General features: G+C 67.7%; 2 protein-coding genes and 1 long non-coding RNA gene across 5 annotated transcripts; all 3 read right to left on the bottom strand.

Annotated features, from left to right (window-relative positions):
- Positions 1–7,460: 7,460 nt before the first annotated feature.
- MICALL2 (MICAL like 2) lies at positions 7,461–27,842 on the bottom strand. Of its 2 annotated transcripts, XM_057747836.1 has the most exons (17): positions 27,576–27,842; positions 19,723–19,771; positions 17,832–17,973; positions 16,832–17,019; positions 16,010–16,122; positions 15,009–15,770; positions 13,268–13,533; positions 12,343–12,436; positions 11,384–11,514; positions 10,780–10,938; positions 10,231–10,295; positions 10,023–10,143; positions 9,780–9,870; positions 9,629–9,702; positions 8,396–8,510; positions 8,033–8,079; positions 7,461–7,669 (listed from the first exon to the last, which is right to left on the bottom strand). In XM_057747836.1, exons 1-17 carry the CDS (start codon positions 27,716–27,718, stop codon positions 7,575–7,577), a joined length of 2,655 nt encoding a protein of 884 aa, XP_057603819.1. In that variant the 5' UTR covers positions 27,719–27,842; the 3' UTR covers positions 7,461–7,574. The 2 variants fall into 2 exon arrangements, with proteins under 2 accessions (XP_057603819.1, XP_057603818.1); XM_057747835.1 differs by lacking the exon at positions 8,033–8,079.
- On the bottom strand, positions 23,459–24,843 carry LOC130860066 (uncharacterized). The gene is made up of 3 exons (XR_009055366.1): positions 24,696–24,843; positions 24,518–24,599; positions 23,459–23,476 (listed from the first exon to the last, which is right to left on the bottom strand). It is a non-coding gene; the product is annotated as an uncharacterized LOC130860066 (long non-coding RNA).
- An 8,647-nt stretch (positions 27,843–36,489) lies between the features above and the next one.
- Positions 36,490–64,131, bottom strand: INTS1 (integrator complex subunit 1). 2 transcript variants are annotated; one of them, XM_057747833.1, is made up of 47 exons: positions 63,770–64,131; positions 62,918–63,208; positions 60,458–60,654; positions 60,233–60,370; positions 59,838–59,997; positions 59,590–59,694; positions 59,306–59,499; positions 59,085–59,230; positions 58,775–58,916; positions 58,461–58,637; positions 57,786–57,894; positions 57,166–57,286; positions 56,710–56,787; positions 55,966–56,123; positions 55,371–55,467; positions 53,187–53,278; positions 52,950–53,010; positions 51,676–51,873; positions 51,388–51,517; positions 50,920–51,099; positions 50,694–50,843; positions 50,162–50,341; positions 49,984–50,088; positions 48,946–49,113; positions 48,758–48,869; positions 48,329–48,490; positions 47,569–47,715; positions 47,294–47,392; positions 46,891–47,015; positions 46,197–46,451; positions 45,568–45,727; positions 45,191–45,331; positions 44,848–45,025; positions 44,642–44,765; positions 43,816–43,946; positions 43,302–43,389; positions 42,977–43,203; positions 42,624–42,747; positions 41,485–41,618; positions 40,934–41,126; positions 40,332–40,459; positions 39,957–40,069; positions 39,139–39,252; positions 38,300–38,370; positions 37,804–37,895; positions 37,533–37,642; positions 36,490–37,355 (listed from the first exon to the last, which is right to left on the bottom strand). In XM_057747833.1, the coding sequence occupies exons 1-47, from the start codon at positions 63,825–63,827 to the stop codon at positions 37,240–37,242; spliced, it is 6,579 nt and encodes a 2,192-aa protein (XP_057603816.1). In that variant the 5' UTR covers positions 63,828–64,131; the 3' UTR covers positions 36,490–37,239. The 2 variants fall into 2 exon arrangements, with proteins under 2 accessions (XP_057603816.1, XP_057603817.1); XM_057747834.1 differs by having other exon boundaries at positions 36,491–37,355; positions 59,306–59,492; positions 59,589–59,694.
- Positions 64,132–67,026: the final 2,895 nt, after the last annotated feature.

Here is a 67,026-nt window from a genome sequence, read left to right as displayed (position 1 = left end):
GTTGAACGGTGCCCCTGCCCCGCCCCAAACCTCAAGTCCCCCCAGGACCTCAAAACGTGACTTGATTTGGAAATGGGGTCGTTACGTGTGGGCCCTCCTCTGGTATGACTGGTGTCCTTATAAAAAGGAGCACCTGGACACAGATGCAGACAGGGCGACAGCCACGGGAAGAGACTGGAGTGACGCGGCCACAAGCCCAGAACACCAAGGAGTGCTGGCCACACCAGGCGCTGAAGACAGGCCTGGGGCAGACCCTCCCTCACAGCCTTAGAAGGAGCCAACCCGCCGACAGCATGGTTTCAGACGTCTAGCCTCTAGAACTGCGAGAAAATTAATGTCTGGGGTTCTTCGGGCCGCGCCATACGGCTTGTGGGATCTTAGTTCCCTGACCAAGGATGGAATCCAGGCCCTCGGCAGTGAAATCACAGAGTCCTAACCACTGGACTGCCAAGGGGACTCCTGAATTTCTGTTTTTTCAAGCTACTGAGTTTGTGGTGCTTCATTTTGGCAGCCCTAGGAAATTCACACACCATAAGAAATCCAGAGATAGGACGTTTCTAGGATGGGCTAATTCAACGCTATCGTGAAAGACCCAGATGTTTTCAATGTTTCTGCCCTCCCATCCCCGACATATCAGCCATGTTCCCCCTCGTGCTCACAAAATAGCTGCTGCAGCACCATGCATCCAGGCAGGTATGATATCATCCAGCAAAAAAGAGGGTGTGTCCTCCGGGTGCCTCCTTGAGAATGGCTATGATTGGCTTGAATTAAGGATGATTTATTTCCTAGGGTTGGGGAGGGGGCCATTTCCCCTGAGCCTATAGGACAGGATAGGCGGGGGCTGGGGGAGCGACAGCCAAACAAAATAGGGAAGACCAGCCATGTCTGCCATCATGCACGCCCAGGGCCTTGGGAGTGAGTGGCAGATGGGACTGCAGGAAGGGAAAGTTGCAGGGTCTCTGGGTGGTGGGGCAGAGGGTAGAAATAGATCCCCTGTGGGTGACTGGGCAGCAGACCTTCAGCCCTGCCCACAGCAGCCTAGTCAGAGCACGGCTTTGAGCACCAGCCACCCTCGCTGCCAGAGAATGTAGCCGCACGGCTCCCGGCACCATCGCCCACACCTGCCCGAGGGAACCAGGCGATCGTCTGTGTGGGCCTTTGGCTACCTTCAGGACTCGGACCCAAGTGGGTCCCACAACGGCCTCCAGGTGCCAGAGCTGGCAGGGAGGGCCTTTGGCCTTGGCAAGCGTGCGGATTATCCCATTAGGGGTTGAATTGTGCCTCCAAAAAAGATAGGCTGGAGTCCCAACCCCCAGGAGCTACGAAATGGGGTCTTTGCAGGTGTAATTGGTCAAGTTGGGCTCACAGGGGATTTGGCTGGGCTGCAGTCCGATGACCGGGGTCCTTATAAGAAGAGGGGAGTCTGGACACAGACGCGGGGAGAAGACGGCCGCGTGAGGACAGAGGCGGCCATGAGCGAGGCGGCCAGAGCCCCCCGGAGCTGGGAGAGGCGGGAGGGACCCTCTCCCAGAGCCCTCAGATAGAGGCGGCCCTGCCCGCTCCACGATTCTGGACTTCCGGCCCCCAGACCTGGGGGAGGATAAACGTTTGTGGCTGTAAGCCTCCTGGCCAAGGCTGCTTGGTTCCAGCGGCGCCCCCGGGACACTCAGAACCCTGAGGGTTCTGCCTCCTGCAGGACCCTGGCTCCAGCAGCTTCACAACTCGAAACGAGGGGCCCTGGGTGGGCTGGGGGTGGCCCGAGCTGCCGTCCCTGCCCGTCCCCTGGCCGCACGCGCCCTGGGGCCCTCGAGGCAGGAGCCGGACGAGGAGGTCGTGCAGCGCTGGCCGCACGCAGGGTATCCCCACGTGCAGAGGTCTCCCCCTGCGCGGGGTCTAGGCCAGACTCCCTGGAGGGTTTCAGCAGCTTGGGCGGGTTGGGAGCACGAGGAGATGCCCAGGGGACCCGGGGAGAAGAAAGCCCAGGTTCGGGAAATGTTGCGAGAGAAAATGGACAAGAAGCGGACAGAGCAAGGCAGGGCGGTGTGGGGGCGATGGCGGTGCCCAGCCCCCAGAGGTGAGGCGTACGGGCACACGGGGCCAGCACAGGCATACCCCCCGAAGCTGGCAAACAGGGGCGTGATGAGCCGCTCACACAGCCAGCAGCCCCGGGAACACAAGCCATGACGGTGAGGGCCGTGCGTGTGATTCTGAACTTTCTAGTAGTTGCATTAAAAAACATAAGGGGCTTCCTTGGGGGTGCGGTGGTTAAGAATCCGCCTGCCAATGCAGGGGACACGGGTTCAATCCTTGCTCCGGGAAGATCCCACATGCCGTGGAGCAACTAGGTCCGTGTGCCACAACGACTGAGCCTGCGCTCTAGGGCCCGCGTGCCACAACTGTTGAGCCTGTGTGCCGCAACTACTGAAGTCTGCGCGCCTAAAGCCGGTGCTCCACAAGAGAAGCCACCAAAATGAGGAGCCTGCACACCACAATGAAGCGTAGCCCCCACTCTCCCATATGCTGTGAGACCCAACACAGCCAATAGATAAATAAACAAATAAATAAATAAATTTATATATAAAAGTAAGAGACGAGATTGGTTTTGATAACATCTTATTGAAACTGATATACATGAATGTCTCCATTTCAACACGTGAACAGTATAGAATACTGTAAGCGAGCTGCCGTGTCCTTTTCGCGGGCCCAGTGCTGGAAATCCCGCGTCTCTCACTGTGACGGCGCGTCTTCCCTCGGACGGGCCGCACTGGAGGTGCCGGAGGGCCACACGCGTTGCGCCTGCGGCCCCGGCCCCAGGGCCACCTGAACGCCCCTCTTCCGCGGACTGACAGGGCAGGGCTTCGCCAGAACTCAAGGCTGGGAGCGTCTCTGGCTCTCAGGAAGCCCAGCAGACCAGGTCCCGTCCCCAAGGCCACACCTGCTGCCCACCCACCTGCCCGCCCTCCGTTCCCCAGCCCTCAGGGCCGTCCTTCCCGGGCCTCTGCCCGCCGGGATCCTCTCTCGCTGTGCCACCAACTCCTGCACCTCCCCCTCTGGCCTACGCACCGCAAGTTACGGCTGAGACCACCCCGTCCCGCCTGGAGCCTGACCCCTGCCCCACCCGGCACTCCCCGCTCCCCGTGCCACACAGAGGGCGGGGCCCCCCCGGGCCCCAGAGCCTGACGCCTCCGCGTGTCAGAAAGTTCTCCCTTGTCAATAAATGAGAGTAGAAATGGCCCATATGGAAATATAATGTTGTTAAAACCACTGATGAAGTTCTACACAACCGTGTGAGAGCAAACAGAAAGGTTTTAGCTTTTTAATTTAAGGAACGAGGAATATGGTATAATTTCAGTTTGTGATGAGACGCTCTCGAGATTGCGTGCGACTGGATCACAGCCTCGCGGACTCTGCGGACGGACGTGTCAGCGGCTGCAGGTGAAGGTGTGGGCGGGCTTCCTCACTCACAACATAACGGGCCGGCGCCTTCGTCTGCGTCTCTGGCCCACCTGGGAGACCTTGTTGGTGCAGAACCTGAAACTCTGGCCTGGGACAGGAGGGCTGCGGGAGGCGCCTCCGTGGACCTGCAGAGCGGCTCTCAGGAGCTGCCCCGGCCCCCTGGGCACAGGCCCCTGCTGGGACGGGGGAGGACAGGCAGGGGAGGGAGGCCCAGGGCAGGAGGGCCGAGGAGTCAGAGCTCCGGACGTGGGGGTGAGTGGGAGCCAAAGCAGCCTCGTGGGGAGGGAGATCCCAGCCTGCGAGAGGCAGCTTGCAGAAGGGCAGGGTGTGCAGCACACTCTTGGTAGGAGGAGGGGCTGGGACCCCCGTCCTCCGCATGCACCCCTCCCGGTGTGGTGGGGAGCCCGCTGGGCCGAGCTCACGTCCACTGCCCACAGGGCACCCTGGGCACCCAGGACTCCAGAGTGCCTTGACCAGCCTGCACGGCCCCGACACCCCCTTCGGGGTCTTCATGAGCCCGACCGCCAGCGTGCACACTCCGAGGCCCACCCTGCATCGACCACAGGCAGGGAGGCCCCTCCCAGGGCAGGAAAAGCCCCGGCGGGAGAAGGGGGTGGCCCCTGGGCCCGGGGAGGCCCCTCCACAGGTGGGGGCCCCACCCCTGTGGTCTCACAAAGATTTACAGCCGCCGGGGCCTCATCCCCCCCCCCCCGCCAGGGCTGTGTCCCATGGGGGTCACCAGGAGGCAGTGTCCTCTCTGACACTGGGGGGCGGGGCACAGGCTGTGCAGACCCCTGCAGAGGTGCAGGGGCGACGGCACGTGGGAACGGAGGCCGGAGACAGGGTCCCAGCATCCCACAGGCCGAGGTCCCTCTGAGCCTGGGAGGCCGGGCCACCAGCTCTAAGATGCCCCGGAAACCCCTGAGGTCTTGCCCCCCTTCCTGTGAGACAGGACTGAGAGTCCAAGCAAGGCAGAAGGGGCCCACTGTGCCCCACGCCCCACCCCGCAGGCGCTCTGCCCCCGAGCCCACGTTCGCCTCCAGCCCGGGGCGGGCCGCACCCACGGCAGGTCTGTGCCCGGCCCGGGGTCAGGCGGGCACCCAGCAGCATCGCGCCTCCCTCCCAGGCAGAAAACGGGGGCTGGAGAGGCTGGCCGAGGGCTACGGGTTTCATCCACGCCTTCCCTCACCGACAACCGTGTGCTGAGCGCCACCACGTGCCAGGCAGCGTCCTGGGCGCTGGGGACACAGCCCGGCTCCCCGACTCAGGGACGTGAGACGTCCACCTCAGAAAACAACGTCGGTTCCAAAGGCGACGTCCGAGCATTGAAAACGGGCGCGGGCGACGGGCAGAGCCGGGGCTCAGGAGGGGGCACGGTCAGGTCGGCAGAGACCTGTCCTAAGGAGCCAGGCGTGTGCACGGCGGGGCTCCGGGCAGGGGGGCTGCAAGGGCAAGGGCAAGGGCCCCGCGGCACGTCCGCCCGGAGGCCGGGGTGGCGGAGCGGAGGCGGCGGCGGGAGGAGGCCAGGGTGGAGGGACGGCAGGAAGCCCGCCAGCTTCGCCGGGGCTGGGGGTGGGGGCAGGCAAGGGCCCCCGCTGGGTCATTGCCCTCCTTCCCGCCGCAGCCAGGCCAGCCCGCTCCCCACCCTGAGATCCCCCCGACACCCCAGGTCCTCCGCGCGGCCAGGCCTTGGTCTGAGGGGCGCCGCTTCCCTCAGGGTCCTTAGTTCAGGCCCCAGGCCCTCAGGGCTGCAGGGACACGTGTGGGCGTGAGGGGCGCCACCCAGGGGACCGCCCTCCCTGAAGGTGCCCCGCCCCCGCAACATCCACTGACCGGAACGCGGCTCCTCCGGGCCGCGTCTGGGGAGAGAAAGGCCTTGACCCACATTAAGCGCCTCCTGCATGCACAGGCGGGATCCCAGAGCCCCGGGAGACGCCCAGCAGGAGGGGGCTTGCATCCAGCTGGGCCTCCCGCCCGCTGTGCCCTCTGGGCCCGGCTCCCATCTGGGGTGGGGGCCCCTTGCAGCTGTCAGGGTCCCTGGGGTGGGTGAGCACCGGCCGATTCTCCTCCAAGCTGCGGGGCAGCATGAAGCCAGGCCCACCTGTACCCCTCGAGGGCGGTCCCCACGGCCCCTCCTGCCCTCCCCCGTGGCCGAATGGACGTTGCATGACCTGGTAACATCCCTGCCTCTGAGGACACCTCCGTGCTTGTCCTGCTGTGACCGGGTCGTACGGGACCTGCCGGTGCTGGCCCCCGATGGACGGCAAGGATACCCTGCGGGTGGCTTAGGGCCCGCGAGTGGGACCACTAGCACGGGCTCTGCTACCCTGCGCCCACCCAGCACCCCCAGGCTGGCCTCTGGGGTCCCAGGGAGCAGCCACGATGGAGGGCAGGTCCCTCTCCCCGTGCGGACGCCTCTGAGGCGTGTGTCCCCAGGACCAGCCCTGGTTGCCCACAGCCTAACGGGCTGGACAGCACATGCTCGGTGGAATTCTCCCTGCCCTGTCAAAGATGCCTCGTAAACCACAGCCCACCCGGGCTCCCGGGGCCACGTGGAGGGCGCAGCCCCGGGCGTGCTGCAGGTGAGCCCCGGGCTCCAGTCCCAGGCCACGTCTAACCTGCTGTGTGACCCCAGGGGGGTCACCTCCCCTCTCTGAGCCTCCGTTTCCTTATCCGTAAAATGGAGCTCCTTCGCTGAGTGGCCCTCTGCCTCCCCCTGGTGGTGAAGAGGCCACACTGCCGTGGGTCCCGGGCGGCACGTGCCCGGGAGGACAGCGTTGGCGGGGGTGGGGTGTCTCAGCTGGAGAGTCAGGCAGGCCAGTCCAGGCCGCGCTCCATGGCCCTCCTCGAACACGCAAGTCCCACCGGGGCCTCTGCTCAGAACCATCCATGGCGCCCAGAACCCGAGGGAGGAGCCAAGCTGCTCCCCCGCCCCCCCCCCAAGTCCCTGCACGGCCCCGGCCCCACTGAGCGCCCAGGGCGGCCCGTCTCCCTCCACGGCCCCGCCCTCCAGCGGGGGTCTCGCTGCGATGGAGCGCAGCAGGCGGCCTCTGAGCTCCTCCACCATCACTGCTGGGCCAGACACCACCGCGTGACCCCATCAACCTCACAGGCGACAAGGAACCCATCGGTCGCCAAAGGCTCAGAGAGGGCAGGGCCCTGGCCCAAGGCCACACGGCCGAGCAGCACAGCCTTGGCTGTGAATCCATCGGGGCAGCAGGCCACCGTCCTCCCCGCCCCAGGTCACATCCCGACCTCACGTCCCAAGAATCCGCAGCTGAGACCCTCCGACACCCCCTGAAGGCATCGAGAGCTCCGTGGGGCCTGACACACTCAGCCAGGGTCTCCCGGCTCCATCCGCACTGGGTCCTGACCCCGCCTGCCACCAGGTGGGGGGCTGCTGGCGCTTTGCCATCGCCGAGGGTCCACCGGGACCACCACCAAGGGCTCTGCAGTGGCTGGAGACAGCACAGGAAGACACAGCCACAGCCGCCGGGCACAGGTTGGGGGGGTGGAGGCCCGGAGGTGAGCTTACTCCGCGGGGCTCCCGAGGCTGGGCCGCAAGGAGGCTCTGCTCCCTCAGCACCCCCCTGCACGACCGCGGCCCCCACGCGGTAAGCTGGGAAGGGCGGCGGGCCCCACTTTCTTGCTGGACACCAGGAACTCGACCCCCAGGGCCCAGCTGGCCTCCGTCCTAAAGGTCAAAGTCACAGAGCTTGCCGGTGATGCCCATGTGGGGGTGGGGCCAGCACCCGGTGCCATGTGCGCGGACCCGCCCTGTCCCTGTCCCTGTCCCGGCTCCCACGAGGTTCACATGCAGCCCGCCTGTGCAGCCAGGCCAGGAAGGGGCTAAAGTGGCCGTCGCAGAGGGCCAGGGCCGGGCCCAGAGGCTCAGCGTCTGCTCAAGGCCATGAGCACATCCACACTGGCGCAGAAATGGAACATGGGGAGACCTTGGGCTGCCCAGGAGCGCGTGACCAGACAGGAGAGGGAGCCCAGGCCACAGGGTCAGTTTCTTTATTGAGGCCACGCAGACCTGCCGGAGAAGGTGGTGCAGGTCCCGCCACCCACGTGCTCACCCCCGCCACGGGCGAGGGTCCTGGGGCCCCACCAGGCAGCTACTCGGGGGTCCTGCTCCTGCTCTTCGGGGACCAGATATTGGACAAGCGGAACCTGGGCTTCTTCCTCTGCTCTCCACCGCTCCTCTGCAGGTCTGCGGGAGACACAGAGCAGTCGCTCGCCCACCTCAGGCACGGTGCCCCATGGCCTGCCACCCGCAGAGCCTCCTGGGCCCCCAGAGCCTCAGGAAGCCAGGCCCCAGCACAGCCTGACCCACCGCCCTCCCCAGGGGAAACCACCACGCGCCTGCCCTCAGAGCGTCCACCGGGCGGGGCCCGGCCGGAGGGACAGGCGCTCGCCTCACCCTGACCATGGGGCCACCTGTGCTTCTTGGATCCCTCCAGTGACGGGGAACTCACTCCCTTGGGGTGAGCCTGCCTGACCTCGCACCCCCGCCGCCACGGGGGTCCCAGCGCCCACCCCACAAGAGGGCCCCGCGCCCGCGCCGCCCAGTCACCCAGCTTCCGGATCATGCTGTGCAGCGTCGCGTCCTCCTCCTGCTCCCTGAAACAGCACATGCCCCGTGGCGGGGCTGCCGTCGCCACACCAGGCCACCTGCCCGCTCGGTGCCCACAAGCCGCAGCCTGGCACCGCCCGCTCCCCTCCCAGGGCGGACGCCTGCCCTCGCGGGGCTCAGCCCCTCAGCAGTGACCTGGGCACAGGAGGGGCCTGTGCGCCGGGGAGGACCCCGAAGGCAGCTGCCGGGCGGGAGAGCGCGCGGCCTCCGGCCCCACCAGCGGGAGGCACGCGGCGGGTCTCCCGACGTCACCGGGAGGGGAAGGCCCCGAGCGTGAGGGGAGACGCTGGGCCCCGGCCTCACCTGAGCCGGTCCTCATCCAGCAGGTCGACGATGTCGCTGCGGTCGTTGATGGTGCTCACGTACCGGCTGAGCAGCTCCTGCTCCTGCCGCCGGTCCTGGGGGGACTTGAGACCCTCTGCAGGGACCGCTCCCATCAGCCGGAGCCCCGCCGTCCCCACCCTGCTCGGGACGCCCTGTCCCCGCTCCCCAAGGGTCAGGCTCCTCCACTGGAGCGGGGAGGGGCCTTGGGGCCTGTGGAGCCTGTGGTGGGCTCTCGGCAGTGCCAGCTGAATGGATGAGCGACTGAATGAGGCAATGAGTGAATGAGTGAGTGAGTGAGTGAATGAGAGAGTGAGTGAGGGAGGGAGGGAGTGAGTGAGTGAGCGAGTGAATGAGTGAGTAAGGGAGGGAGGGAGTGAGTGAATGAGCGAGTGAGTGAGGGAGGGAGTGAGTGAATGAGTGAGTGAGTGAGTGAATGAATGAGAGAGTAAGCAAATGAGTGAGTGAGTGAGTGAATGAGTGAGTGAGTGAGGGAGGGAGAGAGGGAGTGAGTGAATGAGTGAGTGAGTGAGTGAATGAATGAGCAAGTGAGTGAGTGAATGAGTGAGTGAGTGAGCGAGTGAGTGAGCGAGTGAGTGAGTGAATGAATGAGAGAGTAAGCGAATGAGTGAGTGAGTGAGTGAGTGAGCGAGTGAGTGAATGAATGAGTGAGGGAGGGAGGGAGGGAGGGAGGGAGGGAGGGAGGAGGGCGGGCCCAGCCGTCCGGGCGCCTGGGTGCTGCCGGCCCCTCCTGAGTGGCCCACCCGCCCGCACACACTCCTCTGGTGGGAGAGACGTGGAGACGGGGCTCAGGGCGCCACTGCCGCACCCCGACAGCGAGGAGCCGGCGGCAGCGGAGGCGGGTCGGGGGGGCTGCCAGGACCCCAGCCCCCAGCCCCAGGGGGCCTCCGTGACCACCACACCGACAGACACTCACTGCCCACACCCTGCACGCATGCACCCAATCCTCCTGACAGCCGAAGGAGGCAGAGCTCGAACGGTCCCCACGTCGCAGGGGTGAAACCCCGCACAGACAGGCTGAGGGACTTCGCTAAGGACACACAGCCAGGCTCCAGAGAGAGCGTGCCGGCATGGCCTCCTCCAGGCAGCCAGCCGCCAGGAGGCCCGGGAAAGCCCGCACCCGAGCCCAGCTCCTTGGGCCGAGCCGCCCCCACCCCTCCCACCCTGCCGGCCCACGCCGGCGGGGGGACGCACCCGGCTTGGCCAGGAGCCGGCGCAGCTCCCCCTCGATGTCCAGCTGCTGCTGCTCCAGGCGCTGGTCCCTGGCCCTGCCGAGGAGACGCGGCTGTGAGCCCGGCCGCGCGGACGGGAGGCCCTCCGGGAGGCCGCAGGCGGGGCCGCTCACGTGTACATCAGCTCGGACTCCAGCCTCAGCAGCAGCTGCTTCTCGTGGATGAGGCGGAACCAGTCCACCATGAGGGCGTCCTCGGAGGCCGCTGCAGAGAGGAGCGGGCTGGGCGCGGGGCGGGCGGGGCCTGCGCGGGGCGGGGCCGGGGTCCCAAGACCAAGGGGGCCCGGGGCAGAGCCGGCGGAGGCCAGGTCGGGGCGCTGGCGGAGGGCGGCCCGTGGCAGGGCTGGAGTGGCTCACCCCCCTGGGCCGCACGCAGGCGCGTCTCCAGCTCCACGCCCCGGAGCTCCAGCGCGTCCAGCTGCCCCTCGATGTCCTGCACCTGTCGCTGGATCTCCTGGGGCACGTAGTCCGGGCACAGCTGGGGGTGAGGGGGTGGTGAGGCTGTGGAAGGCAGCAGGCCCCGCGGGGCTGGGCCCCTCGCCCACCCGCACCCCGGCCCACTCACCCTGGCCGGGGAGGGCACTGACTCGCCAGGCAGAGCAGGGACGCCGGCCGGGCCCGAGGGCCTCCCTAGAGAAGCAGCAGGAGGGCCTCTTCAGGCACCGGGTCCAACGTGACCCAAAGCGGGTCTGGCCCCCACCAGGCCCCGCCCCCCGGGACGCCCCCTGCCCTCCTCCAGGTCAGCAGCACCAGAGACCCCGCCAGCACCCCGGCCGCCCTTCCCACAGGCTACCAGGAGCAAACGCTCTGTGGCTGCCAGGCAGCTGCGGCTCAGGTGCCAGGACGCGGGGGGGCCTCCGCCCGGTCCTCCTGTCCTCACACGTGGGACGGGCCCGCAGCCCAGGGCCCCCAGGCCTGCTGCCCCACCTCAAACACGCAGAGCTCGGCCACCTCCAGGGGTGCACAAGGCGGTGTGCCCCGCACCTTGCCTCCCCTCCATTCTAGGCTCCGTGAGCTCCTGTTCACTCTCCAAAGCCCCACTGGGCACGTCCTCCAGGAGGAGCCCCCGTCACCTGCTCCCCAGGCAGACGCGGGGCAGTGCTCCTGGGCTGACCTGGCTTGCCCTGGGGAGGGGCTTTCTCTTCCTCCTTCCGGCTCCAGGCAGGGGCTTCCTTCCCCGAGGGCTCAGCCTGAAGCCAGTTGCCAGAAACGTCCAGGCTGGCAGGGACGGCCAGCTTCCTGCGGCGGGACGGGGACCGGGAGGGGGATGCGGCTACCCGCGGGTGGGGGACAGAGCCACGTGTCAGGCCAGCAGGCCCAGGGCCCTCCCGCCGCTGCCTCCCTGAGCTGCCCCCCCGCCGAGAGGGGCACCCCCACGGGGCTCAGCCCTCCCCCCCCCCACGGGGCTCAGCCCTCCCCCCCCCCACGTTCTGCCTGACGGGTCATGTCCACGGGAGGCGGGAAGAGGGCAGAACCCTGACCCTCCACAGCACGGGGGGAAATGAGCCCAGTGGGGTGGTGACCTGCTCAGGGGCGACTGAGTGTGGGGACAGACACGCACAGCCACACGTGTGCACACGCATTACACGTACACGCCGCCCGCCGGGACCGCCAGCTCCTTTGGCCGAGCAGGGCCGCTGCCCCCGAGGGGAGGACTGCCTGGACCCGGGCCGCTCAGCTGGGGAGGCCGGGGCAGGGGAGCGTCTGTCCAGCATTACCTGGGAGGCTGTCCACCCGCACGGGGGCCTGCGTGCTGCGGACAAGCCCCTCGGAGCTGCCGGAGACCTTCCGGGGTGCGTCACCCGCCCTCGGCTCCCCCAGGACCTGAGGCTCCCTCAGCTCTGGGGCCCTGGACGGAAGCAGGAGGTCAGCGGAGGGGGCCCAGCCGCCCCGCGCTCCCGCGCAGACAGGCCTGGGGGACGCGGGCCAGCCTGCAGGAGGGGCCTGGCGGGGCCCCTCGGGCTCCCGTCCCCGACCGTCCCGCCTCCTGCAGCATAGGTGCGTGTGGACAGGTGCACCGACATCACAGGGGCGAACACACGTCCCGGTACCCACCGTCGGTGCACACACGGGCACCGGCCCCACGCCTACCGGAGACCCCGGGCGTGCGCGATGGGCCCCCGCGGGGCACACAGGGCGGCCGCCAGCACAGCCGCCCCAGGCCGACGTGGGCTCAATCGCCCGCGTGCCCCCGGCGGCCCTGACCTCGTCCACGGAAGGCTGCGGCGGCCTTCCCTCCCTCCCCGTCCTAACGGAGGTTTCCGTGGGGGCCACTGCCTCCCCCCGCCCGGCCCCCTCCCCACAGCAGGTGGGCGTCCCAGCCCAGCTCCAGGGTCGGGCCTGGCGGGCGCGCTCATGGCCCGGGGCCTCCAGACGGCTTCAGAGGGAGGGCCCCGCGGGTGCTGACGGGCCCTCCCTGCAGCTGCCTGACCTCCCAAGTCCAGTCCCATGAGGACACGTGGCCTGTGTCACTCAGGCCGGCACGAGCCGGTTTCTGCTTCTACAGCTGACGCGTACAGGTAGCCATGCACACAGCCCTGCTGTCGTTCACCCACAAGCACGTGTGACGCGCCTACCGTGTGCCGGCCCTGGGCGTGCCCTGCACACAGGCTCCTGTGTGACAAACCCACCGCACGGGTGTCGGTCCCACGCCCCCAGGAGCCCACCCGCCCCTCACCTCTCGGCAGGGCTTTTCTTCTCCACGGGCTTCAGGCGGGCCCTCCATCCTGCGGGCCCGTCCTCCTGGCCCTCCTGGGGGCTGGCACTCAGGCCTGGGTGGGGGTGAGGGGGCTCTGCTGGGAAAGGCGGCACCTCCCCCACCCTTTCTTCCTGCCGCCGCCCCACCCTCAGGTACCCCCGCGGCCAGCCCGGCTCCCGGGAAGGAACGCCGGCTGTGCTGGGGACGGGAGTCCACCCTGCGCTGGGTGTGCCTGGCGGAACGGCTGCCCCTCTCTGGGCCCCAACCTCCCCCGCTGCCAAAGGTGAGGGTGTGGCGGGGGGAGTGCCAGGGATGCAGACGGTCCGTGCAAGTGCGGGGTGGCCGTCCGCAAACCCCCTTGGCGCGGGGCAGCGTGGCCTTCAGGCTGGAGCCTCAGCCACAGGGAAGAGCGGGAAGAGCACTGCGTGGTGTGTTCTCTGAGCCAGCTTGGTGACGCCAGAGGCGCCCCGAGAGACAGCTTCCGCGCCCGGAAACGGCCACCTCGCAGTGCTGCAGAAAGTGTCCGTGACAGCCCGGAGCACGAGGTCAGGGCAGCCAGGGGCTCCAGGGCTTCGGAGCACAGGGCCACGGTCGCCACGACGGGGCGGTAGCGACAGACACGCACAGACAGCAGCTGCAAATCCCACGGGAGAGGGAGGCCCCGCAGAGGGCGGCACGCCGGGCGCTGTCACTAGGGAGCGGCGCTGCGGGGGCTGGGCCGGCAGGCGGGCGCTGGTGGCAGGAGGACAGCTCCCCGCGGGACCCGGGAGCCGGACTGCGCAACAGCAAAGCTCGGCGGCACCGCAGGCCGGGGAGCAGAAGGCCGTGACACACGGCGACAACCTGGGCACGGGGACCCCACGGCGCGGCAGACCCCGGCACTGCCCACGCTGGGGGGTCTTACCCTTGGCCGGCGGGGCGTCCGGCTTCAGCCTGGAGCCAGCCCCCGCCCCGACGGGCCCTGAGGACACAGCCGAGCCCTTCCTGCCCGCCTGAGGCGGCGCGGACGCCCGTGAGGCGCCACCCAGGCTCGGGGCAGGCGGCTCCGGCCTCGCAGGGGGGCTGAGGGCCTGTGGAGACGCCGCCTGTGACCGCTTGGCTGATGGACTTGCTCCTGGCCCTTCGGATCTGGGATGGGAGCTGGGGGCGGGGCTGGTGGCGAGGGAGGGCCTGCGGGTGAGGGCGCAGGTGTCAGGCGCGGCTGGATCCAGGAGCCGCCCCCCCAGGAGCCCCAGGCGGAAGCCCCTCGGCCTCTGCCGGCAGCTGCCCTGCAATGCCCGCCCTCCCGAGGGTGAGACAGGCCACGGGCACCACGTCGGGCACTGGCACACGTCACCCTCCCGTTCAACGCCAGTGTTGGCGGACGCTGACACACCCCTGGACACACCACGCAAAGGGCTGCACCCCGGTCCCTCCCCCTCCACCCACCCGCCTGCACAGAAGCAGCTGGGCCTTCGCCGTGGAGGCCAAGCTCCGTCCTGAGTGACCTGCACGAGGCCGGGACACAGCCACCCCGCGTCCGCCAGGCACCCGTGCAGGAAGTAAGGCTGCCGCGGGGCCTCCAGGCCCCTCCCCCAGCTGGGGCCACTTCCCCGGGCGCGCCGGGCCCCTCTGCCCTGCTCCTCCCCTACGCCAGGCTGGGCCGCCGAGAGGAGCCGGGCCTCCCCCGGGCCAGACGCGCCCCCGGGAGCCCTGCCGGGAGAGGCCTCGCCCAGCTGGGCCCGAGAGCCCAGGACGCCCCTCCGCGCCGGAGGGCAGGCGGGCGGCCCCCGCCCCGGCCCGGAGCCCCCGGAGCCCCCACGGGGTCAGCCAGGAGCGTCCCCAGCAGGAGGGGCAGCCGAGGCCGTGGGTGCGGACGTGCCGCCACCGGCTGGGCGATGGCCGGGCAGCCCGTGGGGTCCCCCCGGATTCCCGCCCCCCGGAAGCTCAGGGCGTGACCTGATTTGGAAGCGGGCTCTTTGCAGGTAAGATCAATTTAGGACGCGGTCATCCTGGATTAAGGAGGCCCTGACGCCAAAGACAAGAGAGGAGAGGAGACACAGGTGCGCGGGGAAGAGGCCGTGAGGACAGAGGAGGGACGCGCCGTGGCCGCGGTGCCCCCGGGAGCTGGGAGGGACGGGGGAGCCCGCGAGCCTGCAGGGAGCGGCCCCGCCCGCACCCGGGGTCCCGACTTCGCGTGAACGAATAACGTCCGCTGTGCCGGCCACGCGGGCCCTGGCGCCGTGTCCAGCAGCCCCGGGACACCAGCACGGGGACGTTCTTCAGCCCGTCCCCCCCGCGGCTCCGTGTCCAGCACGCGGAAAGCCCTGGGCCCCGGGCAGCCCCCTCGGCTCAGGCCGGCCAGGGCCCGGACCGCCCCCGGCCCTGCCTTCCCCAGCTGTGAAACGCGGCCTCCCGCGAGACGGACCGCGGCCGGGCCCCGGACGGCAGCGTGGCCGCACCCGCGCCCCCGGGTGTGTCCGACGGGCTCTCCAGCGACGGCCGCGTCCCCGTCCTGCCGGCCACCCTGTCTCAGTCGCCACGTTCCCAGACGAGGACACGGAGGCAGGGGACGTGCAGCCCCGTCAGCACACAGCCCCCCAGGGCCAGAGCCTGCCAGCCCTCTCCGCCCCCGGCCCCGGCCCCCGCCCTCCTCCTGCACCCACCTGGGGGGGGCCTGAGCGCCAGCCGCCCTGAGCCCCGGGAGGGCCTTCCGGAGGAAGCTCAGCGCCTGCTCCCTGCTGCTGTCCCTGGGAGGGGCGTCCGCGGCAGCGGGGACCCTGCCAGCCGGGCCAGGGCCGGGGGGGGCCCCAGGCGTCTGGAAGAACCTCTCCCGGGCCTGCTGTGTCCCGGAGGACGACGGGGTCCGGGCCGGGGCGCTCGCTGGGACCGGAGACGCTGGCCTTGAACGGAGCCCTGTCTGGGGGGCTGCCCCTCGCGGGGTCCCCCGGCCTTGCGGTGTGGCCGGGCGAGGGTCCGGGGCTCCTGGGGTCACGGCGGGACGAGGGCTGCCCGCCGGCGACGCCCACCCCGTCGGAGAGCTGTTGGTCACGTGAGTGCCGGGCGTGCCACCCACGGGGCCCACCGAGAGCCGGGGCCCGGCGGGGCTCCCCGCGCGGACGCGGGAGGAGGCGGCGGCGGCCGGGGGCTCCGCCGCAGCTGGAGCGGAGCCGCCCACCGCGGGCTCCCAGGCGGGCGGCCCGGCCTTCGGCCCTGCGCCTCTCTGCGCGCTCGCCTCCTGGGCCTTCTTCGGGGCGTCAGGGCTCTTGACGCCCGTGGACGCGGCCCCAGGCCCCCTGGGGGCCAAGCCTGGCGACGCGGGGCCGGCAGAGGCCGTCTCAGGGCGGTGGCTGGAGCAGACGAAGACGCCGGGCTCTCCCGTGGCCCTGTAGGCCCCCGCGTGCAGCGTGTTGGCGCACTGCTTACACCTGGGGGCGGGCGGGGAGACCGGGGGGCTCCAGCCGCGCACGTGTTCACGCGCGCCGCCCTGCAGCACACGCGCGTGGCTCCCGCGGCCCCTCCTGTGGTCGGCCACTCCCTCCACAGACACCTCCTCTCCCAGGTGATCACTGTGGCTCCCAGGCGCCCCCAAGGCCCTCGTCAGGGGCGCGGACACCCCAGGAAGGGCTCCCCCCATCACACGCGCACGCGCGCACGCAGGGCCCACCTGAAGCAGCTCCGGTGGTACAGCCGCCCGTCGGCCAGGTGCCGCTGCACGAGGTGCACGTGCTGCCCGCAGACGCCACAGGTGCTGCTGGGGGTGCCGACGGCGGCCTGGCCCTGGGGAGGGGGTGCCGCTGACCTGCCCGCCCCGCCCTCCCCCCCCACAGCCGCCCCGGCAGCGGCCAGAGGATCCCGTTTTACAGGCTGGAAAGCGGAGGCCCCACGGGAGGCTCGGGCCCAGGCCACCGGACTCCACGTGCAGGGTCTCCAGCCTGGCCCAAGGGGAGGGCGCTGGGGGCTGACTTTCGGGGTCTCTGGGGCCCAGGAGACAGACCCTGGCAACTCCTGTTCCCACCTCGAGGCGCAAAAATCCAACCCAATCCCCAGCGCCCCCGGCAGGAAAGTCTGGAGCGACAGCCCACCCCACGTCCTCACCCTGTCCTGTCTCCAGCTCTGAAAAGTGGGGCAACCCTACCTCACGTCTTACTTTGAGAGCAAAGGACATGCCCACATGCTCTCCTGGCCCCATGGGGATGGGGGTGGGCCTGAGGCAAGACAGCCGCTTGGAGCCCTGCTTGGCCCATGGGGCCTCCCTGGCCTCAGTGTACCCATCTGTACAATGGGGTTCATGTCCCGACCACCACACCGGATTGAAGGAGCGCGGGGAGCCAGTGCAGGGGACAGCCGAGGCCGTGCCTGGGACCCAAGGAGACCCTGCCCCACCCGGGGCACGGCGGTCAGGGACACACTCAGGCCCAAGAGCCCCACTCCATGGAAGCCGGAGGAAAACCCAAGAACCAGAGGGAGGGCAGGCCGGGGCTCTTACGGGCTTCAGCGGGGAGCCCTCTGAGCCCCCATCCTTCCGCTGGGCAGTGGGGTTTGTGCTGACTGGAGACAGCCGCCGCCTCCAGGCTGGGGTGGGCGAGGGCCCGGAGGGCTGGGACAGGGCCTTCTTTCCAGATGGCTCCGGACTGGTGTCCGACGGGGGCCTCTTCACACCAGCCATGCCCCCAACTGACACGAGACACACAGGGTCAGGGGCCCCGGCCCCACACACCGGCTCTGACAGAGTCTGGGGCCACCCCTGGTCCGGGTGCCCCGCAGCCCGTGGGTGGGAACGGGCGGCCCCTGCTGTCCGGGGGCCGAGGAGGGGCCGCCCCAGGGAACACTCGTTCCCAGCGGGCGCCTGGCCTCCCCCACGCCCCTCCCCTCCCCGCCCCCCCCCCCCCCCCCCCCCGAGAGCCCAGATCTGGGCTCAGGGAGAAGGGACTTTCTGTTCCTCCACCAAGTGGGACTCCAAGGCAGGCTGGCCCTGCGCCCAGAGTGATCCTGGGGATTTCTAAGCCCGGGTGAGGCGCACTGGGGCTGGGGGGGCTCTGAGCTGCTGGTGCACAAAGCGGCTGGAATACCGTCCAAGGCCAGCCCCTCCCAGGCCCAGCCTGCCTGCGGCTGCACCCTGCCAGGGCCGGCGGACCGTCAGCACCACGTGGCGGCCTCTGCGGCCAGGCCTGGGAGCCCACACGGGGCAGCCGCACCGCCCAGGCTGGGGGCACAGACCCCTGGGGGGCAGATGGGCCAGCCCAGGCCCAGAGAGGGGAACGGTGGGGGGGCCGGGTGCGTGTGCCTGGTGGGCGGGGCTGGGGGGTGGGGGACGGCGGCGCCTGCCCCAGCGGGGGCCGAGGGAGGCCTGGACCCCGCCTGCCACGCGCAGCGGGACGGGGAGGCGGCGGCCGCATCGGGCGCTCCACAGACAGGCACCAGAGAGGCCTCCCTGCCCGCGGGCAGCACTGGGCGCGGCCCCGGGCGGACGGGCCGCGGGCACTCACTGGGGGAGCGCCCGTGGAAGTAGTTGTAGTACTGGGACACGTAGGTCAGGATGCTCAGCCGGTCGGGCACCTTCAGGGCCACCATGTCCTCGGCGTCCAGCAGGGCCGGGATGCCCAGCTGCTCCTCGGCCACGCAGAAGGCCTGGGGGAGGGCGCTGGTCAGCGGGGTGGGTGGGGAGGCAGGGAGACCCCCTCCGCCTCCTTGGCCAGGCCAGCAGCTCCTCCCAGAGGGAAGGTGGGAGGGCCCCAGGCAACACAGCTGCGTGGAGCCCGGAAAGATCTCGGTTCAAGGTTGGTGATCTGCTCTGCCCACGTGGCCTCCCCAGCCTCGGTTTACCCATCTGTACAACAGGGGTCACAGGCCAACCACAGGACGGAAGGAGCTCGGGGGCCGGTCCCAGTGGGTACTTGGTAACAGCAGCTGAGGCCATGCCCCAGTTTTGGGGGCCCCCGCGTGGGCTACCTGTTCCAGGACTTCAGCCCCATGTCACTGTGGAGACCCCCTCCATGGCCCCCACAGCCCTAAATCTGCGCCCCCCCCGGCCGACACGGACCTTACAGGTCAGGGGGCAGCTTTCTCCACGGGAGGAGCCTTCCCCAGGCCAAGGGGGACAGCCGTGTCCTGGAGCCAAAGCCGGGGAAGGGACACTCGCTGGGCAGGGCAGGAGCAGGCGCCCCGGCCCTCCCGCGGCGGCTTCCTCGGCCCCGCCCCCGCTGCAACGTCCCCCTCCGCTCCGCCTCCGCCTCCCTCCCCTCCCCTCCTCCCTCCCCACCAGCCCTTCACACGCCACCCTCCCCTGATCTGCCCCTCCCTAAACCGCCAGGACCCCCAGGCAGACGGGTGCCAGGAACACCTCAGTCCTTGTCCGTCCGTGACGAGGCCCCTGGGCCCCCAGGCCCGCAGCCCCCCAGCAGTGACAGGCCCGCCACACGAGGCACAAAGGCCTCCCATCGCCTCTGACTCCTTCCAGATACATCCAGCGGCTGGCCACGCCCCCCGCTCTCTGCACAGACCCTGTGGAACCCGCGGCTTCCCTGGCGCCCTCCAGCCCCAGAGCCCCCACCCAGAGAGGCTGTCCCCGTCCCCTCACCACGCCCCCACCCACACCTCCTCCCCCGTGGCGCCCGCTCCCACCCGCACGCGATCTGCGGCCAGCGTGGTCCGCTGACCCTGCCGTGGTGGACGTGTCCTACTCCGAGTCGTCCACGTGTGGCCAGTGAGTGTCTGAAACACGGCCAGTGCGGCTGAGGGACTGAATGTCATTTTATTTCATCTCAGTTGAGTCAAATTTAGATTCCAATCGTCAGCACCAAGGCGGGGCTGCCCCGACGCCCAGACCTGACGGGGGGCGGGCAACCCGCTCACGGCGGCGCCCAGGCCGGGACCGCAGCGGGCGCGCGGTGAACACGGGCCCGCTCTGCGGGCATCGGCCCTGCGGGCCCTGGGAGCTGCCTCTGCAGCAGGGAAGTTGACGCCGGCACAGGGAGGGGCCCCGAGGCCGGACGGCCAGGCAGGGCTTGAACCCAGCCAGCCTGAGAGCGGGCCCAGCCCAGGACCCACCCGGGGGCCCTGCCCCCAGAGCCACCTCCGATCCTGCTCTGCCTGGGCGGGAAGGAGGGTCCAGCCCACCCCTCCCCTCCCCCTCCCTCGCCAAGAAAAGGAGGGACCAGGAGGCCTGGCCGCAAGCTCAGGGGCTGCTCGGGGTGGCGGGGGTTGTCCAGCGCGGGACCAGCTGCAAAGCCCAGTGGCGAGTGCCCGGCCTCTCTCCGTGCACCTGTGGACGCAGCGACTCCATGGCTGCCCTGGGGGACGTCGTGCCCACTCGGGACCGGGGCACGTGGGCCGGGGGCGGTGCACACTGGGCTGGGAAGGCACAAATGGGACACTCACCAGTTTGTTGTTCTCGTAAATGTTTTCCTTCCTGAGAGCATCGAAATTTCTGGAAAAGAAGAACACAAGTGTTCAAAGCAGCTCAGGGTCCAAGAAGGAAGGGGCTGCAGGGCCTCAGAGGTCATCTTGCTCAACGGGGTAAACTGAGGCCGGGGTGGGGCAGTGAAGGAATGAAGTCACACAGCGACCAAGGAGAGGGCAGGGCTGGGCGCCGGCCTCAGGCTCTGGCCCTGCTCGGGGCCCGAGGAGGCCGTCCAGCGCCTCCCGTGACCTGGGCCCCAACGGCCCACGCAGGCCGCCAGCACAGCCGTCACCCTCACCCTACAGAGGCCAGGCCCCAACCTCTGCGCTCCCCAGTCAGGTGCGGCCGGAAGCAGGCCCCGGGCAGCAGAGCCGGCGGTCCAGCCAGGGCCCGGCTCCAGGCGGGCTGCCTCCCCCGGGGCAGCTCACGGGCCTGGGGGGGTCACAGGAGTCCGATGTCCCAGGGGCTCGGGGCTCCCCTGGGCGAAGAGTCACGCTGCCCGCCGGTCAGGGCGGGCCGGGCCCTCGCCCCACCTCCCGCTCCCGTCGCTCACTCATTCACCCAGCGCCTCCTGGGAGCACCGGTGTTCTCAGCTCTTTACAAATATCGACTCGCGCCTGCAGCCTCTATCAATACCCACCTCTCACAGGTGGGGCGAGGGGGCACAGGGAGGCTCCGTGACTTGCCCGAGGTCGCACAGCAGGAACGCAGGACCAGAGCAGAGCCTCAGCCCCAGCATCCAGGTGTCTGAGGTTTGAACGTGCCCACCAGGTGCCCATCCATCCTCCCAAGAGGGGAGACCCTCAAGGCCGAGGATGTCAGAGCCTCCGCCGCCCCCCGCCCCCTCGACAACAGGGTGCAGAGGCTCTGGGCCGGCCAGGACGGCAGGCCTCCCGGGAGACGCCGGGAGCACAGCGATCGTTCCGAAAGGAGGAGAAGCCCGGCCCCAGCTCCAGGCCGGTCCCGGGACGCCACACACACGCCCCGCACAGTACGCCGGGGAGGACACTCTGACCAGAAAACACAGCCGGACCCCAGCAGGCGGCCAGCCCAGCACCTCCGGGCGGGCTGGTGAAATACTGCTCTGTGTGCCCACGTGCTGGACGGCAGCCTTGCTACTTTGGGGTCAACGGGGTTGTTCGGGACGCCTCGTGGCCCAGGAGAGAGCGGGGCGTGGGGGGGGCGGGGGGCTACGTCCTGATTCATCCCAGCCACGCCGACCCAGGCCGGCCCCCTCTCCCCTCAAGGCCTCAGGGCCCCCCTCTAAGAGGGTGACCTCAGCTTCTCCCAGTGGATCTGAGGGCTCCGGCTCCAGGCCGGGCAGGTCACAAACAGTAGGCGGAGGGGAGACCCTGCAGCCACCAGGCCTGGGATGGCCTGGCCCCCAGCCCTGACCGTGCACGGGCCCCACCTCCCTGACCCCGGGACGTCCCTGGGAGGCCTACTACACAGATGAGGAAACTGAGGCCGGGGCAGCGGCCGGCCCTCAGCCGCGCGTGGGGGTGGGGAGGGGACGGGGGCTGCGGTGTGCCCACCTCCCACCTCAGGGGCCCTGTCAGCCTCAGCCGCCGTTCATCAACCTGCTCGGCTCTCCGGGAAACCTCCCAGTTTCCGCCTGGACCACCTCCCAGGTAACGTGTTCCAGATGTGAGACCACCCCAAGAGAACAGAGGGTGCTTTGTGCCAGCACAGGACGGCAGACAGACCTGTCTGCAGGGAACAGATGACCGGGGGAGCAGGAGGGTGGGTGTGGCAGCCCGGCACCCAGCGACGTCCACAGGCACACGGGGTGGCCGGGCTCCACCCATCGCCCGGGGGGCTCTCAGCCGTGCCGGACCCCCGTCCTCAGCGTCTAGGGCCTCAGGAGCCCCTCCCCCTCCCTCCCCCAACCACCCCTTTGAACGCTCAATCTCTTCTCCAGACCTGCCCGGGGTCACGGACCGAAACGGCCGTGTCCTCAGCAAGATGCCCAGTGCAGGAGGGCAGGATAACAAGGTCTGTTTTGTCTCCAAACAAGCAGGAGAAGGAAGCCCTCTGCCCCCCGCGTTGGCCTCGGTCCACCCGGGGCTGCGCTGGCGCCAACCTGGGATCTGGGGGCAGCTGCTGACCATTGGGCCCTCTCTGCCTGCAGACCCGGAGTGAGGGTCTCAGAGCTCAGGGCAGATCAGGGTGCCCACGACACGGTGCCAGCCCCCCAGGCAGGGTCCAAGGCATGCTGGTCAGAGGGTGCAGAATTGCCAGTTTAAGGACCACCCCCTCAGCACCAAAGCCAAAGCCACGCTGCCTCCCTGGACCCGCAAGGCTCTGCGGATGGGCCGGACCACCCGGCCAGGCCCTCAGCACCGCGCCCCTCCCAGACCGAGCCCCCTCCAAGCACCCCGGCCTCAGAGCGCCCCTCCCGTCTCCCAAGGCCTGAGCTCGTGGGCCTTCTGCGGGGGGTTCCGCCAGCATCGCCCTGGTCCCTGAGGCCAGCGGGCTGGGGAAACAGCCGCAGTCAGAGCCGCCTTGCCGATCCCTTCAGGGAGCGCCAGGGAGAGGCCCTCCCATCCCTGTCAGGAAGCCCCACGGGACCAGCGTCCCACCAGCAGGTGAAACGCTGGCGGGACGGGCCGGACCGTCTCCCCAAACGATGCCCGTTGGAGTCGTGGCCTCCCACAACCACAGGACGGGACCTTACTTGGAAACGGGCTGTACAGAGAGAACCAAGTGCAAGTGGGCGACGGGGGCTAGTCCGAAATGACTGGTGTCCTCACAAGCGGGGAACATCTGGACGCAGAGATGCGCAGTGGGGGGGACGAGGCGCGGCCCAGGGGGTGGGCGGCGTCTGCACGCCCAGGGCAGAGGCTCCAGAAGGAAGCAGCCTGCCGACACACGCCCTGGGCTCCTGGAAGGGTCTGCAGGACCTCGAGCAGCAGGCCTCAAGGGCTGATACCTTGTGATGACCTCAGGGAGGCGGCCGGCTTGCATCTAAAGCCTCGCGGGATCACACTGCACCACCCTCCGAGAACCTGTGCACCAGTGGGCGGGAACCCAGGGCACCCTCCCCAGGTAGATCATTTCTTTAGGCGAACTCCTGTAATTTAAAATCATGTATGTTCTGGGAATTCCCTGGCAGTCCAGTGGTTAGGACTCTGTGCGTGCACTGCAGGGGCCACGCGTTCCATCTCTGGTCGGGGAACTAAGATTCCGCAAGCCGCTTGGTATGGCCAAAACATAAAAAATAGAAAAACAGAATCAGGTATGTTCTGCTACGACTCCAAGTTACCTGCCTGGGGCCAGGCACACAGCTGATGCTCTATAAATGCTGTTGATGACTTAGCATGTCCAGTGCTTGCTGAGTGAGGGGCCTTTGGTGGCATTCCCTTCCTTTTTTTTTAAACAACTTTTATTGAGATATAATTGACATACAATAAACTGCATATATTTAACGTATACAATTGGATATTTTTCTCTTATTCGTAATGTATATATGGCAATCCCAATCTCCCAGTTCATCCACTCTTTCAACACTGGCCCCAGGAGTGAACTCACCGGGTCTGTGTGCCCTGCACGGGACAGCCGCGCGCCCGGCTGAGAGAGCCCGAGGCACACACAGCCCCTCCCAGCCGGCCTCCCGCCGGCCACGGCTGACCAGGGCTGCCGCCCTCCTCCTGCCCTCAGCGCCTCGGGGGCTCTTGGGAATGTGCATCCCCTTCCAAATTCCTGGAGAGCTGACCTCACACTGTTTGTTTCCTGGAACGAAATGCAGCTGCATGGGGGGTGGGCGGTGGAAGACAGAAGCTAAGCCTCTCTTCCAGGCACCTCCAGCACATCTGGAGTTAATCCCACCGGGAAGGGGAGCAGAGAGGGAGAGCAGGAGACAGGCAGAGAGGCTGAGACACAGATGGGGGGAGCCACGGCTACCAAAGCACCCAGAGCTGAGACGCGAGAGGCCAAAGGGCAGAAGTGGGGTGGGGCGGAGGCGCCGGGGTGGGGGGGACAGAGCCGGGGAGGACTGGACCCGGGAGGCGCCCAAGGCGAGGCGGGAGGAACGGTCCCCGCAGGCACGGGGCTGGCTCCCAGGGCCCCCACCTTCTTCCCGCCCAGCAGCAGCAGGGCCCAGCCTGGAGGGTCAGCCCGGGGCTCCTGCGGCGGCCTGAGCCCTTCCCGGAACCACTCTGGGGAGGGTGGCCAGAAGGCGGCCGCAGGCCCTCGGGCCAAGGGCAGAGGCCTCGGGCCCCAGGAGGCTTCCTGCTGACCACGAAGCCAGTGAGGGAGGGGAGTCCAGCCCGTGCCTGGGGCCCAGCCCCCTCTGCTCTGGCCCAGGAAGCAGCGTCTGGGTGGGGACCTCCGGGAGCACGTCTCCTGACCCCCCCACGAAGGGCGCGTCTCCAAGAGCGGCCAGGGCGCCACCCCCGCTTCTGGCCCGGCCTCGCGGGGGCCCCAGAGCGGCAGAGAAAAGTCAGGTCGCCCCCCAGGGACTGAGGGGTGGGGCGGGCGAGTTTGCCCGGCACCCTACTCCCTGACCCCCGACCCCTCCAAGGCTCCCGCGAAGGGCCGGCCTCCAGCGCCCCTCCCGCCCAAAGGTCCCAGGAGAACGAAGCCCAGCCCCTGCCTCTGGGAAGGGCTCCCGCCCCGGATGCCCGCCCGCCCGCCCGCCTCCTGCCCTCTTCCCAGCCTCCGAGCCCCAGGCCCTGCTGGGCTGGCTGGAGGGGAGGGAACTCCAGCCCCACTGGTTTCCTGCCCGGAGGAGGCGGGACAGGTGTGTTGGTTTCGGGCGGTTCCTGCGCTCACCTGGCTGCTCGGCAGAGGTGGCGTCACTGGGGAAACAGACCCTGCGGGGCTGGGACGGGCAGGCGGGCACCTCGAGGCCTACCTGCGAAACCCACAGCTAAGGGGTGGGCACGGCGGGCCGGGCCGGGCAGATCCCTGGGTGAGTCTGTCGCCCCACCCGCAGCGGAGACCCGCACACCTGCCAGGGTCCCCGCGGGGCGATCCCGTCAGGCAGAGCCAGCGCGAGGGCGGCCGGGCAGCCGCAGCCCCACCTGGCGGGCTCAGTGCCCAGCTCCTTCCTTCGCAGCGGCTCCCCTCCGCTGGGGGCCACGAGGAAACAGGCTCACAGGCAGCAGGAAGGACTGGGGTGAAATAAACGGAAGGACTCCTTGGTGGCGGAGCCAGGAGACACGGAGACAGGATGTCTACCTCCCTGCTGCTGGAGGGTCCTCACGGCATGGGGAGGGCGGGGGGAACCTCACCCAGGTCTGATCTGGGCGGGGGGCTCCCCGGGGAGGACAGCCACCCCTCCAGGTTCCTGCGTGTTTCCTCCCTGTCCTGCACCACTGGGGGCGGCCAGGGCAGCTCAGGGCTCCTTGGCGAGACCACCCCCCTCCCAGCCACCAACCTTCCCGGAGGCATCAGTGAGACCAGAGGCGGCAGAGGGGTGTTTAAGGCACAGACACAGGCCTGTGACACGCACGGACCCACACTCACGGGATTCGACCAGCCTGCATCTGTGGAGCCCCTCTGGGCCCCGCCACATGCGGGAGCCTGACTTTCTCCACTGCTGCCGTGACAAATGTCCGCAAACCGGGCGCCTGAGAATAACATCCCCTCCCAGTCTGGAGACCAGAAGTCTGACATCAAGGTGTCAGCAGGGCCAAGCTCCCTCAGGAAGTTCAGGGGGAGGACTCTGTTCCTGTGCCTCCCGGCCTCTGGTGGCCTCCCTGGCTGTGGCGACGTGCCTCCACCTCCGTGGTCACCTGGCCACACCTCCTGGGCCCTCGTGCGCTGTGAACGCGGAGCGCCCGTCACGTGCTGCAGCGGCTCCAGGCGCCGGGGACACAGCAGTGAGCAAAGCAGACACCCCACCCTCTGGAGCTAAAAGTCCAGTGGGGGCAGGTGACCAGCAACCACGCCAGCGGTAAGCGAGGTAACTGAAACCCGCGTGCAAGGGCGCGGCCTCGCCCGCCCCGCCCGTCCTCCGGCCCCGCCCTGACCGCGCTCCGGAGCTGCCTGAGCTTCTGTTCATTTATTGGTTTGCTGCCCGTCTCTGTACCTAAACCGTCACTCCCTGAGGCAGGGGCCAAGGCCACCTGGTACAGCGTGCAGCACTGAGTATACAGCAGGCACTCAACAATGCTTATGTGAACTGCTAAGACACCAGCTTGTGCCAGCACGTGGACACACCCACATATGCACGCCTGTGCTCACACACGGGCAGTGCGTGTTGGGACAGGCATGCGCGCGTGCGCGCGCGCGCACACACACACACACACACACACACACACACACACACAGACGAGACTCTAACCCCAGCACAGCGGGGAACAGCTGGAAGCTCCCAGGGCTCGGAAAGGCCCCAAATCTCCAGTTACACCCGGGCAGTGCCCTGAGGCTGCTGGGCTGGCAGAGGGCGGTACCCACCCTCTTTCCCGCCAACAGCAGACTTCTCCCGCTGACCCCGTCCAGGCCGCCTGGGGTCAGCCACCAGCCAGCCCCCCGGGACCCAGCCCGCCCCAGCCTCCACTGCCGGTCCGTCTCCCAGGCTCCATGACCCCAGCTCACCCCCCATCAAAGCTCAGCTTCCGGTGTTGAGTGTGGAAGCATATCCCGCCCCCGGCTCCGAGGGTGACCGAGGCACACCCCCGGGCAGGGAGCAGAGAGGCTCCCCACGCGGCTCCACAGATGCATTTCACAACCCCTCGCGGGAGGAGGAAATCCGAGCAGGCCTCTTTCTTAAGACTGGCTTCCCATAGAGGGCGGTGCTTGGGGACAGTCTCTGGGGGCACAGGGGACACATCTGGGTGCAGGGGAGGAGCCCCAAGTACCAGCCCTGGTTCTGCCTGACGCGCTCTGCGTGCTGAACACGATGTCCCCTCTCTGGGCCTCAGTTTCCCCGTCTGTTCAACAAGAGCCCCGAGGGCAGCATTCAGAAGGTGCTGCCTCCGGTCTCTCCGGCCTCTCCCAGCCCGGAGTCCTCTCTGGCGAACATGCTCCACCCACCCCTGGCTCCAGCCGCGACGACTCAGGAGAACGCTTTTAACATGGAACAAACAGTATGCTTTTTCCAGGAGGCGTCTTCCGAGGACACCCTTCCTGCGCCTCTGTCCGCCAGCCCAGGCGCCCTCCCTGGCAGCTCCACTCACAGCGAATTCCCACAAGGCAGGGGGCCAGGGCCTCACAGCACAGAGCCCTGTCCCAGCAAGCTGGGCCCCAGTCACGGCCACAGAGTGTTTGCTGAGTGAATAACTGATGAAGCAGGTCCAGGGTGGGGACAAGATCTGGCAACAAGGCAGGGCCAACCTCCCAGCCCCGACTCCCAGACCCTCCTGGAGAGAGACGACCTGGCCGCCTCCCCTCCCCACCTCCCAAGGCTCCCATCTCATGCCCCATCACCCTAGGGCACGGAGGCCAGGCCCTGGGGGTGGGGGGGTCTCACGCTTCCTGCTCTGCGTTGGCCTCTCCCCCACAGGGACCCCGGGCTGCATTCCTAAAGGTGCCCGAGAGGCTGGGGGAGGGGCAGTACCACACAGTAACTCCCAAGTGATCCCCCCACGCCTTGATCTGGTGGGTAGGTCCCAGGACAGTGGGGGTCTCAGAGCGCCCAGAAGGGCAGCGCTGCGGGCCCTTTCCCAGGGAGACCGACGGGGAGGGCTGGCTGCGGCCGGAGCCCAGGACCCTGGCCTGAGTCAGGGACTGACTAAGACGGCGGGGGTGGCCGGACGTCCTGGCTGCGGCCCAGCTCCACTCGGTGGCCGGGCGCACGGAGGCCACCGGGGGCAGCCCGCAGGGCCCAGGGCCGGGCGTCCGTTTCCCCGCGGGAGGCCGGCGCGCGGGCAGCGGGCGCACTCACATGAGGTCGGGCCGGTGGCGGTGCAGGATGGCGCAGAAGGCCAGGCCGTCGCGGAACGACGTGGTCATGTTGGCGATGCTCACGTCCCGGTAGCCCTCGCACTGCTGCCGGCACCACTGCTGCAGCGCTGTGATGGCCGCCATGCCGGCGCCGGCGCTCCCACGGCGCCTCCCGGGGCCCGCGGCCCGGCCCGCGCGCCGGGCGGACGAGGAGCCCGGAGGACGGGCGCCGGGAGGGCGGGGAGCCGGGCCGAGGAGCCCGGGGAACGAGGAGCCGGCGGGAGCGCGGCCAGCGTCCGCCCGCGCGCCGGGCCCCGCCCCCGCCAGGCCCCGCCCCGCCAGGCCCGCGGCTCCCGGCCGGGCCGCGCCCCCGACAGGCCCCGCCCCCGAGCAGGTCGGGCCCCGCCCCCGCCAGCCCCGGGCACGGCTCTGGCCGCGAACAGGCCCCGCCTCCTACCGAGCACGCCCAAGGCGCCGCCCGCCGCTCTCCTCCCTCCCTCCCGGGGGTCCCGGGGAGGCTTCCAGATGGTCTTTCTTTTCGATAGCCCGCCCACCACCCTCCTGGAGCAGTGTGGTCGAGGCCACTTTACAGACGGGGAAACTGAGGCCTGCCCGGCCGGTGCCCCCCGCCCCCGCCCCCGCCCCCGCCCGGAGCGCAGCAGGAACGCCCCTCGTGTTTCCAGACTTTCAAAGCACTTTCCCACCCGGCCTCTCTTGCCGGCGGGCGTGTAGGTCTCCCGGATTCACGGAAGACGCAGCGGAGGCTGGGGAAGGGGCACGCTGCCCGAGGTGGCCCTGCTGCTGGGGCGACGCCCTCCAGGAGCCTGCCCTCCAGGAGCCTCCCCTCCTGCGGCCTGTGCGCACCGGCTGTTCCTGGGGCCTGAGACCCCTGGGGGTTTTGGTGTCCTGGTCTGTTTCCCAGTTTTCCACTTTGAGCATCGGTGACCCAAGTCATTAAGGAAAAGTACCTCTTGTGGGGACCTCCGTTATCGGCTGCTCCCCTCCACATTATCGGGGAACCCTGTCTGTGGGCACGCGGACAGCCAGACAAGTGAGGTGACCCCGCCCGTCTGGCACTGGGCTCATGGCTTGTCCAGACAGGGCCCTGCAGAAGGGAAGGTGTTCTCCTGAGACAGATGCAGCAGGGGGACAGGGTGGCGTCTGTGCCCACTTGAAGGAGTGGAGACGTCTTCCAGCCAGAGCCAGCTCTTTCCTGCAGCTGGACCCTGCGGTGGGGAGCTCCCTGTGGGTGGGGGGTAAGGGGCAAGCAGGTGCTAGACAGGAAGCCCACGTGACCTGGGATTGTCTCTGGCTGTGGCCGCTGCCCTGACCTGCTGGGGTTTCCCAGCTAGAGGACAAAGGACAATGTCCTGCCAGTTCAGCTGGGCCGGTGGCTAGTCCCAGAACCAGAATTCAAGCGGGTTTTCCTGACCCCCCAGGGCAGCATTTAGGAGAACGGGAAAAGCCAGTGAGGTGGGGCAAGGCCAAGGCCAAGAATTTGCCAGCGGGGGGCAGGGAGGCTAAAGGGCAAGATGAGGGGCAGACCAGGCTGGGGACCCATCTCCCTCACAGGCAGAGGAGGGCGAGGTGGCCAGAGCTCTGATTCTCAGGAGTTTAAGCTGCACCCTCGCCCCCACGGGTCACCACGTAGCCCCCTCTGGGGACAGTGACTTGGGAGGCGGCATGTGTAGTGGTGTCCCCACGAGCACCTGACAAACAGCACATCCTTCTGCCGGCCTGCTGCTCTCCACGGCCCCCCAAGCCAAGACACCCCCCGTCTGCCCACTTTCCCCCAGTGTGGCCCCTCCCATCTAGGCCACCAACACCTCACCCCTGACCGCTGGCCAGTCTCCCTCGGCTCCCTCCTGCCCTCTGGCCGCCATAGTCCACCCCTCCCCAGCAGCCAAGGGATCTTTCTAGAAAGCCAGTTGGACAAGCCCTTCCCTGCTTGGCCTCTACAGCACTTTGAATGAAGTCCGGGCCCCTTATCACATCTCCTGCTGCTCCCTGGCCCCACCCACCCCCTCTGGCCTCAGAGCCTCTGCCCTCGCTGGTCCTGCACTTCTAACCATGCCTCTGCTTCTGGCTTGCCACCTGCATCTATTCTTAACACAAAATCTCTACCACAAGAGCCAGAACATCACCACTGCCCCCCCCAAACCTCTTTACTTCTCAAACCCTCTTCTGGCCCCTCCCCTACTTCACTCACAAGGAAGGCACTGTCTGCAAAACGGGCCATCATTACCCGTCCCACTTCCTACGACTGCCCCTTGAGCAGCCTCCTGTTCCTGCCCCAGGACCTTTGCACTTGCTGTTTTCTCTGCCTGGTTCAATGTTTCCAGCTTCCCTTGTAGGTCAGTGGGGCCATGTAGCTGAGTTCTGGAGGTGATGGGTGTACCTCACACTCTCCATCTTCCTGGGTCTACTGGCTGGAGGCAAAGGACCTATTAGATGATGGGGCTGCAGTGGGAGGAGCTTGGACACCTTCAGGGTCAGGCAGAAGGTCATTACTGACTGGGGACATCCAGGTTGGCCTCTGGGTGAATGAGAAACAAATGCAGGCTGGGTTCAGTTGCTGGCATTTTTGGGACCTGTTTGTCACAGCAGCTGGCATTCTTATCCTGACTGATACACATACCAGAAAAATGCAAAATTGCCCCATGAGAGTGCTCCAAGGGGACACACAGTGCCATTAGCTGGTGGAAGAAGGGTCCTGTCTTGGTCCAGAGGCTGGAGATGGCTTCCCTGGGGAAGGGACATGAGAACTGAGACCTGAAGGGTAAATGGGAATTGGCTTGTCACAGAGGAAAGGGAAGAGTGTCCCAGGCAGAGGCCCTGCAGCGGGAACGACAACACGGAGGAGCATCGAGGAATGGAGGAACTAGGCAGGAAGCGGGCTGCAGCTGGAGAAAAGGTGGGCGGGGGGCACAGCAGGGCCTGGCCAGGCCCCCACTCCAGCCTCTTCTAGGGTTTCCACACCCATTTTCTCATTTAAAAGCGGGTTGAGGGACTTCCTAGGTGGCGCAGTGGTTAAGACTCCGCCTGCCAATGCAGGGGACACGGGTTCGAGCCCTGATCTGGGAAGATCCCACATGCCACGGAACAACTAAGCCCATGAGCCACAGCTATTGAGCCTGTGTGCCACAACTACCGAAGCCCACACACCTAGAGCCCGTGCTTCGCAACAAGAGAAGCCACTACAATGAGGAGCCTGTGCACCACAATGAAGAGCAGCCCCCACTCGCCACGACTAGAGAGAGCCCGTGTGCATCAACGAAGACCCAACACAGCCAATAAATAAATAAATGAATTTATTTTTTAAAAAAAGTGGGTTGACCCTACCCATTCCGCAGCTGAAGAAAATGAGGTTCTGAGGAAAGAGGGGACCCCTGGATCAGCCAGGCAAAGCTGGACCCTAGGAGCGCCAGCCCCTGCTTGGGGCAGGGCCTGAGGAGCCTGGGTCAGCCCAGCCCAGGGTCCTGCCCGAGTGGCCACCCTGGTCCGGGGCAGGACGTCCAGGTCAGGTGGCTTCAACTCCCCCCTCCTGATTGTTGGCATGTGTTCAGGCCCCTTGGGGACGATGCAGAGCCCTCCCCGGGGGGAAGGCTGGCAGGGACAGTGCTTGGGGACCCAGGAAGCAGACCAGAGGCAGCACTTACTTGCCTCCAAAAAGCCAGCTCCTGGGTGTGCGCTTACTGGGCCCCTAAGGGGGTTGCCCTGCCCCTTGGAGTGGTGGGGTGGGGTCTGTAGATTCAACCCCAAGTAACACGTCACCAAGGCTGATGGCCTAAGCTGGAACAGAATCGGGGGGCACCTGCCCAAACACAGCAGACCTGGTGGTGCCCCCAAGCCTTTGCGGCAGAGGGGGGATCCCAGAGAGGGAGTGGGGGGCAAGAGAAAGAAGGGGGGAGGTACCCACCCAAGCGACCCTTCCTGCGGGACTTCCCGCAGCCTTCCTCCCCGGCCGTGCACTGTGACTCCCAGGGGAGCGGCCACGCTGCACAGGGGTCCCCAAACTGACGTGCCCACAGCACCGCTGCCGCAGGGTGTCTCAACAAACAAGTGCCGTGCGGGGCAGAACCGGGAGCCCTGGCTCTCGTGATAGACATGCTTGGACTCTGGCGGGCAGGCCCAGGTCGGCAGCCTCGCGCAGCGGCTTTGCCCTGGCGCCCTGGCTTCTCTGAGCCCCTGCTCCTCATGGCAAGGCAGGGGCCCTCATCCCCCGCAGCGCCAGGCGGACCCGTGCAAGCGCGGCTCCCCGCCCAGCCCACGGTGGCCACTGCGGTCGTGGGAGGCGGTTGCCGGGGGGAGTGAGCACAGGCCCCAGATGGAGGCCGGCCCCTCACCACCTGCAGGAGAACCACGCTGGGGGCTCACGCTGGCTTCACAGCAGTGTCCAAGGGGTGTCCCCTTGTCCCCCAGTTCCCAAGGCCACGATCAGGTCAGCCAATGGCTCGCACAGGCGGCTGTGGGTACCGGCACCCAGGCAGGAGGCAGCTGGAAGCTGTGACACCCCCTATTAAGAGGCCACCCATTAATTAATTAGGCCCACGGAATACCGCATGCTGCCTTGGGTGTATTAATAGCATATTTATACGGCGCGCTATGGATAGTATACGTCCTCATCCGGACACATCACGAATAATTCACGACCCGCTCCTTCCCCGGGCTCCTGGGGAACCCGGCCGGTGCTTCGCCCGGGGTTCGTGGGTTGCTTCCAACAGCCGAATTTTACATTTCATTATAAATGGCTTTGCTGGGCACGTCGGTAACTTTTACATTTCCATCCACTTTATTATTAATGGCTCTCCCGAACTGTAGCAGCCCGACGTTGCACACAATGCGTTATAAATATTTGATCCAGCGTCTATAGTCTGCCATTCATCATTTATAACGGGTTACAAAAACATTATAAAACATTTACCGCACATTTATAGATCACTCTCGGCTACCCCGACGGTGTGTTATAAATACATTATTAATCCTCCTCACGCCACTTACAGGAACCCCTCATAATGCGGCCTGTCCCTCCTGTCCTGTTACCAGCACAGAGGGGCTGGCGGGGGCGGCAGGCAGCAGGACCAAGGCGGAAGGAAGCCCCGGCCCTGCCTTCCACGGCTGTGTGTCCTTCGCCAGATCACAGCACCTCTCTGTTCATCAAGCAGGTCACAATGACAGGCACCCTTCACTGAGCCCTTGCTCTGTGCTCGTAGCCCCCTGAGACTCAGGCTTTACTTTCACACCGCTTTATAGGTGTGGAAGCAGAGGGGAGTGATCTGCCCAAGGCCACAGTCAGGGAGTGCTGAGCTGGCCTTAGAGCCCTGAGGTGCCTCGAGTTACCGGCCCCAGGTTTGGGGGTGAGAGGTTAGACAGGGCTGCCGCTGGCCTTGAAAGGAGCAAGATTAGAGGACTCCAGGAGTGGAACGCAAAGATTCAGGGTGAGGACGCCCAGGGCAGGGATGAGGGGACCCAGGGTGAGTGGCCTGAGGTGGGGTCACCTGCACTCTGGCCTCTGACCTGGCAGCCCCTCAGCTCCTGCCCAAAGGCTCTCCTGGCTTAGGCTCTGGCCTGTGGGTGCCCTGATGTGGACCAGGGATGAAAGGGTCCGAGGGGTCTATGGGACCCAGCATCTTGGGAGGCCCCCAGGAGGCTGGGCCATATGTGCAGAGCAGGTGGCTGTCAGCAGCTCCTTCCTCCATCACTGGGGTCAGGAGGGCGCTGGGCTCTGCTGCCAGAAATCCCGCCCCAATCCCACTCCTCTCCCTGCATGTGGCTGTGACCACTCACTGGACAAATGCCCGCTGAGCCCTGTATGTGCAAGGCCTACCCCCTGCTCCCCACTGAGGCCCACAGTCCCCTCCAGGCCACACTTTATACCAGGAGGGCTGAGACGGGAATCCTGGGCTGGGGCCTCACCACCTACATGGGATGAGAGCCCTGTGCCCTAGATGTAGGCTGAGCAGCTGAGTCCTCACCTGGAAAACTACTCATTCTTCAAGACCCACTCGACACTCCACCTTCTTCGAACAGCCCTTCCCAACTCCTGGCGTGAGCCTTGTGGGGTGTGACCTCCGGTTCCCTGGGGGCCCAGCCTGGGCCTGCACCAGGGAGAGGGCTCTGGGTGGAGACCTGGATGCCAGTTGTCCACCTGTCCTCGCCTGAGCATTCCGAACGGGTCAATTCCCCGTGGAGGGACGGGGATGGCAGGCCCTGGGGGGGCCCTTAAACCACGTCCCTCCCTGCCAAGACACCTGAAATAACCCCACCCCCGCCTGGCCAGGCCGAACTGGGTCAGAGGTGCTCTGAGGGAGAGAACAGGGGTGAGGGAGGGTCCTGGCCCGGGACCCCTGGTAGCTCTGCCCTGTGTGACCTTAGACAACTGGACCTCATGGCCCTCATCTGTGAATTGGGGGTATAAGCCAGCCTTCCCAGGGTGAACGTGGGGTCCCTGGTGCCCAAGCTGTGCATACCTCCCTGGCCCTCTGCCCAGCTGCCTGCCAGCTGTCTGGCCTATTTGAAGATCAGGGTCCAACCCTTCCCAGGACTGAAAATGAAACCAGGAGACGTTTGTTATAAGGCTGTAAGGAAACAGGTGAGCTCATCACCATGGCAACACTGCACCTGGCCCCACCTGGTGAAGGAAACTTGGCCACGGGTGCCCTTTGATCCTCCCCGGGGCCTCCCCTCCCCCAGAGCGAAGGGGACTGTGGGGCCCAGGGGGGACTCCCCTGGGGCACCTCAGCTCGGTACCTCCGCTTTCTCGTCGGTGGGTGAATGCAGCCCCTCTTCCTGAGGCTGAGGCCCAGAGAGGAGAGCTCAGCTGACAGGGTCACGTGTCCAGGACGGGCGCCCTCCACCTCCCACCTTCCTGACACTCATGGAGCCCCTTGCCAGGACCGGTTAACCTCCCAGGCCTCTCGGGCCATGAGCCAGGCGAGAGCAGCCCCATGGAGAGCCCGGGTCTGGGGGCTGGGGTGGGCACACAGGCTGACCTCGTGTCTTTGCCACAGCCCCGCCCCCCCACCCCCCCAGGTCCGGGGCTTCGGGCTCTCAGAGGAGACTGGACGTCATTCCCTCCCTCCCCTGCCCTGGTCCAGGCCAGGCGGACCCTGACTGGAACGACAGCTCCGACCACCCAGCCGGACCCTCCAGCTCCCCGTCTGGTGTGGAGGGACAAACGGAGAGCCCACAGCACCCGAGGGGAGAAGGCACACGGCCCGGGAGCCGCACGCCCTCCTGGAGGACGTGCCACAGGAGCGAGAGCTGATGGAGTGCCAGCGGGCACAAGGGGCAGTGAGAGCGACGCGTGGCCTGTGCAAAGGCCCTGTGGCGGGAGGGAACATGGCAGGCGTGAGCTTCAGAGGCACGTGGCTGGGGCTGAGCCGGGGCAGAAGAGTCAGGATCCAAAGGTTCTGACCGGCTGCGCTCCTGGACCTTGGACTTCCCCCACTGGCAGCCGAGCCCCACTCCACTCCACGGGGCACACGCAGGGAGCGGGGACTCTGGCTCCCCACTCACACTGTGCAGATGGGAGCGGGTCAGGCAGCCGTACCCCCCGCCAAGGCGACTCACTCAGCCTCTACATGCGCACACTCAGCCCACCCCCCACGCACACCCATGCCCCCGCCTGCCATCCACCGGGCCCCCGGGCCCCTTCTCCTGAGGCCCTGGGCCGGGCACACCTGTGTAAGAGCTGGCCGCATGGCGTGCACGGAGACGGGGACCACTGCCTGTACACCCGCTCTGCCCACGTCCTCCACGCACCACCTCCCACGTGCCATCCCTGAGGGTCCCGCTGCCCCCACCCGCCAGGCCATGCCGTAGCACCCTAGCTGGCAGGCGCAGCGTCCGTGGGTGCCGCCCGCGCACCCGCTGCCTGCCCACAGCCCTGCCAGGACATCTGCCTTTGCCCACCTGAAGGCGGTGGGCGGTCGGAATCCCCACTCCCCTAGACTCCGCTGGGCCTCGACCCTGACATCGGCGGGACAAGCAGGAAGAGGGCCCAAGGGCTCCCCCAGGGCCTGCCTCTGCCTGCTGGCCCCTCACCCAGCCCAGTGTTGGGGTGAAACGCCCCAGCCCCCACCCTCCCGAACCCCCGTGCCCGTGCTCCCAGCCCTCGCCTGGCCCCGGGGGAGGCGGTGGCACTTCGGGGCCCGCGGGTGTCCCGACGGCGGTCCCAAGCCCAGGCGGGTGGGGCTGTGGCATGGAAAAGTGGCGTGGCACTTCCTGGCACGGCACCCGGGCCCGGAGGCAGGAGGGGGCCCTTCAGCTCCACGCCACTCTCTGCAGGGGCTGCAGTGGGGCGGGGGCCGCCAGGGGTGGCCATCAGGCCAGTTCCATGTGCCTGAGCAGAAGCCACACGACAGGAGCCAAGAAACCAGCCAGGTGGGACAGGCCTCCTGGAGCTCCAGCGAGGAACGGGCGGGATCTGGACACGGAGGGGCCGGCGCACAGGCAGCGGCGTGGTGGCCGGCCCGTCAGGGGCTCCGGGGACCAGGGAGGCTGGTGAGAGCAAGGACGGGGACGAGGGAGGCCTGCGAGGCCGTGACCGACCGGGGCCTGTGGGGCAACGCCCGGCCCCACCCCCCGAGGGCCTGTCCCGCCTCCTTCCAGCCGGACCGGAGGGCCCGGGGCCGGGTTGGCCTCAGCGCCCCCTGGTGGCCCCAGCGGAGCAGGCGCCCAGCGGACAGGGACCCTGCCTGGGGGCTCGGGAGCCCGGCCCGGCGGGGAGACCAGGCGGCGACCGGAGGGGAGGCCCCGGCTTCCGGGAGCCTGGACGCGGTGGGGGCGGCGTCACCCGCAAAACTGAGGACACGGGCCTGGAGAAACCAGTGCTGCCGGGGGGGGGGACCCCAGGGCCCCCACTAGAGAGGGCACTGCGCCCTACCCGCAGAGCCCCCGGGCCAAGTCCTCGGGTGGAGCCCCCACCAAGCAGCGCAGCTCGGCGGGGGACACGCGCCGCCGCTCAGTGGCCGTACCGCACCAGCCCTCACCCGCGGCCGGCACAGGGAGGCTTCCTGGAGCGATGCCCGCAGCCGAGGGTCTCAGGGCCCTGTGATCCCTTCAGGGGTGAGAGAGGAGACGGCTCTGCCGACCCCCAGAGACCCCCGCTCCCTCCGGGAGCTGACGAGGCCAAGCCCGCGGGCAGAGCTGAGGGCGGGGGCGCCGGGGCACTGTCGGCGCTCCCCAGACGCCCCCTGAAAGGGGGAGCTGGGTGGAGGGCAGGGAGGAGGAACCAAGACTGTGCCCAGGCAGGCAGAGGCCCTCCTGTCTCCACATGGACATCCCCACGTGCCCACCGGGGAGCAGGTGGGCTGGCCGGGCCCGGAGAGCAGGGTTCTGAGCTCCCAGGCCCCACTCACTCCCGGGGTCTCCAGAGATGCAAACCACACAGGCAACCGCATCAGGAAGTTCAGAATGTTTCATTTGAGCCCAGCCCCTCCCCACGACTCACTAGGACGTCAGTGTCCCCACCCAGCTGAGCTGGACCTGTCATCCTGCAGGCGGGACAGCCTCCAGGGCAGACACCCCTCCCCCTGCCGGCCAGGGGCCCGCCGGGCACGGGCCCTGAGTGCTGGCCCTGCCCCCTTGCTGGTCCCAGGGGAGACCACCAGGGGACCAGCTGGCACGCGGAGGGCAGCGTGCAGGTGGGCTGCAGCCTGGGCTCACATCACGGCCTCCATGTGCAGGATCCTCAGGGCCTCGGAGATGTGGGCGCTGGTGTCTATCTGGCCATACATGCCCACCAGGAAGGCCCGGTGCAGCAGCACGGCTGCGTGCTCTGGGGACGCACAGGCACCCCGTCAGGCTGTGCTGTCCTGATATCCCGGCCACAGCAGCCAGGTCATCAGGCAGCTCTCTGAAGCGGGGCCTCTGGCCTTTCCCCAAGAGCCCGGTCCGGGGGGCTGAGGCCTCCAGGGGCACCAGGGCCTGGGAGGGCGGGGTCAGGACAGCTCACCCTGGCAGAGAAGCGTGTACTCCGGCAGGTTCCTGAGGGCCGTCTGCACCACCTCAAAGTCCCGGCTGCCCAGGCAGTACATGAACGTGGGCAAGAAGTCAGCTGCAATGCTGAAAGAGCCAAGCGCTCAGGTGGGCACCTCGTCCTATGCCAAGACAGCCACGGCCCCGACACCGCCCCAGAGCCCTGTGCCGGGCCCCGCTGGACAGGGGAGCCGGAGGCCTGGCCCCGGGTGCGGGCAGCCGCGTGGCGGCAGGGGACGCCGGCTCACCTGGGGTTGTGCTGGATGGAGCGCAGGGCCAGGCTGAAGGCCAGGCTGCGGCAGGACTCCTCGGCGGAGCTCATCAGCCGCTGCAGGCTGGTCTGGAGCGGGGAGCAGGCGTCAGCAGGGCCACCCTCCTGTCCAGGGCTCACACCCGCAGCCTCAGGCTCAGCAGGACGGGGCGGCCCGGGGACCCCACTTCCTAAGCCCCACCCCCAGTCACTGGGTGCAGTGATCTCAGGACCCGTGAAGCGCGCAGGAGCCCCAGCACAGAGCAGGGGAGCGGGCCAGCTCATACCTGGGCAGGACTGTGAGCACCTGGGGCGGGGCCAGATTCAGACACGGTGCCCCACCCCCGAAGCCCAGGCACTGAGGCTGAGTGGGGCGCAGCACAGGAAGGGGGGTGGAGGGTCACGTCCCACCCAGGGCCCTGCAGGGCTTCACCCTCCCACCCCAGCCTCTGACACGTGTCCCGGTTCTTCCAGGCACGTGGCAGCTCCCGCACCGAGAAGAAGCCCAGGATCTCGGGTCTCCGCCGGGACATCTCGTCCACGTCGCTCAGAACCTCCAACACATCTAAGATGGGCAGAGGGTGTGTCGTGAGGGCCGGACCGCAGCTGCTGGGTTCGGGGGCGCACCTGTCCCCCGCGCAGCCCAGAGGCAGGAGGGGTGGAGTGCCGGGGCCGGAGCCTGCGGCCCCGCGCCACCTCTGCCGGCAAGGGACCCTGGCCCAGCGTCAGCATGGGCTCTGGCAGAGGGGCCCCGTTCTCGGGTGCAGCACGGCTGCTCAGCACGTCGGCGCCAGGGACCCCCGCAACCTTCCACAGCCTCCTCAGGGCTTGCTCAGACCAGGGAACCCCCAGCGCCTGGGGACAGAAAGCACCAGGGGACCTGCTGCCTTCCCAGCTACCGGGCCAGTGACCCAGACCAGAGGCGCCGGTTGACCAGGCTTTCAGAGGTTTGCGCTCCCCTCGGACCCTCCTCTGGGAGACCTGAGGGCCCAAGGATCTGCACCTGCACCATCTCTTGGGTGTCTGTCCCTGGCCGCCCCGAAGCCGTGCTGCAGAAACATGGCCCTGCCCTCCCCCAAGGCGGCACCCAGGCCCTCGGCTCCTCCACGGGGGACCAGGCGGTTCCCCGACAACGCTGGCCAGCAGAGGAGCTTCCCCCATCTCCAGCCCCTGCTTCTTCCTCCAGCCCCCTCTCCACCCCCGCCAACCCCACTCTGATGAAAGAGGCTCGCCCCTCCCAGGGCCTGGCCGGGGCCCTGCTGGCTTCTGGATGCCCCCCCAGGAGAAGCCTGGACAGCCAGGGCCTCTGTGGGAGCCACACCTCCAAACTCACCCTCGACCGTCTGACCCCGGGAAAGCCTCTTCATGTAGGGAGCCATTTCAGCTGCGGTCAAAGGGGTGAAGAGAGAGACACTGACCAGAGGCAAGGAGCCAGCTGAGCTCTCGTCTGCAAGAGAAGAAGCCAGAGCTCTTGGATGGAGAGGAGGGCGGCCCGCCCCTGCTGCGTTCACAGAGACGTCCGGAACCTGTGTGCGTGGGTGAGGGGCGGCCTTGCTGGGCAGCACTCGGAATCACACTAGACCCTCAAAGATGCGACCCCTGTCCTGGGCCGAGCACGGGGCCTGGGTGCTCAATAAACGCGGTGAAACGAAGAGCCTGCTGGGAGCCGCCTGCGAGCCGCGGCATTCTCTCCGGAGCCCCTCGGCCGCCGCCCCACGCGGGCGGCCCTCCCCGCTGCCCCCGGCACACGGCAGCTGTTTGTGAAAGGCGCCTGTGTGCAGGGCACGGTGCTAGGCAAGTCCGTGGATGGCCAAGGGGCAAACTCAACACCAATGACTCAGCAAAACCAGGGCAGGATGGCCGCGAAAGGCCAGCATCGCACCCGGGCCCCCGCGGCCTCGCTGGACACGCTGCTGTGGGCGCCGGCTAAGCACTGGGGCCCTAGGGGCCGCAGGACGGGGACAGGGGACGAGGACGGAGAACAGAGACACCTGGCTGGCCCCACAGAGGGCAGGGATTGTAGGTCACATTGACCACAGCCCCACTCGGTGCTTTGTGCGTGTCACGGATCCGGGGCCGATGACGCCGCAGGGACGCCCAGGACGGTCCGGCCCACAGCCCCTGCCCTGCAGAAGCCCCGGCCCCACTCACCCTCACCCTCCTCGTCCAGGCCTCGGTCGGCCCTACCGTCCCTGCTGGGGAGGCTCAGCCCCGCCAGGAGCGACTTGAGCATCACCAGATCGCTGCTGTCGAAGGACAGGTCGCTGGGGGAGCAAGGTTCTCCGTGAGGACCACACCACAGGTGGGAGGCAAGCGGGGCCCCGTGGGCAGGGGCTCAGGAGGCACCCCGGTGGCCAGGGGAGGAGGGAGCCAGCTCAGAACGGCCCCGGTGCAGACCCAGCACCTACCGCCCTGCCGCCCCAGGCCCTGGCGCTGCAGCCCACGTCCATGCCCCGCGGGAGCTCCCAGCCCCGAGCACCACCGCCAGGCCGGCCAGAGGGGAGCCTGCACCAGCCGCACACTCACTGGAGCGCGTCGGAGTGCTTCTGCAGGAAGGCGACGGCAGCTGGGGCGTTGCAGGTGATGTACTTGTGCGTGAACTGCACGAACTTGCTGATGAAGGGGGCCAGGTGGCGGGAGGACTTCCTGTAGTTCTTCAAAGGGAAGCCAAGCGAGGGGAGTGCTCAGGGCCCGGCGTGCCTGACGCAGACTGCGCGGCCTGTCAGGAGCGGCCTCCTCCCTCACAAACCCTGAGGCGCGTGGGGGCTCCCTGGGCACGTGAGCAGCAGGGGGGCCTTCCCAGGATGAAGCCACCAGACAGGCAGGCGGCCTGGCCCTGCCCCTGATGTGGCCAAGGGGCTCTGCCCTCACCCAGCGGCCTCGAGGAGATGGGACAGACCCCCAGTCCTGGTCAGAGACTGGGGCCGCCAGCCGTGGGAGCAGAAGGGGGACGAGCTGAACGGGGACAGAATCCGGCGTGGCGGGAGCAGGTGGGGCGCGGCGGGTGCTGGCTGAGAAGGGCGCCGGGAGAGGGACCAGGACCGCAGGCTTACGGTTAGGAGCGCGGTGGGCGGGGCTGGAGGCGGGGCTAGGGGCTGGGGCGGGGCTAGGGTGGGGCGGGCACCCACCAGCAGCAGGCGCAGGAAGGACAGCAGGCAGTCCCACAGCGCCCCCTGGTGCTCGCCCTGGAACACCTGCGGCTGCAGCAGCTCCAGGACGCCCAGCACGTGCAGGAAGAAAGTCAGGTGATTCTGCTGCCGGAACTCCTGGAAGTTGAGGTGGGTGCGGCCGTGCAGGAGGGCAGCAATCATGGGCAGGTGCCTGGGGGCGGTGCCAGCGCTCGGTGTCCTTGGCCGTGTCCGCCCGCCCCTCCCCCAGAGAGCCGACACCCCGGTCCCACGAGCGTCTCATCGTCCCGGACTTGGAGACCACCTGGAGCCCGCACACCCCCACCACTCACCCGACCCACCCTCTCCTGGGTCTCCCCGGCCCCTCCCTCCCTGAGGCTCAGCCTGGTCAGGAAGGGCCACCACCACGGGGTCCACCCACCGGCTCGTAGCCGCAGAACCTGTTTTAAAGGAACGCCTGGCACGGGGGCCACTCCGTGTGGGGGCGGGGAGGGCACCCTGCCAGCGAGCTCTGTGCACCTGGGCTGCAGGCGGGCCCGGCCGGGACGTACCTGAGCAGCAGGATGGGGTGGGCCACAGCCAGCTTCCGACAGGCCACGTTGGCGTCAGCCACTCGGCTCTCAGACGCCCGGGAGTCGCTGGTGTCCGCGAGGAGGGTGATGAGGCGGTGAATGAGGCCGTCCAGCTGAGAGGGACGGGGTGGTCAAGGCCGGGGTGGTGCAGCCCTCGCACCCCGGCTGTCCGGCCCCCAGTGCGGCCGAGGCCACGCCGGGGCGCAGCGGCCAGTGTGCGCACCCCTGCCCCAAGGTCCCCAGGCCCTAAGCACCTATATCACGACCCAGAGAAACGTGCTCCCCCAGCGCTTTTTGGTGCTTCTGAGGGTCAAACAGGCTGTGACCGGAGCTCCCAGCCAGTCCCAGCACACGGTGTGTGAGGTCACCCTCCACACGCAGACAGGATAAAAGTCCTAACCACCTCAGACGAGAAAGACCCACCTCACAGATAAAGCATAACTTCAGGTGTATAAAACATACAACACACACAAAAGAAAACCAACTGGAAAAACATCAACTTCCCTCCCCGTCCCAAGAAGCAGGGCAGGCGGCAGACCTGACTCTGGGCTCAGACCAGGGAAGGTGGGCAGGGCCCCACCAGACCCCCTTTCCCCCATCACCCAAGGGAGGTGAAGGCAGCTGCCGCGCAGACCCGCGCACGGAGGCCCCACGCTGGGCAGAAACCCAGCGCCACGGCAGGTGACCAAGAAGGGATGCGCTGTCTCTGTGCGCCCAGCACGCGGAGCTGAGCTCACCGCACTGACAGAGCCCGCTGACGTGCAGGGACAGAGCAGAGGGGCAGCAATGCACGTGACACTGCCACACATGCACCACGTGGCCTGTTATATAGTCCACGGTCCCTTGTCAGGGAACGAGGGGGACGCGGGCGGCACGCGCTCTCCTCTGCTGCACACGCAAAGAACTTCTTGGAGGAGGAGAGATCGTGTGCACACCCTCCAAGAGGGGGAACAGGCGAGGGTGGCGGGCCAGGCTCTGCCCTCAGACACACCACCGACGCTCAGCAGCTTCCTTCTGTCTTTATATCTGAGCCAAAGCATTTCTCTACCTCGCAGTGTGCGTTTCTACCTCCAGATAAAAAACAAAGGCGGCCCCAAGGACCCCCCGCCGGGCCTCACCTTGCAGACGCTGCTGCCGGCGGCCCCTTCGCTGTGCAGCAGGACGTCAGGCACAGGCACCCGGAGGTCCGGCCGCTGCAGGTAGAGCTGCACCAGCAGGTCTCGGCAGTGCCTGCCCATCACGCTGCAAGAGCCCAGGCTCAGGGTGCCTGCCGGTCGGGGCCACGGAGCCACTGTCCCCAGCGCCGGCCGTGGGCAGCCCGGGGTGCCGGGCTTCCCGGAGCTGGTGCCCCCCGCCCCGCCGCGGATGGCCGGGGCTCACGCCCGCGGTACCCCCATCTGAGTGATGGTCTCCGGTCACATGGGCAAGGGGACAGGCAGGGACTCCGGAGCCCGGGGGTCGGCACCCTCACCTGTCGCCCCACTGCTGGACGCACCCCGCCAGATGCGCCGTCACCTTCCTGACGCCCTCGTCGTCGCCGCGGCAGCAGCTGAGCAGCAGGGGCAGCCGGGCCTGGAGGAGGCCGCAGGCGCCGGCGTCCCCGTCCTGGCTCCTGCTCTCCGCCTCCGCCAGGATCAGCTCCGCCAGGCCGAGGAGCTCCGGGGCCTGCACTCGCAGCACCAGCTCCTCCCGCCGCTTCTGCAGCCGCGCACCGCCAGTCAGCCCCGGGCAGGGCGGGTGCACACGACCCCCACCTGCCACCCTGCCTGGCGGGCCAAGGACACCCCAAAACTTGCCTGAGGAGTGCGCTGGTCCCGGCCCTGCCAGATCCGGGGCACATGGATGCAGGCCCAGAGGAAGTCCAGGGAGGCCGAGGGGTCGAACCTGGAGGGGGTGGGGGGCCTGGCTGAGCGCGGACCTCTCCAGGCAAAGAGAGTAGGGGCTGGGCGCAGCGCTCCCTGCCGGCTGAAGGCCCAGGTCACCGTCAGAGGATGGGGCCACCCCGCCTGGCCTCCCCGCACCTCACACGGGCAAAGCTAACGTCGGCCCTGCCCCCGCCAGCCTGCCGTCACGGCCGTGCACGGGGCCCCCGGCACCCCCACGGCACAGCCAGCCGGTCACGTGACTGGAGGCCAGCAGACCCGCCTGTCTGCCCTGTCATCCCCAGCAAGGATGCCGGGGGAAGGTGCTGGGTTGCTGAGCTCAGTTCCTGGAGGAGCTGTGGGCAAGGCGGCTGCCAGATGGCCCCCCAGGGCCCCGCCTGCCCGCGGCGAGGCCACAGAGCGGACATGCCGGGGGACGGGGGCTCACCTGTGCTCCCGGTTCTTCCCCAGCAGCGTGCGGATACACTGGTGCAGCGTGGACCAGCTGGACTGGTGCGTGAGCAGGGCCAGCAGGTAGGGGCGGAAGGATGGCACCTGCGGCCCAGGACGGCCCTTGCCCTGAGGAGAAGGGAAACCTGGAATGCTTCCCCCTGGGGCTTTCTGGCTCTGCTGAGTCGGGGCCGTGGGCGACGGCCCACGAGAGCCGGCACACGGCAGAGGAGAGGGTCTGTTTCCAGGCAGACCCGAGGCTCCCGCTGGGAAGCCACCCCGCCCGGCCAGTCACTGCGCAGATTAAACATGGGTTGCTCTCAGGTTAGATCCACTGCTCAGAGACGGCAAACACCCTGGGCACAGCAGCGCGTGGGCGGGCAGGGGCTCAGGGCAGCGCAACCCCCTCTCTCAGGAGTGCTCACCCACCTGCACGTGGCAGGAACGCGGGCAGAGAGCATGCAGCCCCTCCCTGGCAACCCGGCCCGTGTTTCCTTGCCTTCCCCACAGCTAGGTGAGCTGGGGCACCTCACCACCCTCGCACAGCCCCGACGTGGGCTCCGGCCCCTCAGGGGACCCCATCCCTCGTGGGGGGCACTGGGCTCCACTCCCGCCACCCCGTGCCCACAAAGGACCCCCCGCACCCCCACCCGCCCGCCTCCGCGAGCAGATCTGGACAGGTGTGGTGACGGGCGCTGAGAAGACACGCGACCTTTGTGGCCGACGAGACTCAGGCCTGGGATCTGCCGGCACCCCCGGAGAGGCAGCCCCGCCCTGGGCTGCTGCGCGGACACGGGCCGGAGCGTCGTGTCCGGGAGGCCCACCTTGCTCCGCGAGAACAGCAGCCTCTGCTGCAGATCAGGGCAGCTGCCGACCACCTCGGGGTCCAGCAGCTCCAGCCAGTCGACGAGCAACCCCGAGCAAGGTCCCAGCCACACGGCCTCCAGGCTGCAGGAAAGGTGGGGTGGGGTCGGACGTGGCCGCCAGGTGCCCCCCTCCCCCACCTCAGGCCGCCTCCCGGCCGGCTCACCCGCAGCCGTCGGCCACGTCCTGCTTCCCAGGGGCCGGGGGCTCCTCCTCCTCCTGCAGCAGCAGCGCGCTCACCACCGCCACGGGCCCCGAGGCCGGGCAGGCGGAGGCGGCCGGGAACAGCGCGGCCAACAGCTCCTCCAGGTGAGGCGACCTCACCTCGACCAGGCCCCGGAGGACTGCAGAAGGCAGAGGAGGCGCCCGTCTCACGCCGGCTCAGGGGGGCACCTGACCCCAGGACAGACGGCCCCCGCGCCCAGGCCTTGTCCTGGGGGCAGCCAGGAGAGGGACCCACGTGCAGGGCAGTGAGGTGGGGGTCTTCAGGGCACCGGGGGCCCAACTACCTTTGCTGACAAGCTCAGGCTCCACGTCACACCCCTCCCCAGACTTGAGGGTGGCCACGACAGCACGGACGGTGGAGCTGACCACCTCTGGGTCCCTGCCGAACGTCAGCACCTCCGCCAGGTGCACGAACCCGCTCCGCGCTGCGGGGAGGCGTCCTGTGACCCACTGCGCTGCTGCCGGAGGTTCCAGGCAGGCGAGCCGCCTCGGTTCCCACATGTACTCTCCTCCCCGCGGGGCCTCCCCAGAGCCCCAACCCCAAACCGCTGCACCACACCCACCCCAACACCACTGGGGACCCCTCTGGGAACAAGGCTGGTCCCCCTGACGCGACACCAGAGAGCCCGGGACCCTGGCCGGCACTGGCGGGCCCCCTCACCGTCGCTGATCCGGCGTCGCGCTGAGTACTGGGCGGCGAACAGCTTGAGCTGGGCCTGCAGGGGCCCGGGCTCCACGCTGGGGCTGTCCAGCCACTGCAGGGTCTGCACCAGCACTTTGAGGAAGAGCGACGAGAAGCCGGTGTCCTGGGGCACGCAGCGCTGGGGGACGCGGCACGGCTCAGACACGGCCGGGCGGGCCGCCTGCCCACCGCCGCCCCACCCCTGGCACCCACACCCACAGCCGGCGAGGGGCTGCGGCGACCCATCCTCCCGGGATCAGAGAAAAGATGGAAAAGACGCACACACACGGGGTCAGCGAGGTGAACGCCACGGAGCTACGGGACCCAGGCGACGGACACAGTGAGCGCCCAACACCCTGTTCTCCGCAGGTTGCCGTCACCCAGGCGGGGCCCTGACTCCAGATCTGCCGCAAGAGCTGCCCCCCCTTCGTTTAGGAGCAAAAGCTGAGACCCGCGGGACAGCATTGGGACACTCCATCGGCCGGGGCCCGAGCCAGCCCGGCCACAGAGGCCTCGGGGGGACGGGACGGGGGACGGAGACCTTGGCCACTCAAAGCAGAGCTCGTGTGCGGGGGCGGGGCGAGGCACATGCTACGCCGTGGGCCCACCTGGTACTGGCAGAGCTGGCGCATCAGAGGGCAGGCGAGGAAGTGGTTCCGGTGCATGGCCACCACCAGGGCCCCGCCATGCGGGGAGTTCAGCAGGGTGGCGAGGGCCTGCAGCAGGCGCACCGCCACGCCCGGCACCTCGGGGCTCCCCTGGCGGACGCGCGCCAGCTCCCGGCCCAGGGCCTGCTGCAGCGCCAGGGCTACGGGGCGCGCGCTGGAGCTCTGCCACCGCGGGCCCGGGCTCAGCGGGAAGACCTGCAGCAGAGAAAGCGCCGCCGTCAGCGCCGCAGCAGGTGGGAACCTCGGCCTTCCCGCGGAGCCTCCTCTCACCCGGCCGGGGCTGCCGGCAGCTGGCCCTGGCGTGTCCGGCCCCCACCAGAGAGAGGGACACGGGGTGGGGGCCAAGGACTGGGGACAGAGGCCCGAGGGGGACCTAACTCGGGGGTGAGATGGCCCCAAACCCTACAAACCACGGCCTCTCTGCTCACGACCCAGGGCAGCGGCGCCAGACCCGGGAGAGACGTGTGGACCTGCACACACACGTGCGTGTGTAAACGTGATGGCGAGGGTTCAGGGCACAAGTGCTCCGCAGTGCCTGTCACTATGAGGAGGGAGCAAGAACACGTGTGCCTGGGGGCCCCAGGCCGTGGATTCCGGGCGGGAGCAGAGACGGGGGTGGGAGAGCATCCCCTACCTGCAGGAGCATGGCGGCCAGGTCGTCCTCAGGGCCCAGCACTCGCACCTGCGTCACAGCCCGGCTCCTGCCCTGGCTTGACGGCTGCTCTGGGCTGCTTTTGGGTTTCGGCGCCTCTGCGCTGTCTGCAGGGAAGGAGACGCGAGGTCGGCTGAGGAGCCTTCCCAGTCAGCTTCAGCGCGCACCACGCCGACCACAGCCAAGCTCACCCAGGGGACCCGCCACCCCGAGAGGAGCCGGCTCACAGGCCCTGCCCAGGGCACACACCCCGGGACCCCCAGCCTCGCGGGGCCTGCTGAGGCTGATGAGGGACGAGACCCACGCACAGAAGCCCAGACGTCGGCCGGCAACAAACATTTCCCAAGTGGTCGCACGTGCGTCAAGCGCTGGGGCAGGCAGGTACCTCGCCGGGCAGGCAGGGAGGCCGTGAGCAGGGAGTGGAACGTCTGGCCTCCGGACGCCCCTCGCTCGTGCTGGACCTCGACCAGGTGAGCCATGTAATCTGCGGTGTGGGGCAGCTGTGGGTAAACACAGGCCCCGGGGGGCGGGCCTCCCGCCCCGTGGGTACCCACAGAGCTCCGAGCCTCCCCAGGACCCGGGAAGCTGCACAGGGGCCCCGCCCTCCGGCAGGTTGGCTCCCCGACGGCAGCCCCACGGCAGCCGGGCCCCGGCGCTCACTCTTGTCCATGATGTTCTGCTCCAGCGTCTGGGGGTCGTGGGCCACCGCCTGGTCCAGGTGCTGGAGGAGCTTGCTCATGCTGGACACGGGGATGCCGAACGACTGAACGAACAGCAGCAGCTGCTGCGGCTCCAGGTCCTGCAGGGCTGAGGCCGGCGTGCGCTCAGCCACCGCCACCGGGCTAGCGCCACCCCGGCCCCAGGGCCTGGCAGAGCACAGCGCCTGGAGGGCAGCCCCAGGTGTGGCCAGTGGGTCCTGAGGCCCCTGACCTGCCTCCCGAGGCTGCGGGTCAGCCCTGCGCCCCCTCCAGCTCTCAGAGTCCACGCTCCCCTGGGTGTGTCCTCCCTGCGCTCCCTCAGCCAACCCACTCCCCGACCAAGCCGCCTCGGCAAATGCCCGGCCTGCCGCCCTGGCCAGCTACGGTGCCGTCCAGTGCGGATGTCCTTCCTCCTCGCTGCAGCCGCCTGAGGCCACTCCACGCCCCAGAACCAGCGCCCAGCCCCTCCCCGCCCCGGATCCCTGGCCCACTTGGTCTTCGCCCCTCCCCCGCAGTGCCGCTTCCCTCCGGGGGCCCTCGGCCTCCCCGCCCGACCACAAGGGCTCGTGGGCAGGATCCGCGCACTGCCAGCTCCACGAACCTCGGCGGGATAACGGACACCCCGGAACCCATCAGAGGCCCCCAAGCGGTCCTCCCTCCCCGGCAAGGGCCGGAACCCACGCCCGGCCGGCAGCAGGTGGCGAGCCCCGCCCCGCCCGCACCGGCGTCCACCAGGCGCGGGACCTCAGAGCGGATCATGCGCAGCTTCAGCCAGTCGGGCAGCAGTAGCGCCTCCTCCGACGTGTCCACCAGGAAGGCTGTGGGCAGCGGCTTCTTCTCCGGGAACCAGATGTCCAGCAGCGCCTGGAACTCCCCGTCGCCAGCTTCGGGAGAGACCACAGGGCACGTGCCTGATTCAGCGGGCCTCCCCGGACCAGACCGCGCCCCCCCCCCCCCACGAGGAGCTCCGGCCGCACCGACGGCTGAAGGCCGAGCCCAGCGTGTCCTCGGTCTGCGGCCGGGACCCGGGCTTCCGAGGGCGCGGAAGGCTCCACCAGCGGCCCGCGCACGCGTGTGCTCCCCCAGGGTGGCAGGGAAGGGGATCTGCCCCCACGGGAGATGCGGCCCCCCGCTGCCCGCCAGCTGCTCACCACGGGGGGGACCCAGCGTCAGGAGGATGACCATGGCGTGGACGACCAGGATGTGCATGGTGGCCGTCTCCCCGCTGGCCCAGCGCAGGAACACCTGGTCCTGCGACTGCGACTGGGGGGACAAGAAGGGGTGAGCGGTGGGGCGGGGCCCGGGCCGGGGGGCGGGGCCGGGGCGCCGCCCGCCTTACCCAGCTGTAGACCTCGTCGCCCTCCTTGCTCTTGCGCATGCGCTGCACATAACGGGAGAAGATGGACAGCAGGGCCGCCAGCACCGCGTCCGACTCGGCACGGCAGGGGCGCTTGGAGAAGAGGTGGGACATGATGGTGGAGCGCTCCACGATGAGCCGGGCCACGTCCTGGGGAGACGGCGGCAGAGGCTCAGGCTCTCCTCCCACCACGCCCGCCACGGCTGCGACCCCGTCGGAGGCCACCCGACTCCGCGTCCCCCAGAGCCGCACCGACGACCGAGGGCCCCGCCGCGGGGCCCCTCAGCCACGCGGGGCTGCGACCCGCCAGGTGGGCGGGAGGAGCAACGAGAAGAGACAGGCTCCCCGGGGAGCGCTGGCCCCACACGGAGGAGCGAGCGAGCCCCGGGCACGACAGCTCCAGCCCTCGGGTGACAGGAACACACACGTCTCAAGACGCCAGACGTCTGCAAGCAGCCAGATGCCATGCTGACTTGACACCTGCAGCAGCAACGCGGGGCAGGCTGGCCCCGGGCCAGACCCAGAGGGACGAGGCCTGCAGCCCTGGGCTTTGATCACTGTCCCGCCCTCGACGAGGAACCCAGACGTGGACACCGACCTCTGTCCTCAGCCCGTTCCCTCGTTCCGTCCACGCGCTCACTCTACAGAGACGCGGAGCCTATAGAACCCCCGTCACTGTCTGCCAAGTTAGCAGGAAAACTGGGTCGGAACAGAGACAGCCAGAAAGGAGCAGGACAAAGTAGAAAATGGACACGTGCTTGGCTCCCCAGCAGGGAGGACGGGGCCCCAGCCACAGACTCCTGGGCCGCCCGGGCTGGCCACACCACACCTGCCCCAGCCCACAGCCACAGAGGCCACCAGGGCTGGGTGACCAGAGGCACCGGGGCTCCTGCCCTCGACCCTGCTCTGGACAGAAGGTCACCGGCAAGGCAGCTGAGCGCTCAGAGCCCACAGGTAAGGTGGGGCCCTGCGGGCCCTGCGTCCCGACCAGGCCAGGTCACTGTTGCCCCGCTCCCTCACCAGGGCCAGGTCGCTGTGCTGGCTCTGCTCCGCCACGGGTGTGTGCTGGGACAGGTAGACCAGGTAGGCGCTGATGGTCTGTGGGTCAGTCTCCATGTGGATGGCCTGGGGAGGGGGCCGTGTGAGCGCTCACCCCGGCAGCGCCGCCCGCCCGCCCGCCCCCCCGGCCGCCCCGCACCTGCTGCAGTGCCAGGGCCGTGGTGGCCCTGACGCTGTCGAACAGGGGCAGCCTGGGCAGGTCCCGCAGCAGCCACTGGTAGCCCTGCAACATGTCCGCGTCGCCCGAGTCCTCCTCCATGGGGGGCTCCTTCTCCTCCCCGTCCCTCAGGCTGCCTTCCGAGAGCACCAGAGACAAGCCCTGCAAGCAGACGCACCCAGTCTTGGGGCCACCCACTCCCTCACAGCCCCGTGCAAGGGGGCCGCCGCCCAGCAAAGACGCGCTGCGCGCTGGCTGCCCTGGAAGGTGTGGCGGGATGGCTACAGAGTCGCTCTCGGGACGTTTCCCATCACCACCCGGGGCAGGGGCCCGGACAGGAGGAAAAGGGCTCTGATCCCTGTATATTTTACTCCCCGTCCTTGCCGCACCTGAAGGCCAGCAAAAATAAACGTCTGGGCAAGTCAACGTGTTCATTTCAGCAAAAAGAAAGAGAGACGCGTGCCAAGGAGAGCAGGGGTGCAGAGGGCACAGCGGGCAGGCGCGGCCACCTCACCTTCATGGCCAGGACCCTGGAGGCCACCTGTGCGGAGCCGAGGCGCCGCAGGAAGTAGTCCAGCACCTCGCAGGCGGTCTGCTCGTCAGCCTGGGGGCCCAGCAGCAGGTCCTGCAGGCGGCCCAGCAGCTGCCGCTGCTTCTGCTGCCTCTGCGAGGACAGGGGCACCTCAGGGTGGGCCCCAGGGCCGGGGGCGGGGTGCGGCGGGGCGGGGCACGGCGCCCACCTGCCGCTTCTTGGCCTTCTGCTCTTTGCTCTCGCCCTCCTCCTCCTCCTCCCCGGAAGCGGGCTCGTCGGCGGTGTCGTGCAGCAGGAACTCGCACAAGCACTGCACGGGCAGCACGTCCAGGGAGCCTTCGCTGGACTGCACCAGGTCGGCCAGCCAGGGCATGGACTGCGAGGAGGCCTGGGGGGGGGGGCGGCGGCCACACGGCTCTCTCCGGTGAATCCCGCCGCGGCCCCTCCCGCCGCCCCGCCCGCCCTTCCGCAGGGACCCCGGGGCGGCCCCGCGTGTGCCCCCCCGGGAACACGTGCCGGCCGCCACCTGCAGGCCGAGGCGCCGTCACCTCGCGGCCCGCGCTCCGGGCGCGGTCTCTTCTGGCCGCACGGCCGTGCAGCGCCAGAGCCCGCGACGCCTCTGGGGGCGCCCCCCGCAGCCCCCCCGCAGCCCCCCCCCGCAGCCCCGCGGACGTGCCTGCCTCTGGATGATGTTGAGGAGGAAGTCGGGGTTGCGGCTGCGGCACAGCAGGTGCCCGAGGCGCAGGGACTGGTTGAGGCCCTTCACCTGCTCCAGGATGTGAGGGGGCGGCCTCCGGGGCGGCCCTCTGCAAGCCCCGCAGAGCACAAGGCTTGCGTCGAGGCCACAGGCGCGGTGCCCCCCGGGGGAGGGTGGCGGGGGGGTGCCGCCTGCCTCCCGCCTGCGCTGCCTGTCCCCCCCGAGGCCCGCCGCGCCCCCCACCCCACACGGCCCCACAGCGCGTACTGGGGGTCGAGGCTGGTGAGCTGGGACAGCAGCAGGCTGCTGCTCTCGGTGATGGTCTGCTTGGTGGAGGCGGCGGCCAGGTGCCCCTCAAAGGCCAGGATCTCCTGCTTCTCCCGCTGCGAGACCTGCAGCTCCCGGCTGATCATCTCGCTCCGCGTCTCCTCGTCCGTCAGGGTGCACGGCGGGTACGAGTAATTGCTGCGGACCGAGCAGGAGGCACCTGTCCCCCAGCCGCCAGAGGCCGGCTGCCGCCCGGCGGCGCTCAGGGTCGGGGGTCAGAACTCACGACGGAGCCCCCGGCCCAGGCCCAGCTGGAGCCGTCAGGCTGCAGAAGGGACCCAGAGGGGCGTCACAGTCAGACCTCCTGAGGGAGCTGGGCGGCCCTCAGGGCCCACGGCCGGCCACCCTCTCCTCCACACAGCCACACGCGGGCGCCTCCAAAAATCGGGCAACGCGTGTCAGGATCCGGGACCCGGAGCGGCGTCGCTCCAGGATGGCCACGCAGGACCCCTTCCAACAGGCCAGGTGGTCCAGGGCGCACAGCACGCCCCAGGCCGACGGGCGGCTGCACAGACACGCAGCTTTCTGGGGCACGCGTGGCTGGACTCCCGTCACGTGTTCTGAACCTAACCTAGCCTGTGGGACGGCCACGGGACGGCCCTGCCGCATCCAGTCTCTGGCCACACGCACCCAGGCCCCACACGCTGAAGCCCCTCACACGCGTGCACACCGCATGCCCAGTTCCCGCAGCACCGTGGCCTCAGGCTCCGCCCCGCCCTGGCCCGTGCCCCGCAGGACCCTCGCGTCCTCCAGCACTGGCTGACCGCACCTGTCCCCGTCGCAGGAGCGCGGCACACAGCCACCCACCCGGGCGCCACACCGCTTCCTCGGCGCACGACGTGCGGCAAGCACAGTCACAGCGGCCCTGGCACCCGGCGCCCGCCACGTCCAGAGGCAGGTCCCCTGCTGCGCACCCCGGCAGTGCTCACACCCCACCCGGCCCCGTCTCGTCCCACCACACCCTCTGGTCCTGGGCCCCTCGGCTCTGTGCCTCCTGCATCACAGCATCGTCGCCGGACCGTCCCCACGCCCGCGGTGACAGGAGCATGGTCCAGGACGGTCCATGGCCCCGCAGCCCCACTGCGCCGCCTGATCCCACCCCCCACCCCAGCGAGGGGGCAGCGCCGCAGAGCAGGGAGACCTCAGAGCAGCGGGAGCCCCAGCGCGCTCCCAGCGGGCCCCGCCCTCCCGGCACCAGCAGCCGCGCGCCTTACTTGGTCATCACCATCTCCATGAGCATCTTCAGCGTGGGGTACTCCTCCCAGGCGGCCAGGCCTAGGGAGCAAGGGGACGGCAGGTGTCAGCCGGGACCCCCGCCCAAGACCCACCCCTTCCCCAGCCCGTCGTCCAGTCCCCAGCCAGGCTCTGCTCCAGGCCCTGACAGGCAGGAGGCCCAGAAAGGAGGAAGGTTGACACCGGCCCCGGGGACCGTGCTGGCCAGAGGGGCTCACCGATGTTCTCCGGGTTGAAGGCGGCAACGACCAGCAGGAGGGGCCACGCCTTCCAGTAGAGGGTGGAGATGGCGAGGTTCGGAGGCTGGTACCTGGAGCATGAGGCGCCAACGGCTCAGCCTTGGTACGCGAGGTCCGAGACGGGAGTGGGTCCAGACCAGGGCGGCAGCCGCTTCCCGGACCCGAATGTCAGTACTGGAGACTCAGTACTTCCCCTACAGGACGTGCGGCCCCGGAAGCGCACAACTGTGTCTAGCACATGGCGAGGCCCACGCCCCAGCGCCGAGCTCCGGGACACGCGCCCCACCTCCCTAAGCCTCGGCCTCCCACCGACAACACGGGAACAGGGGAAAGCTAGTAAATGCTTGATAAGGTTAACTGTGGCTGTTATTCTTTACATCAGCAAACCAGGACACACCCCAGTACCCATCGACGTGTAACCGTAGTGACATTTAAAGCTCACACGTCGTGCAACCACGACTACCATCCCTTCAGGTGACGGAACAGAAAGCAACTCAGAAGCTGTGGGAAACGGTGGGATACACCTGAGATGCTGGAGAGGCAGCGCTCCCCAGGCCGACCTGCAGGCGCGACACTGCCCTGCCACAGTCCCAGGTGGCTTTTTTGTGGAAACGGACCAGATGACCCTAAAATTCACATGGAAATGTGAGGACCCAGAAAGGCCAAAACAGTCTTGAGAAAGAACAAAGTTGGAGGACTCACTTCCCAATTTCAAAACCCAGCACAAAGTTACAGTAATGAAGACCAAGGTGTGGGGGTGAGAACAGTCACAGATCAGCAGAACAGAACTGAGGGTCCGGAAATAAACCTGTGTGTTTAAGGTCAGCTGATGACCCTAAGGGACAAAGACGCATCCTCACGAAACAGAAGGAAGTCAGATCCACATCTCACACACAGACAACAATAAATTCAAAATGGGTACCAGACTTGAACATAAAGGCTGAAACCATAGAAGTCTTAGGAGAAAACACAGGAACAGATCTTTAAGACCTTAGATAAGGCAATGGTTTCTTAGACGCGACACAAAAACCCAACAAACCAAAAAACCCAAACTGGACCTTATCAAGATTAAAAGCTTTGTGTCTTAAAGAGCAGCAAAAAGGGACACGTCTGCAAATCACAAGTGAGGGTCTCGCTCCAGAACATGTAAAAAGCCCTCATAATCCAACAACAAACATTCAAACGACCCAATTTAAAACCCGCGAAGGACTCAGGTAGACGTTTCTCCACAGGAGGCATACAAACGGCCCGCAAGCACACGCCAAGCGGCTCAGCATCGCCAGCGATGAGAGAAACGGAAATCAAAGCCAAAACGAGACACCCCTTCACACCCACTAAGACAGCTAAACTAAAAAGACAGACCATCCGTGCTGGCGCACACGTGGAGGAACTGGAACCCTCCGGCCCTCGGCTGGGAACGTGAAACGGCACAGCCACTGCGGGAAGCCTGGCAGTTCCACAGATGGCGAAACACGTGACCCAACCTTTCTATCCCTGGGTATCCTCGCGAGAACTGAAAACACGTCTGCACAAAAACGTATCCACGGAGTTCCCAGCAGCACGACTGACAACAGAGAGTGAAGCTACCTAAGTGTGCGAGAACCAGCGAACAGGGCGACAAAACGCAGAGCCTGCACTCGGCCGCAGGCAGGGACGGGGTCCAGACGCAGACTGCGCCACCGAGGACCCTGAACACGTGCGCTCAGTGCGGGGCCAGCCCCGTGGGACCACGTGCTTTACGACCCCGTTTACGTAAAATGTCCAAAAACATCCAACCCACAGGGAGAGAGTCCATTCACGTGTCTAACGGGGAGGGGGAGGGTCGGGGAGCGATAGCTCCGGGGACAGGCCTCTGAGGAGGACGGAGCTCAAGAGCGAGGCTGGCGATGGCTGCACGACCCCGTGAACGGAGGAAAAGCACCAAGTCGCAGACGCTAAATGAGTGAAGCACTTGAGACGCGAGAACTGCCTCTCCCGCAGGCGGCTCCGGGCACAGTGCACCCGCACCCTGCTGTCTGGAAGACACCGTGAGCTCCTGCACACGGAAACAAGTGCCTACGTGCAAGACACCGGAAAGGAGGACAAGCGGCGGGTCGCGGCGGAGACCCAGGCGATGGCGGGAACTGGGTCCCGGGTCGCCTGTGGACGGGCGCGGCGCCTCACCCGGGTGGAAGCTGGATGTTCTCGGGGTGGTGGTAGGTGCACAGGTTCAGGACAGCGTCGATCAGCTGGACCCTCTCCACCTTCAGCACGTCCAAGTCTGAAACCCAGGAGCCACACACACTGCACTCAGGCCGCGGCCGTCAGAGAGCGGGGAGATGGGCCAGGGACACGCAGCCGGCGTGAGCCGGCCAGGGGAAGGCAGGGCACGTCTCCACCGCGGGGCCCGGGGCAGCCGGGCTCGGGGGAGGGCAGACACGCGACGACACCCGTGTCCGGAGCAGAAACGCCAGGGCAGCGCGGGGAGACGGAGAGCCCCGCCACGCGGAGGGCTTGGCTCAGGACCGCCGGCCACGGGACACATGTTCGCTCCAGAAGGGGGACCGCGCCGTCAGGCCACCGCAGCGGCCCTTTAAAGAAGCGAGAGACAGACCCTCCTGCCAAAGTTCAACCCCGCGGAGAACAGGCACACGTCCAGACGGGCTTCAGAACCCGCCTGAGGACTAGGTCGCTGCCTGAGAGGCACACGCAGCCCGACGCACGCGAGGTGGGGGTGGCGGGCATCGCCGGCAGGCGGCAGTGCGCGGCCCGCCCCTACCGTCCGCCTGCACGGCCGCAGCCCGCTTCACCAGGTGGTCAGCCAGCTCCATGGCGTCGGCCGGGCCCAGCGGGAGCTCCCGCGACAGCCCGACGACCAGGACGCGCATCAGCGTGTCCTCCAGGATGGGCACCTCCGAGCACAGGCGCAGGAAGAAGCTGCGGGCAGAGTGGAAGGGGCTGGGCTGGCGGGAGCCCACCTGAACCCGCAGGGGCCGCCCACCCTGCCCGCGGCCACTGGTGCCCCATGCCGCGTGGACCAGGCCCCACTGGCCCAAGGAGGCGTGTGCGCAGAGCCCAGCCTAAACCCCAAGCTGGGACACAGGACGAGGGCGGAACCCGGGCGGGTGTGAGACGCGGGGCCCAAAGCAGGGACAGACGGGAGTGACCTGTGAGAAGCACAGGGCAGGCTGAGCCTAGGCTCAGGGGACAGAGCGCGACACTGGCTGCAGGAGGAAAGATGCGTGCGGCTGCCTGGAAGCAAGGAGGGGGCAGGGAGCTAGAAACGTCCCCGGGGGTGTCAAGCTGGGGAGTCCCGGGGCACGGATGCTGGCAGAGTCCCCGGGAGCGTGCAGGTAACTTTGCAGAGACACCGCACCCTTGGGAAAAGCGGCACAGGGTGTGCGGGGTGGGACAGGGACGGTGATCTTGCCAAGCCCAGGCGGAGTCGCTGGGCTGGCTTCAGCGCGCCTGGCCTGGGTGGCCCATCCCCACCCCCCACCCCCGGGCTGGTGGGTGTGCTCACTTGCGGTCACTCTCGGGCGGCCAGTTGTCCCATTTGTAGTAGGTCTCAGGCTGCTCCGTGAAGAGCACCTTGTGGAGGCTGTGGGGCGGGGCGGGCCATCAGGGTGGGGGTGCCCGGGGCCCCTCCCCGCCCCGGCAGCACCCGCTGGCCGGGAAGCTGCACGTGCAGAGGGACCTGAGCTCCACAACCCCACGGCATCTCTGCACCTCTACCCCCCACCCGCCCCGATAAGCTCTGGGGGCTGGCAGGCGACAGGACGCCCCTCCCTGGCAGGAAGAGGCTCTGCCCGGGGCTCTGAGGCCACACACGAGTCAGCTGCTGCCGCCACCGGCCCCTCTGGCTCCTGAGAGGCTGGCGCCGGCCGGCGACCCGTCACCTGTGTGGTGAGCCCTGTCACTCGTCACCAGCCAGGAGTGGGAGGGCTGCTCGTCCCGAGCAGGAGGGCACCGGCCGTACCAGTGCACGTAGTCCTTGGGGGCGAGCTTGCTGATGGAGGGGACGACGGTGTGCAGCCACCAGACGGCGTCCCGCTGGATCGCGGCGATCTGGTTCTGGAAGGAGCGCAGCACCTCGAGGTCTGGGGGGATGAGAGAGTTATCGTGCCCGCACGGCAGCTGGAGGGTGTCGTTCAAGGCCAGGTGCGGGGAGGAGACCTGGGCGTCGGCAGGTTAGAACGGCGGACCCGAGACGGAGCAGGGGACCCGGCTGGAATAACACTCAGCAAGAACCTGACTGTCCTCGCGGGTCAAGGACAACTCAGGGAACTGAGACCCTCAGACCCCAAGGGTCCTTCCAGCCAATCGCTTCAAGGGCCTGAGCAGCCAGGCCTCCCCAGGACCAGCAATGAACCCAAACAGGCCCGATTCCCCGCCTCCCCTTGGCCCCAAACGCCGTCCCAACGGCACCAGGATGCGCGTGAGCAAACCACCCGAGCAAAGGGTGGGCCTGGGCCAGGAGCGGGTGTCCTCAGCCCAGACAGACGGAGCAGGAACCGGCAGCTTCCGGAAGCCCCCTCGGGCTCCCCCGTGCTGGCCCAGGCCTCGGGGACCTCCCGCACCGACAGGCCCGGGCCTTACTCTTCTTCTCTCCCTTGTCCCAGGCGACGCCGGCCTCCTTCACCTGGGCCGTGATGCCCAGCATCATGGACACGGCCAGCACGTCTGTGATGTGCACCACAAAGCGCTCCTGCAAGCACAGCCCGGCTCAGCACGGCCGCACCCTCAGCCAGGCCCCTGGCACGCACGCGGCCGCAACGGGCGGACACGGGACGGGAAGGAATCTTGGGACTCAGGACCGGCCGGCGGCAAGGCCAGGTCAAGCCACAGGGAGGAGGCTTTCAGGGCTGGACTAAGCCCGCCCTCCCGAGAAGAGGACCCCCTGGGCTGTCTGCTGACCCGGCCGCATCACCCACCAGATCCTGCACCCTCGGCCCCAAGTCCCGCCCCCCCAACAGCGCCCCCCACCACCCCCAAACTCCCTAAAATCTATCCGAGCCGGCTCCCGGCCCTCTGGGCGCCGTGTGTGTTGCCCTGTCCCTTCACGGTGTCCCCTGGAGCCCCAGCCCCACCGGCTACAGAGATCCCCGCCTCCACACCCAGCCCGGAGGTCGCCGCGTCCCCTGGGGACACCTGGCCAGCCCCTCCTCAGACCTCACGGGATAGGCCGCTGGGCACGCGGGGCGCCCTCTGAACGGCACAGGGGAGCCTGCCGAGCGTGACCCGTGCGAAGGCAGCCGGCAGGGCCGCAGGCACCTTGAACTCCATGTCCAGGTATTGGGGCTCCTTGCGCTCCTGCATGAGCCCGAGGCAGAAAGCCTGGAAGTTGATCTCGTGCTTGGTCTGCTTGATGATCTCGCGCAGCAGGGCCCGCGAGGCCCGCAGGTAGTCGTCCTTGCTGGTGAGCAGGTCCTGGAACACCATGGCCAGGAACTGGGGAGACAGCGCGGAGGGCGTTCGGCCGCCAGCGTCCCTCCTCCGGGGCGGCCCCGCCAGCCCCCGCGGCCCCGCCAGCCCCGGCCCCCGCCCCTCCCGGGCCGCCCGCCCCCACCCCCGCCCCCGGGGCCCACCTTGGGTGCCAGCTCGGGGCTGTGCTGCAGCGCCGTGTGCAGTGTGTGCATGTTGCTGGGGTTCCGCGCGCTCGACAGCTCGTTGAAGACCACGACCTTGATGGTGGTGCCCAGGTTGTCCTTGTGCGCGCTCAGCAGCTCCCTGCACGGCCGAGGGGCGGCGCTGCAGTCGCGGCCCCTCTCCCCCAGGCCCCCACGCCGCCCCCCCCCCCCCCCCCCAGTCTCCCACCCTGGCCCGGCCCCGGCCCCTCCCCCATGCCCCGGCCCCGCCCCTTGTCGCCCCGCGCCCCCCCCCCCCCGCTGCGCGCACCTGACGCAGAGCATGTAGTGGTTGAGCAGGACCTTGGGCTTGAGGCGGATCTTGACCAGGTGGGAGATGACGTCCGTGTCCTCGGCGCCGTGCGTGCTGCAGTTCAGGCACACGGACATGAGCAGGTCCTGGGCCGGCCGCGTCAGCTGTGGGGGCGGGGGGACACCGTCAGCCCCGCCGGCCTCGGGCCGCCACAGGGGGCCCCGCGCGCCGCCCCTCACCTTGGGGTTCTGCAGCCACATCTCCAGCTTCTGCACCGTCATCAGCCGCACCTCCTTGTAGCCGCAGGTGGAGGTGAGCAGCCGCAGCAGGTTCCGAGAGACGTTGTCGATGGGCTGGCGCCGGTTGAGCTGGTCGCGCAGCATGTCCAGGACGTACTCCTCCACGCTCTCCGCCAGCTCCTCGTACCTAGGCCAGAGGGGGGAAGGCGGGCGGGCAGGAAGGCCGGCGGGCGGGCGGGCTCTCCCGGGGGCCGCGCCCGTGGGGCCCGCGCAGCGCACCTACCTGGGCATGAGCTGGCCCTCCTGCTCGGGGCTGAGCTTCTCCTCCGCGATGAGCAGCTCCGTCTGGCTGTCCTCCTCCTCGGTGAGGGACGGGTGAGGACTATTCCCTGCACATCGAGCGCCTCGTGGACACACGCGCCTGGCCGGCCCGCGAGCACCCGCTCCCCCGGCACCACGCTCCGGGGAGGGAGACGGCCCGCCCCAGCCCCTCCCGCGGGGAACCCCAGCCCGGCCACCCGGTGTCTCTCACCAGCACTGAGGTCCCCTCCGCCACGCCCCGCCTCCCCCTGCAGGAGCACGCTTTTGGGGGGCATCTTGGTGTTAAAGGCTGTCTGGATGTTGTCCACGAAGGTCTTGCAGTGCGGGCTGTCCACCCAGATCCGCTCCCCCAGGGAGTCTTCGATGTACACCTGTAAGGACGAGGCCTGTACCTCCCGCCTGCCCTCTGCCGCGTCCCAGCCGCGCCGCAGGAAGGAGCGAGCCGGATGCTTCCCCGGGGCCCCAGCAGCCCCAAAGGGGGATGCCAGACACAGCCCTCTAGAAAGAACGTGCTCGGATGCCTTTCTCCCCTGGGGGTCCAGGGTGTGCTCCACCCCCTCTGTCCCTTTCACCAGAACAGGGACCTCCTGGAAGAGGCCCACTCACCTTGACAAAGATCTCGGGCCAGTTCTCGTCCTCCTCGTACGCAGCCATGAGGAGGTTGCAGGCCAGCACGGACACCAGGCTGTTCCCCTTGGCCTTGAAGTTGATGGAGGCGTCCCGCCGCAGGAGGCTGCACAGAGCCTGCGAGAGACGGTGCGGTGGCTGCGGACGCCCGTCTCGCGCCGCCTGCCCCTTCCCACAACAGAGGAGGGGATGCCCGGCCCTCACCTCGATGACCCCCTCCGTGGCGAAGATGTTGGGCTTGATCTTGGCCAGGTACATGAGGCTCAGGTACAGGGTGCTGTCCGGCTTGGCCCGCGTGACCTTCAGCTGCTTCACGGCCCCGCACAGCACGCCCTCCAGCCTGTCGTCGTTGCCCTCCAGCTCGGCCGCCTCGATCTCGTCCAGCAGCGCTGCGGGTGGGACTGGCCGGAGAGACGGGGCCCCATCAGGTGTGCAGCCCCGAGCAGAGGCTGCCTCCCGGGGCCCCCAGGCCACGGGCCAACCGGGCCAACCACCAGAGACCAGCCGGCAAGGGGCTCAGGGCTGAGCCGCAGCCGACCAGGCTCCAAGGAGGACAACGGGAACAGCCTAGGTGGCACCAGGCAGGTGCTGCCCCGACCGGCGGAAACGACCAAGACCACGAAGGGCCGCACGGGGGCCAAGTCGGGCGCGGCCAGATCCCTCTCACCACAGCCACTCGGCTACCCCAGGGTGACCTGGTCTTGAAACACCTGTTCTTCTTCAAACGGGTCGTTTCTCCTACGCTTTCGCGTCAGCCGGCACGATGCCCGCAGCCTCCCTTCCCGTCCATCGCAGCCGCTGCTTTGCCGTCTCCCCAGGTCCGCCCCGCAGAGGCTTTTCTGTTCCAGTCTTTGCAGAGAACCCACTGGGAGCGTCGACCCTCCTCCCGTGCGGCTGCCCTCGGCTCTGCCCCCCACGCTTCCCCCCCACGCTTCCTCTGTCCCCCACCTTCCTTCTCTGACGGGGCCGTGGCTCCCAGCCCGCCCCCACCCCCTCGTCCCCGCTCCTCTGAGGGTCCCTCTCGGCCAGCCTTCTTCACTGCATCCCACGTTGTTTGTGCCGCACCTGTTCTACCTACTCTCTCAACTCTATTACACCATCTTCTCTGACCCAAGGGTTTTTTTAGGATTGTGTTTTTAGATACCCAAACAACAGAGGGAGGCGCCATTCCTGATTTCTAACTTAACTGCACTGAGGACAAGGGATTTAACAACATTCCCTGAGTGCTTTCTCTGTGCCGGGGAAGAAGACAAATGGGTGGAAAGCTGGACCAGAGCTGTGGAAGGCCCTGGCGTGGAGACAGTGCAAGCAGCAGACACTCCGGTCAGCCTTCTCTGTGTTTGGCTAAAGGTGTGTGTAAAGTACTTTGTCACTCGAAATGTTTTTCATGACCGTATTCCACTTAACCTTCTAAGCCAGCGATCCTGGGAGTCACGTGATGGTAAACCAACACTGAAGCACAGCCAGTCGTGGAGAGAACCGTGGCCTGAGTCGAGACTCGGCCCCGCAAGCACGGCCAGTCTTGGCCGCCACAGGCCGCCAGGGGAGGACCCTGAACTGAGGGTCCAAGGCAGCTGCCACCTGACTCAGCTCCCAAAGCACAGCTCCAGCCCCGCCCTCCGCCTCGGCTCTCGCCACGGTGCGGCCCAGCCCTGGCCTGTTCTCCGAGCACAGGTCCCCCTCCAGGGCGCAGGCGTCCACTCAATGAGATCTCCTCCAACAGCCTGCACTGCCTGTCAAGACCCACGCAGCCTCTCAGGCTCCATGCCGCGCTGTGGTTCCCTGGCGGGCCTTCTCTTGCCCAAGGCTGTCCCGTGAGCACCTGTGTGGTCAACACAGGGGCTGCTGTGAGGCTCAGCAGACCTGACGCACGGGCCTCGTGGGGTCGCTAGAAATGATCAACAGGAAGACAGTACAGAAAAGCAAGGGAACGTCAGGTGCACGTGGAATTAAAAGCTCTTGTGTAAACAGCGGGCTTATGGACCAGCTTTACGTGCGTCTTCAGTGCTGCTGTTACCTTTCCAGCTACGAGAAGCAGGTAGGGAAGCCCTTTGTCATTAGGAACTGGGAGAAAAGATGAGGCAGCGCAAACCTCCCATCCCAGGTGGAGAGGGGTCCCCAGGAGACGCACAGCGCACGAGAACGGCACTGTCTGTGTCGCTGCCCTCTATCCCCCGTGCCCAGAGCAGAGCCTGTCACAGAGGAGTGAGCCCACTCCCGGAGGACAGGCGCGGGCAGCCCCTCAGGGGCGTATCAGCCTCACGCCAGCTCCTCCCCTGCAGCGGGGACAACGGAAACCCGGACAAGGCTTTCCAATCCAGGAGGCCCTGGCATGCGCTCTGTCTGCCTCACAGAGAAGGCCACTGAGGCGCCCGCTGTCAACCCTGCTCCTGCTACACAGGCCCCAGACCTCCCCGGGCGGTCTTGCCCTGGGCAACATAAGCACTTCCCATCGCAGTCACAGAACCTGAAACACAAGTGGGGTGAAGGCACCCCTAGGAAAGGTGCTTTTAAAAACAAATTCACAGATGACACCTCTCCTCCTTTCTCCAAAGAACCTAAGCTACACCTAACGGTGCTAAGCCTGGAAGTGGCCTCCCCGAACCCCTGGTGCGTGGACGAGGTGTGGGCTGCGTCTCTGGGGGCGCCAGGGGTCCACTTTACCTTCAATGGGGACCACAGACGGTTCTTTAATCGAGGGAGAGATAGCGCGTTTCTCTGCCACCGCAGCCTCAGCCAGGCGTCCCAGGGCACTCAGAGGGGGTGTGGAGGAGAGTTTGGGGCGCTTGGTGAGCCCGGTGAGGGCTGAGGCACCCGCCAAAGCAGCCGCGGCATCCCGCTTGCGCTCCGAGGGCAGGCCGGAAGGGGCAGGCTTCAGCAGGGTGGAGGCCGTTTTCGATTCAGCGGCCTGACTCTTCGAGCCCAGAGCGATGAAGTCTCCCGGAGGAGGGTGCCCTACAGAGAAGTGATGGAGAAACGGGCACCTTCACACAGCGGCCAAGGTGAAAAGGGTGTCCGAGACCGACTCCAACCTCCCGCTCTTTCCGAGGGGATTAAACAAGGGTTGCGGGAGGAAAGAAACGAGTCATCCAGCAAGTCCACGGCAGAGCTGGGACTGCATGTCGGGAGCAACAACGGAGCTTACTACAGACCAGGCCGTCGCTAGCTGATGGGTGTCAGTCCCCTTAGTCCTCACCGAGCTTCTAAAACAGGCATCATTACTCTCTCTTTACAGGCGAGGACAGGCAGGCACAGAGACGTTAAGTCACGTGCCCAAGGCCACACAGCCAGGAGTGCCAAGGCGCGGATCGGAGGCCGGTCTGGCTCCAGCCCGCGTTTGCGCCGCCCCCTCCTCCCGGCCCGGAGCTCCCAGAGCCGCCGGGACCAAGCGCTGCTCTCCGAGGCTCCACTCCTAGAAACCGCGCTCGGCTCGGACTCACGACGCCGCGACCCGACCCAGGAGCCGGGCCCGAGGCCCCGGAACCGCGCCGCGCGCCGCCGGGGGAGGCCGCGCACCCGAAGGCTTGGCCGCGGCGCTGGGCCTGCGCACGGTGGCGGGCTTGGCCCGGTTCATCCCGTCTCCGGCCCTTCGCCGCTCTGCGCCGCGACGCCTCACTGCGGAGAAGGCCGGCGCAAGTCAGCCGTCCGCCGCTCGCCCATTCATTCGTGTCCGCCGTCCGGGGTTGGGGTCCGGGGCGAACGGCTCGCCCCGCCGCGCGCAGCGACTCCGGAAGCGGCCGCGCGCCCCCGCCTCCCCGCCTCGGCCCCCGGGAGGCTCTGTCTCGCCGGCAGCCGCGGCCGGAGCACGTCTAACGAGATCACGTCCGGCGTCTCACACCGGCGCCCCGCCACCGCCGCGGCCGCCCCGGAACTGGAAGCCGCCCGGGGGACCCGACTTCCGGAACACCCGGAAGCAAAACAGCGCGGCGTGGTGGGGGCGGGAGGGCGGGAAAGGGAGAAAGGCCGCGGCGCCTGCAGCGCCCCCTGGCGGCGGGAGGCCGGCGGGGCCTCGCAGCTGCTGAGGTCTCCCCGGCGAGGCGGGCGCTGCGCCCCCTGCTTCGGGTGGGGCTGACCTCGTAAGTGGCAGTGCCCAAGGACACACCGCTGGGAAGGGCGGCCCGGATGCTGACTCACATGTGCTGGACCTGCGGAGTCCTCTCCCAGGTGTGGGTCCAAGTCGGGTTCCGGGTCCCCTGGCGGGGTGCAGGAGGGAGCCCGGTGGCCCCGAGTGGGCGAAGCCGGGGCCGGGCGTGGGGCCAGGCCCTCATCAGAGCAGGACGCAGGGCATCCCTCAGCCTCAGTGTGCCGGCCTGCGCAGTGGGTCATGGTGCCACTCACCAGGTCCACCCCGTGGCAGGGGACTTGGTAACCACCCTCTGAGTGAGGGTCCGTGCTGAGACCCTCAGGTCCTCCTCTTCCTGGGGGTCTTCCCGCCGTCCCTGGGCCTCTGGCTGTAGCCCCACCTCCTCACCGGGAACCAGGAACGGGGGCGACAGCCGGGCCTGCCCCACCGCTTGCTGTGGGCAGCCTCCCTCGAGGGCAGCCCTGACGGCGGGTCCCTGCCCTGCACGAGGGGCCAGGCGCTCCCCGCAGGCCAAGTGCATCCGAAAAGCAGCATCGCAGACAAACGAAGCTGGACGCAGGCCAAGGCTGTGAAACGGATTTTATTCAGTAACTGCTGCGGTGGGGAAAGCACTGAGCTTTAAAGGGAGGAGGGGGCGATGGGCCCAGGTGAAAACTTGCAGACGGTGGTCAGTGTAGATGCACCGCACCAGCTGCCGGCCGTGGTCAGAGTCAGGCGTCCCCCTCCCAGAGCCGGGGGACAGGCCTCCTCCTGTGGGTGGTGTTCAGGGGAAGGGCTGTGGTCCTAGGGAGGCTCCCAGCGGGGCCGGGGCCGGGGCCGGGGCAGGTGCTGCCCGTACCAACAGCCTTGCCAGAGGGGAGCTCAGAAGGGGGCCGGCCGTGTGTCTGGGAAGCAGCCTCAGCTAGAAGTTCTGCTGGGCTCCGTCAAGTCTCCGGTCTCTGCGGAGAGCTCTTGTGGTTCTCACAGCCCAGCCCCAGCCTGAGAGGAGCCTTCCCTGACCCTCCACAAGCCCCACCCCAGCTCCCCTGGCACCTCTGCTGCCCACCTGGGGCAAGGCAGGCCGTGGTCACTCTTCCCTTTACTGTGACAACATCAGTTGCAGTTTGGGTGTTGGGTTCTGAGCCAAGGGTCCAAAGGCTCCCGGGGGTGTCTGCTGGCAGCACAGCCCCCCAGGGACCCTCAGCCCCAGAGAGGCTAACGTGGAGCCCCGCGGGAGCCGGGAGCCCCGGGGGTGGGGGGCAGCCTGCTGAGACCAGGTAGGAGGCCCAAAGGCTCAGCAGAGGCTGCAGGGAGGGCTGGACTCTGTTTCGCCTCCTCGGAGCGCCTATGCCTGGACCCCTCTGGCCCATATCAGCCACCTGCCTGTGGACCCTTCTGGGGAGACGAGGCCTTCGTTGAGCTGGAGCTGAGAAGGGGAGGACGGCGGCCAGCCCGGCCCCGCAGCGGGTGGGGGGAGGAGCTGCCCTGCCTGCGGGGGCTGCTGGGTCGTGCCCGCACCCCCTACGGTTTGATGGTGTTAGGAGCTGGGGTCTTGGGAAGGGTAGGGCCCTCCACGTGGGATTCGTGCTCTTAGAAGGAGAGTTTTCTGCCTGCACTTCCTCTTTCTTTTCTTCTCTCTCACTCTCCCTTGCCAGGTGAAGATGCAGCAGGAGGGCAGCCGTCTGCAAGCCAGGAAGAGAGCTCCCTCCGGGAACCAAGTCGGCCAGGACCGTGACTGTGAACTCCCAGCCTCCAGATGCGGGAGAGGTAAATGTCTGCTGATTAAGCGCCACCCTCCACCCCGAGCTGAGACCCTGCCGCCCACCCCGCCCCTCAGTGCAGCTCATCTGTTTTGTGGGCGGGGCAAGGGGGACGAGGGCCTCCTCCTGGGTGCTGGGCCCAGGTACAGGCGGGCGTGATGCTGGCAGGGGGCAGAGGCCACCAGAGGCCTCAGGGCAGGCGGCCTCACGGTCTTCCAGCCGCCGAGACGTGGTCCGAGAGCTCAGGCCGTGCCTGCCTGCAGCCTGGTGTGCAGAAGGGCCTGACTCCCGGAGTGTGTGCCTCTTCCTGCCTCGGCCCTGCAGCCCCCACGAGCCACCATCCAAGATCGTGCGCCACCGGGGAGGCCATGCCGGCCACCGCGGCGTGGGGCGGAGACCACCTGCCCAAACGGCAGCCTCGGGAGCAAGATGAGGGTTTATTGTTGTAGGTCACCAAGGCCTAAGGAACCTCCGGGGACGTGATTCAAACTTGGGGAAGATTTGTAAGAATAGTACAAAGTGTTCGCATATATCCTTCACCCTGTACCCTAAAAGTTAACATTTTACTGTCTTTGTTTTATACATTTCTCTCTGTTCAGATGTTTTTCCTGAACCGTTTAAGAATTGCAGAAGAGTCCCCTTAACGCCTACATACTTAAGTACGTGTTTTCTAAAAATGAAGAATTTTTTATGTATTGATAACAACAGTACAAGTATCAAATCAAGAAATTAACATCAAAACAATACTCTGTTAATTTAAGGCGTTATGAAGACTTTATCAATCATTCCTGTAATATCTGTTATGGCAGGAGACCACCTGGGATCCTGCAGTGCCTTCCGTTGCCCTACCTCCCAGAGACCCTTTTGTCTAGAACAGTCCCTGAGTCCTCCTTGGTAGTTCATGACCTTGACATTGTTGAAGTGTCCAGGCCTGCTGTTTTGCAGAATTC

The sequence above is a fragment of the Hippopotamus amphibius genome, chromosome 9 (genome assembly GCF_030028045.1).
Source record: "Hippopotamus amphibius kiboko isolate mHipAmp2 chromosome 9, mHipAmp2.hap2, whole genome shotgun sequence".
Classification (NCBI taxonomy): domain Eukaryota; kingdom Metazoa; phylum Chordata; class Mammalia; order Artiodactyla; family Hippopotamidae; genus Hippopotamus; species Hippopotamus amphibius.
This window is presented reverse-complemented; position numbering and strand designations above follow the sequence as displayed.

Excerpts from the sequence above, each read along its gene's own strand:
- MICALL2 (XM_057747835.1), bottom strand. The coding sequence starts at position 27,718 with ATGGCGGCCATCACAGCGCTGCAGCAGTGGTGCCGGCAGCAGTGCGAG. Across the intron at positions 12,437-13,267 it reads GGACGCCCCGCCGGCCAAGG|GCCTGAGTGCCAGCCCCCAG; the intron begins GTAAGACCCCCC and ends ACCCCCACCCAG. Across the intron at positions 11,515-12,342 it reads AAGAAAAGCCCTGCCGAGAG|GGCCCCAGAGCTGAGGGAGC; the intron begins GTGAGGGGCGGG and ends GCTTCCGTCCAG.
- INTS1 (XM_057747833.1), bottom strand. The coding sequence starts at position 63,827 with ATGAACCGGGCCAAGCCCGCCACCGTGCGCAGGCCCAGCGCCGCGGCC. Across the intron at positions 47,716-48,328 it reads CCCGCGCCTGGTGGACGCCG|CCCTGCAGGACCTGGAGCCG; the intron begins GTGCGGGCGGGG and ends CGCCGGCCTCAG. Across the intron at positions 40,460-40,933 it reads CCTTCCTGCGCCTGCTGCTG|AACTACAGGAAGTCCTCCCG; the intron begins GTGGGTGCCCGC and ends TTCCCTTTGAAG.